General features: G+C 41.1%; 3 protein-coding genes across 14 annotated transcripts; all 3 read left to right on the top strand.

Moving 5' to 3' along the window:
- Window positions 1-5,681: 5,681 nt before the first annotated feature.
- vwa1 (von Willebrand factor A domain containing 1) lies at window positions 5,682-13,677 on the top strand. Its single transcript, XM_030733681.1, has 6 exons — window positions 5,682-6,086; window positions 8,996-9,553; window positions 10,610-10,936; window positions 11,372-11,647; window positions 11,940-12,215; window positions 12,724-13,677. The coding sequence occupies exons 1-6, from the start codon at window positions 5,999-6,001 to the stop codon at window positions 12,750-12,752; spliced, it is 1,554 nt and encodes a 517-aa protein (XP_030589541.1). The 5' UTR covers window positions 5,682-5,998; the 3' UTR covers window positions 12,753-13,677.
- Window positions 13,678-18,674: 4,997 nt separating this feature from the next.
- On the top strand, window positions 18,675-21,397 carry LOC115783760 (homeodomain-interacting protein kinase 3-like). The gene is made up of 7 exons (XM_030734742.1): window positions 18,675-18,833; window positions 18,928-19,109; window positions 19,270-19,393; window positions 19,499-19,618; window positions 19,731-19,817; window positions 19,937-20,124; window positions 20,535-21,397. Exons 1-7 carry the CDS (start codon window positions 18,714-18,716, stop codon window positions 21,190-21,192), a joined length of 1,479 nt encoding a protein of 492 aa, XP_030590602.1. The 5' UTR covers window positions 18,675-18,713; the 3' UTR covers window positions 21,193-21,397.
- Window positions 21,398-26,916: 5,519 nt separating this feature from the next.
- Window positions 26,917-50,353, top strand: ralgapb (Ral GTPase activating protein non-catalytic subunit beta). 12 transcript variants are annotated; one of them, XM_030733297.1, is made up of 33 exons: window positions 26,917-27,075; window positions 28,067-28,287; window positions 30,349-30,551; window positions 30,691-30,857; window positions 30,959-31,145; window positions 33,054-33,185; window positions 33,538-33,716; window positions 34,324-34,392; window positions 34,838-34,989; window positions 35,303-35,555; window positions 36,165-36,200; window positions 37,033-37,234; window positions 37,345-37,512; window positions 37,654-37,768; window positions 37,993-38,140; window positions 38,272-38,336; window positions 38,424-38,568; window positions 39,826-39,956; window positions 42,462-42,644; window positions 42,746-42,894; window positions 43,238-43,425; window positions 43,579-43,682; window positions 43,845-44,000; window positions 44,179-44,244; window positions 44,592-44,801; window positions 45,511-45,669; window positions 45,823-45,988; window positions 46,065-46,187; window positions 46,274-46,410; window positions 46,494-46,602; window positions 46,798-46,876; window positions 47,378-47,526; window positions 48,064-50,353. In XM_030733297.1, the coding sequence occupies exons 2-33, from the start codon at window positions 28,111-28,113 to the stop codon at window positions 48,255-48,257; spliced, it is 4,701 nt and encodes a 1,566-aa protein (XP_030589157.1). In that variant the 5' UTR covers window positions 26,917-27,075; window positions 28,067-28,110; the 3' UTR covers window positions 48,258-50,353. The 12 variants fall into 12 exon arrangements, with proteins under 12 accessions (XP_030589157.1, XP_030589158.1, XP_030589159.1 ...); XM_030733298.1 differs by having other exon boundaries at window positions 43,848-44,000; XM_030733299.1 differs by having other exon boundaries at window positions 39,835-39,956.
- The last annotated feature ends 287 nt before the right edge of the window (window positions 50,354-50,640 follow it).

The following is a 50,640-nucleotide window of genomic DNA, read 5'->3' on the forward strand; positions in this document are numbered from 1 at the left end:
CACTTGTAATTACAACACATCCATTCTTCTTTAAAAACTTCAGACATACCACATAAGTTACTTCAGCCATGGCTTGTGCCTGTGCGTGCATTTGTACCGAATGTGTGTGGACATCTCTGTCAGTGTACACGTGAAGGTCTGTGTGTGTGTGTGTGTGTGTGTGTGTGTGTGTGTGTGTGCGCGCGCGCGTGTGTGTTTGTATAGTATACAAAAGTGTTACTAAGGGTAGAAGAGATCTGGGTCTGGAGAGGAGATAGTGTGCAGGATGAGGAGCAATAAAAGGGTGAGGAATCAAAAAGGGAGGAGAGAATGGAGAATCCAGCTGCTGTGTGCCACGGCCAAAAGAACAAAATGAAAGAAAAGATTGTGAATGGGAGAAAGGACAAATGATAGGCGTGCAATATTAAAAGCAGTTGGGGAAAGGGATATTTGGAGGAAGAATGGAAAGAAAAGAAAGAATGATATGACAGAGGCAGCAAAGAGGCTGGGAGATTTATTTGAGTCCATGAATACAGGCACAAACACACTTTAGTACAGTACTGGGTTGTGTTTGTCTGTGCGTGTGAGAAATGCTGTTACATCCAGCCAAACTGTAGCCTACCATGTTCCTTCCCACGGGCTGCACGAGTGCAGCCAGCGCTCGGAGAACTCTGACATCGATGAGTCACCGCCGCTGACCTTTCTCATGTGGTTTCTGAATAAGTGGGACTTTAGTATTTCTCGGTTTTTAGTAAGCATTAATGGTTCTTTGAGCAGTCTGTTCTGTTGGATGGAAGGCCTTTATGCAGTATGAGGGAGCTGTGAATGGAATGTCCTTTTTTTGTGTTTTGCTGAACTATAACAACAAAGCAGAACTCTTGTAGTCTCAGCTCCTCTATTGAGACCTTTTGGAACCAACCACGCAGACCCCTTCCAAAGGACTTCAGGCTCATTAAGGGCTTCTTATGTGCCGCTGGAGTCAGTCCCTAATGTGCTGTCAAATTTACCCTTTGAAACTTCTTTCAGTCAGTTTCTTCATAATTCGTGGGGATTTTATACCTCAGGTGGTAGCAACTGAAAATTTCACCATACGCATTCAGCCAGGCATCTTAACAGAGTATATCCAACCCGCTCAGATGAGTTTGTATTAACACTGTGCCAAAAAGATGAGTGTGTTTATCCTCCATCTATAAATAAAGTTCTTCTGGCAATCCTCACTACAATAGGACTATTGTCTCTAAAGGAGCTGAGCCAACCATAGGGCAAACTTCCATTGACCCAACTTGGCAGAACCAAAGGCAGTATGTGACATTTTAGTTTGGAAACTTGCAGTGGGTGTTGGCCTCGCTAGTGTGGAGACTCACTGGCTGTTGATTGCTGCAAAACAGATGTTCTAACTAGTGAGATGGCCCTAACTGCACCCAATTTTGCTCCAAGATAGTAAGCAGGCACGGGTGCTTCTGTCCAAACTTAAATACACAGTCTGATTTATTCTGCTTAAATGACGCCCGGAATTGGACGGTTGCTGTTTAATGTAACTTGTCATATTTGTTTGGGGAAAAGCAGTGACTGAGCATTTCCCTGGATGTGGTTAAATCCTGGGATCTTGGAACACGTGGCAATAGCAAATATTTTCTTAGGAGGGGGATCCTGTAAAACCAGTATTGTCTCATTTTTACACTAGCTAGCACACTTGGAAAAAAAAAAAAGATGTAAAAGTTAGGACTTTAGGAAATACAATGCTCAAAATACAAGAGCCACCATGGACATATACAGGATACTGATTGGTAGAGGCAGGAAAGAAGTACTGACGCAGAACGGGAGGCAACTGTGTTGGTCAGGAAGGTAGTGGATACTCATGTGCACATCCCACTGATGGGAAGTCCCTCAGACTTTCCTGTCTATATTTTTAGTTTAATGGCTTTATTATTTACGAGTCTTATCAAAATCCACAGGACGCAAAGAGCCTTCTGGGCTGTTTGGCACATCTAATCAGCTTCCATTTGCCTGAAAGGTCCCAGTTCACCAAGATTTTCCTGTTCTCGGAATCCCTTTCATCTGTCCCACTTATCCGTCACTATGCCTACATTACCCATATTCCCGATCCTAATATATCTCCAAAATCAGTGTTTTATGTGGGCTTTTCGTGTCCATTTGGTGTGATGTTTTTTTTTTTTTCACTGGGAAGAGAGCAACATTCCTGCTTGTCTTCCTGAAATGATCACAAAAGCCAGAGATTGCTGTGAACTAAAACTTAAATACCATAGACTGGCAAAAAGGAGGGAAAAAACACTGGCAAATATAGCTCTGTGGAATCTATTTAACCACCAACAGTGGCATTCCTATATGCAGCCAAATCCTCTGCTGCCAAATTTTTAATGGGTAATTACAGCTATTGTAGGCCAAATTTACAAGAGACTGTAAAAGAGGCAGTAACTGAAGCTGCATAAAAAGTGTTTCAGGCTTCCTGTTATACCACTCTGAATGTTGTGATGAACAAAATGTTGTAAACTCTTCCGTTGCCTTGATGACATCTTACTGTTTTCGCCGCTCCGCCTGTCCCACCCAGTCCCTCTGCAACTATTTTGCCTCAGCTAAAAGTTCCAGCTTATTCTGCTGTTGCACTTTTCTCCCCTCTTAAAAGACGTTTAGTTGTCACCCCTGCAGGAATATGAAGGTTCGTACAAATGAGCAGAAACAGATCTCTGTCAAGGTTGCATAAACTGACAGAGTAATCAGGAAGGGGAGACAGTGTGTTGACATGAGGCTGAGCTGGGGGTGGGGGTGGGGGGGACAGCTGGCCATTTCTGTGGATTTCAGTGCAATATCAAATATATCAAATATTAGTACATGAGTCCATGTGCTTCACACAACTCAGTCACGCACTGCATGACTGATGCAATGCTTGACAGCATGAAATATGGAGAGAAATGTGTTAGTGTGTGTGTGTGTGTGTGTTCTGCTATTTACTGCTTGCATGTGCGCACACGCGCACACACACACACGCGCGCACACCAGCATTGCTGTGAATGGGAGTATACTGCATGAAATGTAACTGATTTACAGCTTGTGGACGAGACTGTAAAAAAATCATCCAGCACAGTGTCAATGACCATGGGGACCGCAACTGTGCTTGTGAGAACTTGTTCAGCCCTGGAGGGGAGGTGCAGTAAAACCACACAGAAATTAATGTTGCATGTCTGTTGAGCAGAAGCAGCAGAGTGTAAATGGATCGTGATGCAACAGGGAGTTCAATTTTAGCAAGAAGGCATAAATGGAAAAAACAAACAAACTCTGCAACTGATCACAAACATAATTTATCCTGGCTGTCCAACTTGTTCTAAAATAATGAACCAATGGTGACAAACTATGATTGTTTGTATTTGTCTTTTTTCTTGAGTTCATTACACTAAGTTTCTAAGTATAAAGAAATGTAGGCGAGACATATAGTTCATTTCATCATAATGCTTCTGAATCACTGACTGCACCGTACTGGTGTTATTTAGTTTCTAGGTGTGTGTATTGGGATGGGCGTGCCTATTGTCAATGTCTTGTTGGAATAATACAAGTATTTGGACACAATGTGTCACAGAAGAGTCCAGAGCTTTGTTTGGTCCCATTTGAATTCTGACATCCTCTTCCTTCCATTTATTCCCTCCTACAGTCTGGTTTCTTCTTTGTTTGTGTCTCCCACACATTCACACACTTATAAACACACACACACACACACACACACACACACACACACACACACACACACACACACACACACACACACACACACACACACACACACACACACACACACACACACACAGTATTAATAGTTTCCATGTTGAATCATAGAGTATGTGACTTCATGCTTAATTGTCTGCTTTATTTATGTTCTACATGTAAATCTTACTGCATTTTTAAAAAGGCACAGTGGTTGACCACAGAGAAGAGTCTGCATGCAGAGCTGTTTACCTTTTTCCACTCTAAAACTATGTGCTGTATAATTTCACCGATTCACTCCCAGTGGTTTGAATGCTGAAAGTATTTGTGGTCTCTCTTGGTAAACCCGAGGTTTCTGTAATCTTCTGGATAGCTGGAATTCTTGGTTGTCTTACCATTGTAGTAAATGAGATGAGTGCAAAAGTATAAATATTATTTGTACTCTCTGAAGACAAAGTGTACAGATATATAATCAAATAAAAGAGTTACATTTGGACAACTTCATTTATTTCTACTCTTATTTCTCAATTTTCCAGTTGCCATTGCCAATTTCCCCTTTGGCGAATCATTTTAATGACTTGTCAGCAAAAAATGTTAAATGACTTTTTGGTGAGTTCTCTATTTAAAGTGCCCGTTAATAGGGTAATTTGAAGACTTAACTTTTATTCTGGATCAGATTCAAGATGTTGACGCCTGGACAGTGGGGCCTATTTACTATTCTGAGTTACTGGGGAGACAGGAGAGAGGAGGAGGAGTGAGCCGCTCAGGAGTGAGTTGTCAAGCAAAAGTAACCACAAGGAAGTTAAAGGAACCGTACCTTCAGAATAAATGGATCTGTTGTTCACCTGTTTCAGTAGTTCTGGCTGATTTGCTTTTTGAGCCATGCTTTATGGAAAAAAGTTATAAGCAGCTTCAATCTTTTTGATAATATTTGACATCATGCAGCTACACCACACATGCAAACTTTGTTTCACAATCTTCAAAAAAGTTCCTAAATGACATTTGATTTTATTATCAGTAAAGCATCAGCATCAGGGCACTGACCTGAATCCAAATTTGAAATTTTTGGTTTAAATACTGTCTACCTATATGGATAAGATCAGGATAGAGGTGCAGTAGTGAGAATCTACAGGCACCTGTAAAACTCTGTATCATGGTTTGGGGCTGCATTTCAGTCAGTGCTGTCGGGGATCTTGTCAAAATTGATGGAATTACGAATGCAGGAGTGCTCAGTCACATTTTGATCCACCATGCAATACCATCCGGAAAGCCTGTGAATGGCAACAACTTCATTTTTCAGCATGACAATGATACCAAACACACTGTCAATGCAGTATAAGCATATCTGGATAGAAAAACACACAGTGGATCAGTATCAGTCATGGACTGGCCTCCACAGACCCCAGACTTCAACATTATTGAAGCAGTGTAGTATCATCTTGACAGAGAACAGAACAAAAGGCAGAAACATCCAAAGAAGAGCTTTGAATGTCCTTCAAGAAGCCTGGAGAACTGTTCCTGAAGACTACTTAAAAGAAAGCTTGCCTACCAAATACTGACTTTCAATATTTATTAAATATAGATTATAGTGTGAAAGGGAGCATTCTGAATTAATTATTTTTTAGGTTTTGCCAAAAGTATTTATTAAATGACAAAATTCAAGTGCTGAACATTATTTATTTTTAAAGTGTGATATTAGCCGACTACTTTACCTCATTAAATTCTGTAAAATGTTTTTCCAGCTATAAAAATGTTTATTTCCTTTAATAGTATTCTTTTATTGTTGCAGTATTTAGGTTACTTAACATCGTATCAAAATGTTATCTTCCAATAATCATTAAATACCATGCTCGCCATTTTTTTGTTTTAAACTTGGCCCCTCTCTGGTAAAAATCTCGGTCCATTCCGCTTTACTTTGCAGCAAGACGTCTTATTTTGAAAGTGTTCCCGGAATGTTTGTTTTGACTTATAGCTCGGTTGGCGATCCGAGCGCGGGCGAAGCGCGTTTGGGTTAAACAGGAGCGTCCAAACCTTACGCACACAGTCTGGAAGTTTTCGCTCCAGTTTAAGTTTAACTCCCAGTGTCTCCAGTTACAGAAGGGATGATCATGCCCAGCGAAGAAGAAAGATAAGAAGCTAAATAAAAAGCCGGGCTAGATGTGACTCATATAGGCTGAATTATGCGTCTGCCTGAGATTTACTGAGCGGGGTGCGCTCCTCAGGCTTGAGGTGGATATATGGTTGACTCAAGAACATTTGTGACTTTTTTGGTTGTTGTTGCTTCACTGGAACTAATTCATAATTCATGATGGAGGGCCACATGTTGTTGATATGGATGCTGATGTGTTTGCTCCTGCAGCCCTCGACCACACAGAACAGCTCACCTGAAGGAGGTAAGCGCCGCTGACTCAGTGGAAACCAGTCGTAATTATTAGCATTATATTACAGAGGAATCAAATCGATTTGGATAGCGACTAACAGAGTAACAATAACAAGAAAGTTATAAATAAAACAAGGCGATACACGAGGATCAATAAAAACACTTTCACGCTTGTTAATGCACCTACAGAAAGTGACTTAAAAGCATTGGTGGCACAAAAAACGACTACAGCTGGGTTCTGGGTGGATCAGGGTGGGGTTGACATTACACCAGTGTTCTCAGTGAAGTGGCATGACTCCAGGTACTGAATTGTCAGTTGATGAAATCTTACAGCCTGGGGCTGTGGCTTCCTAAACTATGGGTGGGGGCACTTTGAGCGACCACCCAGGCATGTTGTGGATGGCTTCAGGTGCTCCCAGGAATTCACAGGTTATTGTCAGTTGTTGACATCTCTTGGTTTTCCAACAGAGGTCTAATAAGGGGAGGACCGAGCAGCCTCCAGGTCTGTTAGAAAATGTTTCCTTTTTTAACAGTTTGGTTCATTTAAGTAGGAAACAGAGCAGGAATGACAGGTTGAATTTGCCTTCTAGTTTTTTTTTTTTTTTTTACATCTACACTAAAATATAAACAATGGACTAACGAGGGTCACTAGGTATCATAAGCTCTTCCATGCACACAGAGATGCTCCTTCTAACAGGCTGCTGTTGATCCTGATCAATAACTGCTGATTTGCAGTCTCCTAAACAAAAACGTTATAAGCTGTTATCAGAGCAGTGCCTTTATGCCCTCCTGGCAAAGCTCATGACCACAGAGAGACTGAGAGGTTTCACCGGCAGGTTTCGTAGCCAGCGTGGATCTTCATGAGTGTATTAGCGCTATATGTAAGGATATGCTGTTACTTTGCTGCTTCCATTAATAGAGACACGATGAGTCAACTTGGTTTACAGTAATGGGGCTTTATATAAATGTACTTGCTGTTTATACTCTGTTGAAACTGCAGTTTTATGGTGAATTATCAGTCATTCATATCTAATAAAAGTTTTAAAACTAAAGCTGTACCATGTTTTAAACCTTTTACTGGTTTGATGATTTTCACTTTGACTGAAGTACAGTATTGTATTATCCTGAGCCAGTACACTCTAAGGCACTGCTGAGGTGGCTTGTACCTTTTTTTGTTTTTTTTTTGCTACTTTCAGCTGCTGTCTTGTCACAGGGTCGTCACAGCAGATAGTTCTGGTAGAGTTTTATGCCGGATGCCCTTCCTGACACAACCCCAGAGGGATTTGTGTCTCCAGCTGGAATCAATCCAGCAGCTTTTTTGCTTGGCAAACGAATGTGTAAACCAATACCCTATGGATGTGTGTAATGGGACAAAAAAAGGATTTTTAAAAGCCTAAGTATTCTTGAAGAAACATCTAGAAGAAACCATCCATATGTACCTTTTACTGCTTGGCCCTCAAAAAGGTACAAACAGTTACCCTGCGGTTGTAGATTGTACCTGCAGGGACAGAAATCTGCTTTTACTACACACCTGTTTCTAAGGGAGCTGCTGTGTTCTAGATTCATACAAAGCGGACACAGTCCAACTTCTTCTAATCATAAACAGCACACATGTTAATATTTGTCTACTCGTGTTTATGGTTTTCATATGCGTGCTTCATTCCCCTGCTCAGGATTTGCTGTGCACGTGTCACTGTTAGGCTCATAACAAACCCATATGTTTTGGAAGGTGCACAACCTGATCTGCACGCTTTATTTTTTTCTCCATCACATCATAAGCCAAGATCTATAGTGCATGTGATAACTGAAGACAGCATTTTAAACACAAAAATAAAGTATCTCCAGTAGGTTTGGAGATAGAGACGTACCTGCATAAAGGCAGAGGTAAGGGGCTCTTGTATGCAGCAGCACTCTCTCTCCAAACAAAGAGTGATGTAAGGAATTCTTTAGTTAGATGGCGAGAAAGACGGCAACCGCGCATGCTGGCATGCACACACACACACACGGTTGATTTGTGTGTATACATGCTTCACTGCTCAGCTTTCAACACCTCAAAGTCTAATCAACACCTCATCTCCTCATGTGTTGAACTTTAAAAAAATGAGGCCTCTAAAGAAAATACACTTATATAGGTGTGAGAGTCAGAGTAATCTACGTGCAGTCCAGCATCTCCATCTTACAAGTTTCTACTCTCGAGGGGCGATTTTAATGGCGGGCAGTTTTTCTTTTGGATGAGTGCACAATCTGCAGATCTGCAACTAAGTTTTGCTTTTTGTGGCTGGGGTGCTGCTGCTTCCTGCTCTATATATGGCCATCCAGCATTCCTTTTCATCTCTCACATGAAATTGGCAGTACCCCCCAGCCTCATTCCTCTCCTTTTAACGCCTTTCGTTTTCCTCGTCCCACCTTCTTTCTCCGCTCCCTCTCCCACCAACAACCAGCAGCTACTGTTTTCCCTCCTCCTCCTGTCTCTCTGCTTTGGGCATTTGCGTGTAATTGTTGCTTCTGTTACAAAATTAGGGAGGGGAAAAATAATCCACCCGTAGCTTTGTGGTTGGATGGCTTTAATCCATTGTCCACTTTTGAAGTTAGAGTATCATGATGCCAGCATCAGTTTTGTACTTCCTGTGTTTGTTTTGCATTCTTTTTGTATACACAGCCACAGCCTTTTTCGTTTAGCTTTAACTTTCTTCTGCTTTCATTCAAGACAAACAATTTTCCCCATAAGTTTTGTTCACTGTGAGACTGTTTTTCCATTAAGGTGGATGAAGGAAAACAGAGATTCCAAATTGTGTAAGGGGAGCAGGAAAAGAGACCTGTGGAAAAACAGAATCATAGAGTTGTTGACGCAAGTCAGCAACCGATTCTGCCCACTTGATTTCCATATTAATGACTGTATTGATGTTTGCTTCTGCTCCACAGTGCTGAACTGCTGCGAGGGTGACGTTCTCTTCTTAGTGGATTCCTCTGGCAGTGTGTCATCCTACGAGCACACCCACATGCTATCCTTCCTGTCTCAGCTCCTCTCCCCGTTTTCACTGGGAGAGGACCAGGTGAGGGTAGGACTTCTGCAGGTGGGCACCAAACCACGCCTCGAGTTTGGCTTTGATAAATACAGCACCCAAAGTGGCCTCCAGACAGCTTTGAGAAACATCAGACCTCTCAGGGGGGACACCAACACAGTTGAGGCACTGAAAATAGCAAAGGAGTGGGTGCTGCGACCTGGCAAGGCAGGCGGCGCCCGGGAAGGGCTCCCGAGGGTGCTGGTGTGGCTGACTGATGGGGTAAAACCGGGGGATGTGACTGGACCAATGGCTCAGCTGCAGGAGGAAGGTGTGGCTGTGCTGGTGGTCTCCACCGGCCATAGCAACTACCAGGTGTTGAGGCAGGTGGTGAGCCCACCTGTGGAGAACCACCTGTACTTTGTGGACATTGATGATATGAGCATCATCACAAAGGAATTACGGGATGCGATTATTGGTGAGTATGGTATGGCTTTTGTTTTTTAGGTGTGGCAGGTGAAGTGTGCCAACAAAATAATTATTTTTCTATTCCTAAAAATGAATGCGCATCATAAATGCTTAAAGTTCTACAATTTTTTACTTGTGTTTACTTGTTTAAAATGTTTAAAGAATTAAAGTGAGGACACAGATGAATTGAGTAAAAGGAATTTCTTCTTGGATTCAGCACAACACACAGTATATACAATAAAAATGAAAATATCTGCAGATGCCTGCACTACAAAGACTGGGAGGAAATATTATTCCGGATTGAGCCTGGCTAATTTAAGCTGGATTGCTTGTACGGTTCAGTAGCTTTGAGAAACCCCTCCATTCAAACAGCTACAATCACACTCATATCCTGCCTCACTGATGTATTACATGTCTCTCTGTGCTTCTCCCTAATTCCACACATGCTCCTGAAGACAGAGAGACCAAAGAGGAAGCCCAGACACTCAGAGCGTCTGTGTGCATGTGTAAGAGTCACTGTAATGAGATAGGCCAATCTATTAATGGATTAATGATTCACCATCTCTTTCTGCTTCATCCAACACTATGCCCAACATGACACACATATATATTTAAATATAGAGACCTGGAAGATGAGCCATTTCTCTGGATGGATTAGGTAACTGCCATAATACTCACAAGGGACACTACAGCATTTAAACAGCAGCTGTACGACGTGATGCATAATACAAATAGGGCTTGTGTAGAACAAGGTGGAATGCACCGGTCCTTCGTGGGTACCTAAGGATCTAATCACAGATATCAGTGCCTCTGTGGCGTTTGTTATTTTCTGCAGGGCCTCACTGGGTTGGCTATTTCAGGTTGTCTTATTGCTGCAGCTACGAATGCTTTTAGACACCCAAGTCTGTCGATCTATATGGGTAGCTGGCTGAAGCCCAGGCATTTTTAGTGCTCCCTCATGCCATCTTTCCTGTCACCATCACTTCTCTTCCTTTCTGATAACACGATAACGTACCCCCTATAACTTGCGCGCACGCTAACATCAGATTCCTTCTGTCTCCAACAGAGATTATCCGAGCTGAACGAATGAATGTCCGAGACGTCTCCACCAACTCTGCCACACTCCAGTGGCGACCCGTTCTGTCTGGTTTGACGGGCCACTATGAGATCCGCTTTGGTGCAGTTCGGACAGGGGGAAGTGGTGGTGGGGGTGGGACAGGGACCAGTGGAGCCACTGAAGGAATTCAGTACCAGAGACTTACCCAGTCTGCAGACTCAAGCACTGCAAGGTTAACTGGCCTGAAGCCTGACACCACCTATATCGCCATACTGAGACCAGAGTCCAACGAACAAGCCTTTAATGACCTCTCTGTCACCTTCACAACTAAACCAGGTTGGGTTACATCCTAATGCCACATATGTACGCTTGCTTTGCAACTTACACTAAACCTTTTCTCAGGCTGATTATAGTGTAAAAAGGAAAAGTTATAATTTGCTGTTGCAGTCTCTCAAATTTAAGAATGAGATGTTTTTAATCTGTTCTACATGAATCATTGTAAAGTGAATGTGGTAGGATTCTGAATAGCTGCCCAAACAATTCGAAGATATCACCTTGTAGTCTCGGAACGCTTTTTGTTATGGGCCAACCATTTCCCATCCCCAAATCCCAGTAAATCAAAGCTAAATCCACAACAATAAAAAAGCTCAAGTAAAAGATTTTGATCCTTTTTTCTTCATGAAACCATAAAATAAAGAGTGAAAATTGTCATGTTCTCCTCATAATATTTACACTGCCTTAGCCATTGTTCTTGTCTCTCTTGTACACCAGAGGTGCTGAGCCCAGCTGTGGTAACAGTTTCTGAGTCTGGACAAACCAGTGTTCGGGTCACTTGGGGTCCTCTCCAGCCAGAGACGGTCACGAGTTACTCCGTTGAGTATTCTGCCCTGCCTGGCGGCCAGTTCCGCTCTGTCACCCTGGCCCAAACTCAGAACTCTACTCTGCTCAGAGGCCTCCAACCTGATACCACTTACTTGGTCACTGTTAGCGCCAGGCACGCCTCAGGAAAGGAGAAAGCTATGTCTGTCAAAGTGTGCACTCAAGAAGGTGAGGTCAAATTGGGGAATACTGTCCTCTGAACAATAATCCTACTCCTACACTGCCTTATCCTTTCTGTGTCTTAAATTTCAGATAATTGCAGTTCTGCTCAGGTTTGACTATTCCAAGGAATGGTCTGAGCTGTTAGTTGAACTGGATCCAATAAAAATCATAGTACAGTCTATTGTCTGAGTTTCAGTAGCTTCTACTTTTTTTTAATTGATTTTGGTCTACCTATTCTTATTTTTCTTTCAATTTTGAAATAGAACTTTGCTAACTTTTCTGTGGTCCCTATCTCCAGTGACTCCAGCCCTGGCAGACCTCCAGCTGACTACAGTGGGTAGTGACTCAGTACAGGTAGAATGGAAGGGAGGCACGTCTGGTTTGAGGGGCTACTGGCTCACCTGGGAGGGACAGCAAAGCTCTGCCCCTGGTCAGCGCTCCTCTCTCTATTTGCCACCCGACTCTCTCTCAACACGGCTCACGCACCTGCCGCCTTCAGCTCGAGTGTGCGTGTCGCCCATTTACCGGACGGCACGGGGAGAGGGACTGTGTTGCACAGCTCAGTTTCACACAGGTGAGTGCAGGCTGGGTAGACTGTAAACTCACTAATAAAGTGACTGTTTTTTTTTTTTTGGAATAGTTTGCGTCACAGGTAGCAGTCTTTATTATAGTTCTTTAATAGTAGTAGTCTTTAAAATTACTTATTTAAATATAATTTTGAATTGCTGTAAGCCCTGAAAGTGAAAGTTAAATCCCTTGCTTTGTAATGGGAGTGGAGATAAAGTGGAAATAAAACCTGTCTGCACGTGTGGATACCAGAAGAAGGAAATGAGAAAATATCTGTCTGCACACACTGAAACATGTTGGTGTTGAACATAGTGAATAGCCTCATTGATAGTTCATAGATACAAAATGGGTTTCTTTTAAGCAGGATTTGTCTCTGGTTATTTTAATGCCTTAATAAATGCCCCATTTATACACATTGTATGGCCACATTGATCCTACAATAAACTTCTTTTACAGAAGCTTAAAAATGCATAAATACTAATATCTCAACTGCTGCTTTTCCCTTTTTCCTTTAGATGCATTAGTATACGGCTACCAATCATAGCACCCCTTCAGACTGCAACTGTACCTTACCAAACATGGAGGGACGAAGGCGAGAAGAATGCTGACTTTCATCCATAATTCTTTTCCGTGCTTCTCCCCTCTGTGGATATCCTCCAGGAGAGATGTGTGGGTTGGCTTACTGAGCACTCATGTGGAAGTCATGGACACTTAATAGTATTTTTTTTTTTTTTGTGTGTGTGGGGGGGCGTAGCCACATGCTGACTGCGACGATCTGCAACACAGGAATGTCTGCTTTCCTGTTTTTATTTTCTCGTCTGGTTTACACCTGTAGTAACCATATGATGCTTCACATTAAAGATGCAAGCTTATGAAAGCTCATTTGTAGGTCTGTTTCACAGCTACAGAGAAGGGAGTGCTGGGAATCTTGAGGTTTTAAGTGGCTTGTTATGAAGAACGAGTTTGCACCATATGTGGACCATGTGTTCAAATCTGCATTTTTTTCCCCCATAAATCCTCCAAACGCATAGAGAACATCTGATTTACATTTGTAATAAATACTCACAACTTGTCCTTAGAGGAATTCTATTTCAGTTGACAGTATTGGAAACGTTAAAACAGATTTGGTTAGGACTGCGTTGACCTTTCGAGAAATTATGAACAGACAAGCCACGTGCCCTGAAAATAGAGGGATGCTATAAGTGATACAGATGTGTGTAGCTGAGAATAGCCTTGTACTGCTGTCTTGTACATCCAGTAATATTTATTAACCTAAAAATCATGCAAATATGAGAACAGACATGCTCTTTACATTTTAAGACTTGCCTTTTACAGTGAGTTTCTGCTGCCCCCTACTGAAAGGATCCTAACAGGGTTCTCTTTTACTGTATACTGAGAATATGTGTTATGTTGACTACCTTTGAAATGTAATACAAGCTTTCAATAAAGTCTTTTAATAATTTTGTTTATATAATTTGTTATTTATTTGAAATTATAGCATATAATAGTGCAACTGACTATAGAAATAGCCAAATCTGAGACAATCAGAATCAGAATCAGAATACTTTATTGATCCCAAAGGGAAATTACTATTGTTACAGCTGCAACCGTTTCATTTAAAGGAGTAAACCAAAATACAATACAAATACAATACAAAGCACCTTGAGATGACTGCATTTTACATTGAAGCCAGGATGTATAAATGAAGGTGAATTAATTTAGCCTTGCTTTTCTCTCATGTGGACTGTTTAATATATTTATTAATGCATTAATTAGGGGAGCTCAATAAATGAAAACAAAATGGCATTAAGTCATCAAAGTCTTATGACTTTAAACTTAGCGGTGCATTTTCTTTGTGGGCGTAACTGTTGCTTAATTCACAGCTAGAGCCTGAAGGTTCTTTAGGCTTTGGTTGTTTCAGATTTTATACACATTATTTTTTGCCAACAGATTACAAGACACTTTTAATGTAATAATGCTTCCCCCTACAGGTCAATGAGAGCGTAAATTATTCAGACTCAGACTCGGCTTTATTGTCATTCAGACTATGAGACGTGTGAACGAAATGTAGATTCTCAGGTCTCGGTGAAAGTCCAACATAGGATTAGAGTAATAAAAATAAATTGAATTTAAATAAGTACAGAAAAATAAATAAGTAACTAAACTAGGATAAGTAAAAACAATAAAAATACACTACACTAAAACTAAAACTACTATAGCAGCAACAACTTGAGGTGTTTTAAGGTGCAGTGGTGATGCTGCTTGATATGTGTGGGGTGCATAGTCAGTCTGTGGGGATGGAATGGTTCAGGAGTCTGACTGCATCCGGGTAGAAGCTGATGCAGCGCAGCCTCCTTCCAGATGGGAGAGGGGTGAAAAGTACATGTGCGAGGTGGGTGTGGTCACGGAGATTGCAGGTAGCTCTTTCCCTGCACCTGTTGGTGTACAGTGTATCACAAAAGTGAGTACACCCCTCACATGTCTGCATAGCTTTTCATGGGACAACACTGACAAAATGACAGTTTGACACAATGAAAAGTAGTCTGTGTGCAGCTTATATAACAGTCTTCATGTAGCGCAACAATTCGTCTTTTAAGATCCTCAGAGAGTTCTTTGCCATGAGGTGCCATGTTGGAACTTTCAGTGACCAGTATGAGAGAGTGTGAGAGCTGTACTACCAAAGTGAACACACCTGCTCCCCGTGCACACCTGAGACCTAGTAACACTAACGAGTCACATGACATTTTAGAGGGGAAATGACAAGCAGTGCTCAATTTGGACATTTACGGGTGTAGTCTCTTAGGGGTGTACTCACTTTTGTTGCCGCTGGTTTAGACATTAATGGCTGTATATTGAGTTATTTTGAGGGAAGAATAAATTTACACTGTTATATAAGCTGCACACAGACTACTTTTCATTGTGTCAAAGTGCCATTTTGTCAGTGTTGTCCCATGAAAAGATATACTTAAATATCTGCAGAAATGTGAGGGGTGTACTCACTTTTGTGATACACTGTAGGTGTCTTTGATCAGTAGTAAGCGGCACACGATGGCTCCCTGTGCAGACTTGGTGGTGGTGATGACACTCTCCACCGTACAGCTGTAGAAGGACCTGAGGATGTCTGCCCACCCTCTTTATCTTCCTTAGGAAGTACAAGCATTGGTGGGCTCTCTTTATTACAGCTGTGGTGTCGGTGCACCAGGAGAGTGTGTTGGTGAGGTGTACGCCGAGGTACTTGATGGAAGGGACCATTTCCACTACTATTCCCTCAGTGTAGGGAGGAGGAGGTGCCGTGCCAATCCTACCAAAATCCACCACCATCTCTTTGGTCTTCTGGACATTTACGATGAGGTTGAAGATGAAGTTAAAGGTTCAGCTTTAACTGATGAGTAAAGTTTCTCTATAGAGCTGCAAAATGCTCGATCATCTTCCTGATGTATCCGTGGATATTGTGGCTCTGACACTCACTGATCCTCGCCCTCTTTCCATTGCTCATAGAGCCTCAGACTGTGCTGGACTTCAGATGGAAGCCTTCATGCATTGTGGTAAGTTTTTGCAGCATTTATGTCCTCCTGGGCCAGTTTATTATACTAATGATCAGTAACGTCTATTGATTTTTATTCCCATCTTTCTCAGTACCAGTCTTAGATTCTAGAAGTATTTGGTTCTGGCTGACCTTACATGTTCATTATGGTTCTCATTGGCCTGTGGGGTACTCAGAAACTTTTTGTCTGCTTTTCTGCCTCTGGCAGTTCCCGCTCTTCAGTAGGGATCATCTTCTCGCTCTTTGTGACCATCTGGCCACACTTATCCAGTCTGAATGACATCTCGATATCCTTATTGTATATCCTGTTTTGGTGGATCAGTGAGCCAATGTCCTGCTCACATCTGGCGTGCAGCTTGATGTCATCTATGTAAAGGAGGTGGCTGATGGTCACTCGTGTCCTGAATCTATACCTGTATCTGCTCTTAGTGATCAGCTTCCATAGAGAGTTGAGGGACTATGCAGAACAGCAGCGAGGACAGTGGATCACCTTGGTGTATTCTATACTTGATTGTGATTGTGTGGTTGCCTTGGAGTTGGCCTCCAGTGTGGTCTTACACAATCCCACTGAGTTTCTGATGAAGGTTATCACTGCATTATTACCCTTGTACAGTGCCAAGCACTCCAGTATTCATGTGTGGGGCACTGAGTTGTAGGCCATCATGTTTTTCTGAAAAAATGCAGTCAGTTGAAATTAATAAATACCCGACCACAGCAGATTTGTAAGGAAACAGTCTACTTTGATTGCCACCTTTTTTTTTTTTTTTACCCATTTTGCAGCAGTAAACATTTAGAGTCTAAGAGTTAATATGTGAAATGACTTTGCTCTGTAATGTTTTTACAGCATCATGGAAAGGTTTGGGAATCGGAAATCAGTGCCACTTGAGAACTGGTGAGAACTGAATGCAGAGTGGTGAATAAACAGAGAGAGCGTGTCCTTTAGACAAATACAAGTTAAGCACAATATCTTACAGAAGGACTTCTTTGGTTTTCTCCAAGTAAGACATTTTGTACAATCATCACTTATTTTTCCAGATGACCAGCCAATCTTAAACCCCATAGAAAGTTTTCTGCTTAAATTTAATGAGTGTCCTGACCATAAAAAGAAATGTATTTCCTTTTTTTTTTATAGGCAAGTAATGATGCAAAATCCTCTCACAACTGAAATGTCCAGAATTCACTGGGAAACGGATTTGGGGGTTGAGCTTAGCAGTGAAACATGGTCGAGGGCTTTTTCACTAATAAAAAAACATTTATCTGCAATAGACTCAGGGAGAACCAATTTAGAATTCTTCACAGGCTACAGTGTACTCCGCAGTTTACACATAAGCTTCACTCTCAATATTCACCTCTCTGTATAAAATGTAACACAGTTTTGGGCGACTACTATCATTGTATCTGGCAATGTGTATCGATAAACAGGTTTTGGAAGAACATTGTCACAGAACTCCGTTCTGTTTTTCATCAAACTATTTCTATGGATCCTAGGTTGTTTCTTTTTGGTTTGTCTGTGTATGGCCTGATCCTGATGCCTGAGGAGAAGATGTTACCACGCAAACTTCTAAATCTGGCAAGACGTTGCATTCTGTTACAGTGGATCCAAGGAAAGCCCCCTGCTGTTACACAATGGTACAGAGAGACATTTAGGGTCTTCCCAATGGAGCACCTCATAATAAAGGGTAATTTGAGTGCCTTTTATAAAATACGGCAACCCCTTTTGGAGTTTTTACCTCAGGATTTAACCTCCTGAGACCCGAGCTCCTGTTTGCAATCTATTTTCAGTTTCTCCTAGATATTTGTGATTAGATGGACCTGAAATGTATATATACTAAGCTTCCTCTTTGAACAAGAAGTTGTTTTGTTACATGGTTGTTACATACTTTTGTGAGAAAAAAAGATGTGGACACTGGGATTATTTTATAGCATAACACAACAAAAACAACATGACTTATCAAAGTATAAAACACTCTTGAGCACAATGAAGTATAAGGTGCAGCAAAGCCAAAATGTAATGTCTCCACTGGTGGATGCAGAGTCTCAGGAGGTTAAATGATATACTTTGCAAAGGAGGGTCACATTTTATTTTCAGACATAACCAGTGTTAAGTCTACTTTATTTTATGTATGTTCTGTGCTGGCCTGTTCTGGGTTTTTTGTTTTGTTTTGTTTTTCCTTTCTCTCTCTTGTTATTTTTGCATAATAATAAATGTTCTATAAAATATATTTTTTTTAAAAATACAGAGTGAGTTAAAAGGGGTGAATGAAGAAGAAACATTCACAGTGCATCATGGGAAATCCCCAGCAACCTAGGCCTACAGTATAGCAGTATAACCATATGTCTATGAGTATACCTATGGAAAGGTTCAGGCTCACCTGATCCAGCACGGAATGTAGAATGTTGTTAAGAATGTAACTATAGTGAAGACAGAACAGTTTCACCAAACCTTTCGGATTGCAACACGAAAAATCAGCAAGCTCATTTTTCTTGAAACATACGAGATTTTATATACAAGATAAACCAAACCTTAAGTGTTTATCTCTGTAATGGCTTCAGTCATGTGCTCCAACGTACACGCCAGAGACAAGTTAGTCCCTGGAAGCTGGCTCACCTCCGAATTCTCCACCTACCAAGTATCAACTACCCTTGGACAGGGGACTTTCGGCAAGGTAGTAAAATGTGTCCGGATGGCTGACAAGAAGACTGTAGCCATCAAAGTAACAAAAAATGAAGGCTGCGAATGGGTGGCAAACAAAGAGGTATAAACTGCTCCTTAGAATTTCTGTTTCAAAGATGTGTGTAGTGGATGTGAAAACTGTATTTGCAGAAATGCTTAATGTGCAGTACAAATGTCAAACTAATGTTAAACCCATCTGTGACCTATGTTTCTAGCTGGCTATCCTACGCAAACTCAGCAGGTATAACTCCCATGAACACAACTTGGTTGAATGGCACCGGGCTTTTATGGATAGTGGCCGTACATGTCTGGAGTTTGAGTGTCTTGACAGAAGTCTTTTTGACTTCATGCAAGAAAGACATTTCAAGCCGCTGAGTTTAAGGGCAATTCGACCAATCGTGGTGCAGGTATGTTTAACTCTGTGATTCTCCACATTAATAAGTGCTTTCAAAATGGAAACTGATCAAATTTAATCATGACATTTTCTTTGGTACCTTTCAGATGGCAGTAGCTCTGAAACATCTCAAGTCTGTTGGAATTATACACGCAGACCTCAAATTACAGAATGTGATGTTAGTCAATCACCAACAAGAGCCGTACCGAATTAAAGTCATTGACTTCGGCCTGGCTTGTGAGACCTCAGCTGCGACAGTGGGCTCTTACATTCAGACCCGTCCATTTCGGTGAGTAGCTGGACTCAAATCTGATCTCATACTCACACAATCACACAAACCTCCTGAGTCTGTGGTTTCTGTTAGCTGTAGTATAAATCATACTTATCCAAATGATTGAGATTGACAACAAATGTAACAATTATAATCATTGCTCTTTGTCCTAAATTAGGGCCCCAGAGATTATTCTAGGCCTTCCATTTACAGAGGCCATAGACGTTTGGTCTCTGGGAAACATTGCTGCCTATCTGTACCTCGGTTCCCTGCTGTACCCTGGCTACAGTGAATATGATATGGTGAGTAAACAGTAGCCCTAGAGTCTGCTTTTTGCTTGACGGAAATATATGACAAAAGTCTTTGTTGGACTCCCAGTTTGACTAAATTTTTTGCTGTATTTACAGATGAACTACATAGTAGAAACCCAAGGGAACCCACCAGACAAAATGCTAAACTCTGGGCAAAAGACCTCCCAATTTTTCTACAAAGGGTTCAGTTCCACCACCAGCAACTGGAAACTCAAGGTACCGACCACTTCACCATTGCGCTGCTTACTCCTATATGTCAGTCTCTAAACTCACTTGCAATCTACTTCTTTACTACCCCGCAGTTTTTAACATATCCTTATCTTTTCAGGCGCCTGAACAAGTTTTCAGAGAGTCAGGGATTTGGCTCACAGAGAGAAGAGGAAGAAAGTTTACCTCTCTGAATGACCTCTTACACGTATGTACACTTTGGCCATACAGTGGGCACAAAAAAAAAAAAGGAAAAAACTTATGTCAATCAAACACTCAAGTAAGTTTTTTTTTTGGTTGACATTTGTTGCTTTCTTCATCTTTCAGTTCCAGCAACTCGGGGCTCAGATGTTTGCAGATAAAGCTGCAGAAATGTATGATCTCCTGATGTTTGTTGAAATGGTGAAAGAAATGCTTCAGTTTGATCCTGAAAGACGGATTACACCCCAACAGGTGCTGGACCATCCTTTCACCAAAACGAACCACTTAGGGTACTTGTGCAACCTGAGCTCCTAGTAAGTCAATGCTTTTTATTTAGAACGATTGTTCTCCCTTAACCCCTCATGTACAACACATTTCCCCACAGACCATACGTTAGTAAAAAGAAAGCAAGCACACCCTCTTTCAATTCTAAGCTTTAACTTCGTTCTTAACAGGTTTAAATGTAGGTAAAAACAACCTTGGCTGGACAGTAACACAACATTACCCTCTTAACTGCTATGTAAACAATAAGGGCGTACTTAGTTTTTCACACGCTTGTCATGGTATAATGTCATGCTTTGTAGCTCATCTGGGGTTGTATTTACCCCCATTTTAATCCCTGATAAGGACCAGATTCAACTTTTTAATTGAAAGAAAATATGTGAAAATATTTCATCCATGTGAGTGAATAATTTACAATACTGAATGGTTCACTGTCTTGCAGTGTAAAGTCCTGCTATCAGCACATGGACATCTGTAATAAAAAAAGCCCAGTGTCTTCACATAGCAGGACAGGAGTGAGCAGGTCTCTGCAGCAGCCCGTCTCTGAGACCAGACAACCTGCCCAACAGAGGCTTCCTCCCCCTGCAGCTGAGAGCAAATTCCTAGTGGGATCCCCTTCCTCCGGGACCACCAGGCCATCACAACAAAACTGTCCTCCCCCTTCAAATCAGAAGAGCAGACCCAAGTGCTTCGGGCCCAGTCACTCTGAAACTGCCCAGACAGTTTCAGTAAAATCAAACTTTAAAAGAAAGCACTCTGATGAGGATATAAAGGACACCATTCAGCCAGTGAAATGGAGGAGGATTGACCGGAAAGATGTGGGTGAACAAAAACCCACCTCTTCCAAATTCAAGAGGTCAGACCACGACCAAAAGGAACTCCCGTATTCTCCGGGGCCATCCTGCTCAACCAACAGGGCACAGACTTCCAACTCAGGGATTAAGAGGAACCTCGATCATTGGAAAACTGCTTTCAACAGTCCACATAAGAGGGTCAGAAAACACTATGAAGGCAGTTGGAGCGGCTTTTCCCGTCAGACCTGTCAGACAGATCCAAAATGCAGTCTGGCTGAGGACCAACGCTGCAGCGAAGCAAAATGAGGAGCAGCAGTGTTTCCCCACAAATCAAGAGCTTCATGACAATTAAATAGAAGTGGATGATATGCTCCAAAAGTCATCTTGCTCTTAAAATGTTCAGTCAGCATTTCAATCATCCCTTAGTCTTCCTGCTGTAGTCTCAGGCTGCTGGGGTGCCTCCCATGATGCACTAATCCCAAGATGCTGCTGCACTACTGCATGTCATTAACTTCTGTCCTCTCTTTCCAACAGTTTGTGTTCTCTGCTTGTCTCTGTACTCTTTCTCTCGTCTCTTTCCCCTCATCTGCCGGAGGTTTCTTTCTTTAAAAGGAATAAAGTTATACCAATTTAAAATTAAATGATGTCCTCATCATTGTAATAGTCAGGAAATTAAATAATTTAACATCTGTCAAAGTGTTTCACGGTGTTAGTGAGATTTCTTCCCCTTTGAAGTACTGCTCCATGAAGTACTCAGTACTCCATACTCAAGTGTATAACATAACAGTGCAACACTGAAGCATCATTTTTTTAAATGAAGAATCAGCCTCCACTGTTAAAATACAGTATATTTATCATGCTGATGTCATTAGTGATGTATTCAAAAGGTGTATTTGAGTCTATTTTCTATGGAACATACTCACTGATGCTCCATCTGTCATTTTGCATGAAAATGGTAAATCCATAAAGAAAAAAATGTTTTTGTTTATAATAGTTTATAACTATTCAAGACTTAAATGAATATGAATAATATGAATAATCGGGGTTGTATTCAACTAAAGGAAATGCTGGTCAACTAAAATTGTCCTCTTCATCCAAATGATTCAACCCGGTGGTCGTGATGGCATGAACTGCACATACAGTAACACAACACAATTGTTGTGTCTCTTTTCCTCGCCTGCGGTGTGCAGGCTGCGTGATAGTGAAAGCTTTTCAAGTAAAGTTGCAACTGTGAGAGGTGCAGATGCAAAATGGGAATTTGTGCCGCTTTCCATGTTACCAAAAAAACAAAAAAACAAAAATCAGACCAGGTCTCCACTGCTGTGTTTGCAGCTGCACTTCTTGCTGAGAAACTGGACACACTGGGCACTTTACGCAGCATTTTCTGACTTTGACGCGCAGAAATTCACATCACCATTTTTATCTGAAAAAAAATGCAAAGCTTCATCAGCTTGAAATATTCTTATTTTCCCTGATGTTATTTTTGAAGAAAATTATAATTTTATATTTTATTTACTGTGTCGAGGAAAACCTTGCTGTTTTCTGGCCATTCAAATTCATATTGCTAATTAAAATAGCTTTAATTTTAGACTGTTCAATAAATGTTAGTCCTGTTCGGCCCGCGACTTAGACCTTTTTTTTCAATTTTGGCCCATCCGCTGATTGAGTTTATCGTACCGGGGGTGAGGCCTCGGAGCATCACGGGAGAGTCTGGCTCTCCAACTGGAACGTGTGCAAGTAGATGGGGGTGAAAGGTGTGGAGGAAGTGATGTAGCCCATCACTTCCATGGCTTCCAGGATGTCCTGGTGCTGCTCTTTCACGTAACTCCCAACAAGAGCATGAGAGATTATAAGATAAGATCAAAGTGAAGTAAACATACATTACATGCAGCTCTGTAGCCCACAACATTTATACTGTGTATCACAATTATCTCATGAGAAACTGAAAATTAATATTTTAGATCCATAAAAAAACATTACAGACATGCAGTGCAATACTGGAGTGATCACCTCTAACTCACGTGCCAAGTTTGAAGCAAATCAGATTGTTGATACACACAAAAAACAAAAAACAAACAGTTTGTTGACTTATTAAAACAATCAGCCATAAGGTCTCTCAATGACTTTCGGCCAGTGGCACTGACACCGGTCATGATAAAATGCGACTCATTTCCTTATCCTCGACATGACCGTGATGTTTGACTCTGTCTGAGGCTTTGAACCTGCAGCCTTTGTCCTGCTGTTTATGGGACATTTACACCAGAAACCTCAGTGGGAATAAGAAATAAAAAATAATAATTAAAAAAACCCCTCATTTGTCATGAGAATTAAGAAACAGATCACCTAGACGCGGTTTTTCTTGATTAAAAAAAATTTGTTTTCAGTAGGAATCCTCCTGCTGTGCAGTTTGCGGGTCACAGGTTGCAGCGTCAGCTTATGGACTGGTTTCGCCGTTCAGGCCCGTCCAGTCAAGTCACTGTGCCCCCTGAGGCTGAATTCTACTGATACGCTTCAACTAAGTTACACAAATTCATATAATTTATTAATGAAAAACTTAAACAGCCACGTCACTGGTAAACAATTGCAGTGTGAGCTCAGTTTAATGAATCAGTTTAGGCTTCTGCAGCGATCATGGTGAGCAGCATGACTGAGGAGGACGCTGACCGGAGGGTGGACGCAGGTCAGACTTGGGGACGTTCCCCTGATGTCTCTGAAAACAGGTCATTTCGGCGCGTGCAGAAACAAGTGGAGGATTGAGGGTTTCAGCCCCACAGTCAGCTGTCCCAGTGTGTGCTGAGTTCGTTGATTCGTTTTTGCACCGAAAGAAAATCTTTCTCCTGTTTGTGAATGGCTCGCCTGCTTCGTTCCTCACCGTCCACAGTTTACTGTTATTGTTAAACAATTATCAGTTATACATAAAAAAGCGTCAGCAATTACAAGGCCCAGCCCAAAATGACAGGTTCATTTAAAAAAGAAGAAGAAGAAACAAATGAATCCTGGCGCCTCGGCCGCCTGGAAACAGCAGGAGTGAACCGTGCAAAAGCCTAACTTAGCCACGGTCACGTGATGTAGGTGTTTTGAACCAGGTTTCGGAGCAGTGGGCCAGTGGCTCCACCGTGGGCCCGGAGAGGAATAGGGTAAGAGTAGGCCCCCTGTTGTGCCAAAGTAGTTATTTTATCAGGCTGTTCACTCCGTTCCTGGGACTGCATCAGGAGCAACCACTTGACCCAAGATATGCTGGTGTCCTTTTACCATTGCTCTGTAGAGAGCATCTTGACCTACTGTCTGTGCGTGTGGTTCAACAGCTTCACAGCAGCAGACAGAAAAACACCCCAGAGTCATTATTACGGCTCAAAAGATCACTGGCTGTCCCCTGCCCTCCCTCCAGGAATTGTTCAATGCCCGCCGCCAGGGGAGAGCAGAGAACATCCTCCGGGATCCCTCACAGCCTGGACATTCCTTGTTTCAGTTGCTGCCATCAGGCAGACACTTTCAGGACAATGAAGGCCAGAACAAATAGACTGAGAAACAGTTTTTATGGCAGAGCCATAATTGAACTGAACTCTGCTGTCAAATGGAAAGTGATGTGGATGTAGTGCTGTTGTGTGTGTGTGTGTGTGTGTGTGTGTGTGTGTGTGTGTGTGTGTGTGTGTGTGTGTGTGTGTGTGTGTGTGTGTGTATCTGTGTGCATCAGGGCTAGTCTCTCCTAATTTGAATTTTTATTATGTATTGTATTTTTCTAATTATTTTACTACACACATTTTTATTATGGGCAGCACGCTGGCATGGTGGTTAGCACTACTGCCTCACAGCTAGAAAGACATAAGGTCTGGGTTTGATTCCACCTTGGCCTGGACCTCTCTCTGTGTGAAGTTTGCATGTTCTCCCCGTGTCTGTGTGGGTTTTCTCCAGCTACTCCGGTTTCCTCCCACAGTCCAAAGACATGCAGTACTGGGGTTAGGTTAATCTAATTGGTTATTCTAAATTGTCCATAGGTGTGAATGTGATTATGAATGGTTGCCTGTCTCTTTGCATTAGCCCTGCGACAGGCTTGTGACCAGGGTGTATCCTGCCCTGTCAGCTGGAAGAGGATGGATGGATATTTTTATTATTTGTTATCTGAGGTACCTGGAAGGACTGCATTTTAAATTTTGTTTTGCAACTTGTGTGTACAGTGACAATAAAGATTCTAATTTTAATCACCCAGGAAGTACATAGCCCTCTCACAGGCATCCAAAACACTTCTGATTTGTACTTCTTTTGTCTACGATATCTAAAGATATCGTAGACACAAGAAGTACAAATCTGCCGACAATAAAACAGAACACATACACTGAAGCCAGCCACTACAGCCATTCTTAAGGAAGGGCAAGAGGGAGAAAAGGCTGAGGTATGCCAAATTACACAATAACTGGACTGAAACAGGGTGGAGGCTCTGTCATTGTTTTGGGCTGCATTTCAGCCAGTGGTGTTGGGGATCTGGTCAAAATTAATGGAATTATGAACACAGAAAATTATCATCATATTTCGATCCACCACACAACTTCATTTTTTATCATTACGATGATCCCAAACTCACTGTCAATGCAGTAAAAGCATTCCTGGATAGAAAAACACACAGTGGAACACTATCAGTCATGGACTGACCTCTCTCATCTTGACAGAACAGAACAAAATCCAGCCAACATCCAAAGAAGAGCCTTGAATGTCCTCCAAGAAGCCTGGAGAACCATTTCTGAAGAATACTTAAAGATTTTAAGAGATTTTTTAAGATTTAAGATTTAAGATAGTGTTTATTTGTCACATGCACAGTTATACACAGTACAATGCACAGTGAAATGTATTTTGTACCTGCAACCATATGTACACACACATATAAATAAGAAGAAGAATAAAAATAAAAAAAGTAATTCACACTATACACTATACTCTATATACTATACACTATGCACACTTTTACGTGGAATTATAGATTATAAATTATAATATTTACATTGTGCAATAATGGTCCAGTTAGGGCTCAGAGTTGAGCAGACGGATGGCTTGTGGGTAAAAACTCTTCTTCAACCTTTCAGTCTTAGCCCTCAGGCAGCGGTAACGCCGGCCTGATGGGAGCAGGGAGAAGAGAGAGTGTCCGGGGTGGCTGGGCTGTTTTAGGATCTTCATGGCCCTCAGCCTGCACTGCTTGGTGTAAATGTCCTGCAGGTTGGGGAGGGTGGTTCTGATGGTCCATTCAGCTGAACAAACCACCCTTTTTAGGGCCATGAAGTCCTGCTTGGTGCAGTTTCCCATCCAGGTGGTGATGCTCCCACGCATGATGCTCTCGATGGTGCAGGTGTAAAAGTTCCTGAGCACCTTGAGTGGGAGCTTGAAGTCTCTCAGCCGCCTGAGGAGGTAGAGACGCTGTCTGGCCTTCTTCACAGTGATGTTAATGTGATGAGTCCAGGACAGGTCCTGTGAGATGGTCACTCCCAGGTGTCCACTCTTTCCACCTCAGCACCACTGATGACAAGTGGATGGTAGTCCCTCTGCTGCTTCCTGCTGAAGTCCACGATCAGTTCCTTCGTTTTGCTGACGTTGAGCAGGAGGTGGTTCTCCTGGCACCAGTTCTCCAGGCGGGAGACCTCTCTCCTGTAGGCTGTCTCCTCATTGTGGGAGATTGTAAAGAAGTGACAAGAAAGCTGCCTGAGAGAGTTCAGGCTGTGTTGAAGAACACAGGCTATCATAGCAGATATATCGTTTCAAGCTCGTTAGAACTGCACAAACTCTCTTTGTACCTTATGTATTTCCATGTATGTTTGCACATGCAAATTGCTGCACTATTTTCCTAGTAAAACCAAAGCATACCTCGCGTTAATCTTTATTTCCTTAAAAAAAAAGTTACTTGCGCATCACAGATAAAATTCATAGTTACCTAAAGCATACCGAACAAAAAGAAAACATTCTGTTTTTCACTGAGTGAGCTTCCTAGGATCCTCTGAAGGCTGCATGTGCTCCGTTACCCTGACTGTCCCAAACAGTAGAGGGCGTTAACCCCCTGGATCCTGCTTCCCGTTAGCCCGTAAAGCTGCAATAACCAAGCCTTGACATTGCAAAGATGGAGGCTGTTATAGTTTAGACCTGGATACACAGAAAGCACCAATTGCGAGTTTCAGAGCTCTGTTATGACAACATTTCCAGCTGGTCCAGGTAAATGAAAAGAAAACTGCCGACTTAGGCGCACAGCAAACGTTAGCGTCTTTGCAAAGTTAGATAGCTAGCTAGCACAAATGACAGCCAGCTCAACTAGCTAATGTCAACGAACAGGCTAGCGCCGTGGACATTTGCTAAGCTAACTAGCATCATCGGCTCTGCTGCAGTGTAATTTGGGATAACCGATAAGTTATCGCCACCGGTTTTTATTAACCATAGTTTCTAGACTTGTTCAGAGAGACGGCCTTTTAACATAATTATCACCCAGTCGGGTGGTATCAGATAGTGCCATCTGCAAGAGGAGGAAGATGTTTTGGTATCAGTGCTAGCCATCGTTAGCAAGCTGCTCATTTTCAGAACCGTTTCCTGGTTTTTCCTCGACTTGTTATTATTGATCCCAAGTGTAGGATACACATATTTCGTCCCTGGTGTTCTTTTAATCCTTCAGGGCAAAAGTAAGCTTGCATTAAATGTATGCAGTGCTCGTCTTAATACTTATTGTTTTCTCTGGACGGAGAGAAGGTAACGTTAGCAAAACACGAAATATGTGGAATGTCACGGCACATATCGAGGAGTACGGCAACAGACTCCTTATATGGTTTTGTTACATTCTTTTTATTATTATTATTATTATTATTATTAAGCCAAACCGCAGTCTACAGTCACTTTCCTTTAGGTAATAAGTGTTTTGTTGTCGCTGACAAAAAATGTAATTACCTCTACCAAAAGGGAAAAAAAAATGCGTGAACTACGCGAGAGGACAAACCAGTCAAACAAGTTAAAGCTGAAAAACTACTATGGTGGTCAAGATCTGAACAATTATCAGAGTATCAGACTGGAAGAGGTGTGTCTGTTTCACTGTTTGCAGCAGTTAGCTCACAAATAGCACGGCGGTATCTACACAAGTATTATTAGTTAGACAAGTAGCCGCTTGGTACCTTTTACAAATTGCCGTATTAAGATGACTTCTGGATTTGTGTGTCTGCAGGTGGAGGCAGGAGGTGTGAGTAGAGTGCAGTAGACATCAGCAGCATGTACTCCGATTGGCGCTCGTTGCAGTTGGTGGTACAGAGTGACCAGGGCCACCTCAGTGTTTTGCACACCTATCCCCCCAGTGTGGGCACAGAGGTGGCAAATGCCGTGGTCAAACCTCTGGGCACAGCTGTAAGCCCTGTTGCCACAGAGAACATCCTCAAAACAGACAAAGAGGTAAGAAAATTGTGGTGGTGGGGGCATTTGCTATGCAGTGTGTAGCATGTCATTTTAATGCTTTGGTAGTCTGCCAGGCTGTCATCGCCATCATCATGGCACTTTCCTCATTGAGTCGTCTCAAATTGAATTTTAACACCAGTAACTGTTTGTTGATGCTATCAGTGTTCTAGTTTTTTTTATGTTGATTATTTACCTAGAAAAATTATAATAGGAAACTACTGATCTCAACATATTTTTGTATGTGTTGATGTTCTTTAGTAAAATGTGGGATAACCTGGTCCATATTAGCCACTAAAATATGTAGCAACTACACAGTAATACCATATCAGAAGCTAGAATCAGTAAGTGGGGAAGCTATGGGGCCTGGTTGATGTCCCCTGCTTTCAGACCTTATGATGACTGTACATCATAATAAAATGTGGTGCAGACTTTCAGTGTTTCTGTTTTGTTGTGCATTTAAATTTCTTTAAAGCCTTTTGATGACAAAAATGATAAAGTTATCCAAAGGACCTTACTTTGGTTTCTTTATCATCTGCTATCATTCTGTTATTGATGTTACTGCGTAATACTCAGCCACAGTGTTTACAGTAGGAATGGTTGTATGTGCCTGTGTGTAGATTTGACTTTGAGTCTAAAAAGGCTGAGTTTTAGGTCATGAAAACTAATTTAAATGCCTTTAGATAAAACCCAGTTAGGCCGTCACGTCTTTTAGCCAGGACTGTCTGTTTTTCAGCGACTCAAACATATGAAGGCATGACTGATAGAAGATGGTTTCCTCCATCTGCAGTGAACCATATCAGACATTTAGTGCTGTTGGTGCAGTTCACTTTCAGCTTTTCCTTCCATATTATTTAAAGTGCCTGCTATTAGGTTTTGTTTTGAACATGTTAAGTGTGCATTATGCAAACACTATCAAAAACTCCTGAAGCACACACAGCTCATCCTGTGATGTACAGTGTTATGCATTAGTGATGCCCTTAGCCTTTCTGTGAGATCTAGACAGAACTTGATACATGTCAATTTAAACAAATGCCTATTAATTTAAGTTAGTCATCTCTGATCTCTTTCTTTGCATAATTGTCTTAAAAACTTGAACATGTGCTGACGCAACGCACTATGAGCAAGTTAACGGCAGCGCTCACAGTAAGCCAGCAGCTTCAATTAATGATGTGACAGTGTGTGTCAGGAAGTGATGCGAGTGGAGCTGTGTTGGGTTAAAAATACATCAGCAATACTCAGGTGCACCATGCATCTGAAGTGCTGCTGTTGCTTTGAATGCCACTTCGTGCTAAGGATAGGGCATGGCTTGGAATGCTTAGCCACACTGACATCTGCATGATTCTTCCGCAAAACATTGTGGGAAATAATGCAGAATATCACTGGAAACTGAGAGCAGTTAAGCTGTCTTGTAATGCAGGCTGACTTGACTTGCTAAGTATGCAGGTTTATGTTGGGGAAGAAATCACATTTTGGATAGTATTTATAGGGCACAAGGCCTTGGATCAGAATCATGAACAAGAAAACATCCTCAGTCTTCCATTGTTAAGTTTAATTAAACATAATGTTCACTAGTTTTCACTTACTTGGCTTTTTTTTTTTTTTTTTTGCATTTTTGGCCACAGCGGCTTTTTGTGACAGTGGAGAGAGACAGGAAATGGGGGAAAGACACAGGGGAGGACACGCGGGCAAATTGGCGATGGGCCGGGACTCAAACTCGCGCTGCCCGCACCGCAACGCGGCGTGTGTATGTGGTCGCCGGCTTCACCACTAAGCCACCCAGGCGCCCCACTTACTTGCCTTTTGAATCTTTACTCTGTCCACACAGATGGTTGCAATGTCAGTGTACGGTTATCCTTGTTATGCGTAAAGCAGGTTTTCTAAACTCCTTTTGGTTAGTCTTGCTAAACTACTTGATATGGTGCAGACTAACTAAAAGGTGCATTACTTTATTAAAATGATGCAATTCTTCCTGATTCATATGGAATGAGTAATGTAGTGTCTCTGCAAAAAGAAGACAGTAACTTATAACAAAATACCTGACAATGGCTTGGTTCCCAGGTAAAGTGGACCATGGAGGTGCTCTGTTATGGCCTGACCCTTCCCTTAGAGGGGGACACTGTCAAGCTGTGTGTGGATGTGTACACGGACTGGATGATGGCCCTGGTGTCGCCTAGGGACTCGATGCCTCAGCCTGTGGTCAAGGAGCCCAATATGTATGTCCAGACTATTCTAAAGCATCTCTACAACGTTTTTGTACCAAGGTATGTCTGAAAACTTTAAAGGTATGCCTTTATTTTCCGTTAACTTGAATTTAAAGATGAATGCCTTTTCACTGAGGTCTCAGGCTGCTTATGTCACTTTCTTGTTCCCCCGTTTCAAACACGCCGTTTCTCCCTCCAGGCCTGAGCAGCACAGTCTGAACCATATCAGGCTTTGCCAGCAGGTTCTGACTGCAGTCCAGAAGCTGGCACGAGAGTCTGTTTCCATGGTGAGAGAAACATGGGAGGTGCTGCTGCTCTTCCTTCTTCGCATCAATGACACTTTGCTTGCACCGCCCACAGTTGGAGGTAAACCCCACCCTGCTCTCCTAAACTCCTCCTTCTTTATTTGCTCGGTTATTAGTTGTGATGACTAGTTGTAGTAACCCTCTACTTTTCCCTTCTTTCAGTGGGGGTAGCTGAGAAACTGGCAGAGAAACTGATGGCAGTGTTGTTTGAGGTGTGGTTGCTGGCATGTGCCCGCTGCTTTCCCACACCGCCGTATTGGAAGACGGCGAGGGAGATGCTGGCCAATTGGAGACATCATCCTCCTGTTGTAGAGCAGTGGAGCAGAGTAGCCTGCGCTTTGACTTCCAGGTTAGAATGGTTTCAGTTCAACTTTGTGTTTTCAGTGCGAAAAAAAATTTGATGCAATATTGATATACTGGAGGTTTTAGAATGTTACTTTTGTGTTCAGTGAGGGGAAGAAGCCAAATTTGATTTAGTTAAGTTGGTAGGTTTTTGGACAATGTACAACACCTCTGCACACCACCACAGTAGATTTGAAATCAGTCAATCAATCAAGATGAGGTTGTATGCAGACTTTCAGCTTTAATTCAAGGGGTTTGACAAAATCATTAACTTTGTTTGTTGGCATTACCATTAAACTTTTTGGGACAGCCATTTTTATTAGCTTGACTGTTTTGAAGAAAAAGTCAAGCTATTGTCATAGCCTTGGCTATGACAATAGCCAAGGCTATGACAGTTTACAACATGTAGTTGTAAACTGCAGTTTACAACATGTAAACTGAGTGAGCTGCAGGCTGGCTTAAAATTTTAACTTTAATTGAATGTATCATTCAAAAGACATACTTTTCTTGAAGTCATTTCTAAAGTATAGCCACTTAAACTGACTTAAAAAAAAAAGTAGGAAAGATTTGAGAAATTGAAATTGAAATTGCCTAAGTCGAATTCACACAAACCGTATTTTCACTTTAGTCGGATGGCTTCTGCAGATCCTGATTTTTACTAATGTTAATTCTAATAATAATCATCACCTAAACTGGATCATCCAAGTTGTATTATAAATTATTACAAAATTTGCAGAAGAAAATCCAGGGCTAAAGCAGAAAGCCATTGCTGCGAAATTTGATATTAGACCACAAACTCTGAAATTTTGAAGAATAGCCACATCTCTGTGCAATATTATATCATTCATTCTGAACAATATCTATCACTCCTATATTGTGTAATATCCAATATTCATTTACCAAGTGCAATACTCAATCTTCATTATTAGAGTATATACTTATTTTATTTTTTACAACATATATATTTTTATACATTCTCTTATTTTCTGTATTTTTAGACAGAAAATAATATATTTAATATATTTCTATACATTTTACTTTCTGTATATTTTTAGGTTATATTAGATTATTATATTTTTATTTTAGAAAGTTTGACTTTCTGTTGCATGGCACTGAACAGGAGTGGCCCTCCAATCTCATTGTACATCCTGTATAATAACAATAAAGGTATTCTGTTCTGTTCTATTCTAATTTTGAAGAATTGGATTTTATCTGACTTACACATAAGATGGATAATATTAGATTTGAATCCGACTTAGGCGATTTCTACTGTACTTTTAAGAAAGTTAGATTTCAGGTGCCAGTTTGGCTCAGTGGGTGAGCAGGCGACCATGTGCCACATGGCCGAAACACAGCTGGCCCAGGCTCAAGTCTGACCCGTGGCCCTTTGCTGCGTGTCTTCCACATCTCTCTCCCTGCTTTCCTGTCAATCTTCACTGTACTGCTATCCATTAAAGGCAAAAATGCTAGAAAGATATCTTTAAAAAACAAATCTTTATCTTTCAAAAACAAGCTAGTTGGAACCCTGACTCAGAGAAAACTGCAAAAGCGGTCAAAGAGATTGTCAATGCATTAAAGGCCTAGGAGAGCATCTCAAGTGAGGAAATGCAGCATTTGGTGATGTCCATGGGTTCATTGCCTGCAAAGGATTTTCATCACAATATTAAAAACAATCTTTAAAATTATGTTAGTCTGGCCAATTACTTTTGAGCCTCTGGAAATGGGGGACTGTACAAAAAAAATAGTTAAACCCCTTAAATTAAAGCTGAAAGAAAAAAAACCCTCAAGTCCTAACTGTGTCTGTGGTTGTAGTAATGACAATAGGAGAACAAATGATGAGAAATGTATTTATTAATTTTGATTTGTTTCAGGTTTTTCAAGGTCTCTGCTAATGCAGATCATTTCTTCATTTCAGACTTCTGCGATTTACTCATGGACCATCCTTCCCACTTTTTAAAGTTCCAGATGAGGATGCCAATTTGATTCCTTTAGAGATGGACAATGACTGCGTGGCGCAGACATGGTACCGCTTTCTACACATGCTCAGGTGCATAATGCTTCAACTGTATATAAGTACATTTGCTTGAAAAAGAGATGCTTTCCTCTTCCTAACTGAAATGCACTGTCTTTTTTTTTGTTGTTTATATTATTTAATGGGAAGTTGAAGTTACCTGTCTGCTTTAGTTCAGCTCTATTTAGGGAACTGCATCCAAACTCTGGCTATTTTAATGTAACTTCATCTGTTGTTCCCTCCTCTTTTTTTTTTCTTTTACATCCTTCTTGTGTTCATTAATTATTTTACTGATTTCCCTCTGACCCTCATATCACATTTATTCAAGAAGGTTTTAGCAGTAAGCTCGTTGCTTAATCCACAATTGTGCTTGGTTTCCTGTTTCCAGCAACCCAGTGGATCTGAGCAACCCCGCAATAGTAAGCACCACTCCAAAGTTTCAGGAACAGTTTCTCAACTCGAGCGGTATCCCCCATGAAGTTGTATTGCATCCATGTCTGAAACAACTACCCCAGATCTTCTTCAGGGCCATGAGGGGTGTCAGCTGCTTAGTGGATGCCTTCTTGGGTAAGAGGATGCTGAGTTAAGATGAAAAGCTCAGTTGTGTGACATTTTAAGACATTCAAAAGGAAGCAGAGCATATAATTAAGTGATAGATGATAAAACAGCTTGAATTTGGTGAGCATTCTGCAATTGGTGAGTTAATGGATTATGTTTAAGAAATATGTTGACCCTGCCTTAATGGCAGCGACCTGCTTTAGAAATTTATCCCCACATTTTAACTCTACATAAGTGTTGCCAGGAATAATTTCCAGAGCCTGTGCTGCAAAATAAATGTTACTTCGACAGAAATGCAAGCAGCCAGTGTTTATTGTGATCGGTCCTAGGCAAAATTTAAGTTGCTCCGAATTCAGTTTCATACTCTGATCTGTAAAATATTGTCTTTAGCAAAAAGTAAAAGCAAACACTGCTGATGGCTTTTATAGCCTTGATGTAACATGGGACAGGGAAATGCAAGTTGTTAGTGAAAAAATTAGAAAAAAACCCCTTTTTCTCAGTTGTTATTCTGTTACTACCCATGAGTAAACTCAAGATGGAGGATGTGAGTCAGAAACACCTGTTTAAACATTTCAATAGAAACATATCCGTGTGTATTTTTCTCTTTACACTGTAGGTGTCTCTGTTGAAAAGAGAGACGTACGGGAGAGGTTGTTACCTTTTTGTCCAGTGCTGCTCTCTCATGGTACAGACATCAGCTGATACATGATATAACGATATACTCTGGGCATGTGATGGATTGGTTCATTCATTGGTGGTGATGATATTCAGACTTACAATGTGATACATGTCAGATATTCAAACTAAACTCCAAGATCATCAGAGGACTCCTGCAGGCATGAAAATGAAAATCAAGCTGGAAATCAGTTCTTGGTGATTCATATCTAACCATTGCATGTCTATGAATGAATGTTGTCTGTGATCAACTCACAAACTCTGTCTTAACATTATAAATGGGGAAATGACTTCAAAATGATTATATTTACCCAAAGGAGGTTCTGTCCTCTGGGGAAAAAAAAGGAGGGATGATTTTTTTCTCCCACTGTCAGCTGAGGCTAATCAGATGACCCCCATATTTTGAGGAAAATCAGGCTATTATTACCCAGCTCATTTTACTTATCTGTCACCAGGCATATCGCGTCCCAGGGCTGACAGTGCCCCACCTACTCCAGTCAACAGAATGAGCATGTCCCCGCCTCCCTCAATCACAAACACCACGCCGCCTCACAGCCGCAAGCAGCGCCATGTGGTGGTCGCCAAAACTACAAGCAAGAGTTCAACTGTAAGTTCAGCTGCTGTAGACATGCAGAATAATACTGTTAGACATTCAGGTCTTAGTTTTCTGTTGTTCTGCAGACAGAACAGAGCTAATACTTGTACTTGACACATTATTGTTTGCCGCATGAAGTTGCGCTATTGAGGATTTTTCTGCACGAGTTCAGTGCACTTGTCCAAATCAGTGTGTGTATCCCATCTTCTGTCATTTGTTTTATTTGAAGAAGACTTAAATCTTTCTGCCAACACCTCCTAGTTGAGCTAGTCAAGTTGTTTTCAACCTATTAAGATGTCTTCCTCTATCCCACTCCACCCGGTAGGGCAGTGGTAGTCAGCCAAACAAAGCTTCGCAGCAGCAGCAGCAGCAGCAGCAGCAGCAGCAGCAGCAAACTTCGTCCTCCCCGACCCTCCTTTCCAGCCCCAACCAGAGCAGTTGGGAGTCTCGGCCCTTGCCAGCGCCAGCACGGCCAAAGGTCAACAGCATCCTCAATCTGTTTGGGCAGTGGCTGTTTGATGCTGCCCTCGTCCACTGTAAGCTCCACAGCGGCCTCAGCCGGGACCCCAGCATGACGGGTAAGATGCGAAGCATTGTCTAATAGCGTTTTCATTTTTGCATGGGCAAGTGGGTGTTTTGTTGGTGTTCATGAGTATGCGTTCATATGGAGTTGTGTTTATCTTTTCTTCTTCTTATTTTTTGTACTCTTTGTTGTTGGGATATCCTTTTTCTTTTTTTCACCATTTTCTCTGAAACTCTGTGGTGCCTTTCTGTGTGTGGAGGGCTTGGTTAGAAGTGGCCTCGTATGAGAGCTCCATCTGATTTTAATCCATTTGCATCTACCAACAATTTAAACCTGGCTCAAACTGCATATAGGCTTTAACCATATGCTAGGGAATTCACACAGTCATTTTATTGGTAAAATCATCACTAGCAGAGTTAATGACAGCGCACAACTTTTAGTGTTTGCAATTGGCTCTCTTTGGCTTTTCTTACTGTTCTCTTTTTTGGTGTAGTGTCCTGCACGTGTCTATCATGTCTGGTTAATGTAAGAAATTTGTAATGGGTCAAAAGTCATGTACTGAGGAGAACTAAAAAAATACAATTCATGCCTGATATGAATTGATCCCAAAATTTTGGATCTGCTTTGATTTTTGTCTCTCTCCACTATTTCTGTTATCTTGCAGCCTCTTTTATCCAAATTCTCCTTTCTTATAAATCTTGTAAGTAGGAATGGCAGCTTTTTTTTTTTCCCCCCCTCACTTGATTTGCGTTTCTTGACAAATCTTCCTGCTTTTAAGTTGAGTTCCTCATGATCATCGCCATTATCACCATCGTTTTCTGTTCCAACTCCTTGCCATATATAAAAGTTCACCAGCGTTCTTTCAGCGTTTCTCCAGAGGTTGATGGAATGGATTTCACCAACTGACCACTTGTCTCGACCATAACGTTGCCAGTTTGTGACAATACCACCCCATTTAAGTTGCCATTTTCTTTTTCCTTTGAGTCACGCTAATCCTTACTATTGTGTTTCAGACCCCCTCGAGTTTAGCATTGTTTCTTGTATTTTCTTTTGATGTTGTCAGTTCACTTCAGTTTTGATTTTTATTGGTTTAGTGCCTCAATGCATGAAGTGAATGTGACAGTCATATGATTGCAACATTGAGGGATGCTGACACAGGGATTTTGCTTTTTGTTCCTGCAGCTGGCACATTTTAGTGCCAGCACAAACACTTGTTCATGCTTTGTGCCGGTGGTAGGCGGAACCTCTATGGCAAACTCTTTGTGTCAGAGACCCTTTACTGAATGCTTTTAAAGGATGTGAGTGTGTGTTTGCAGTTAATAAAGTCCTTCATTTCTCTTGTTGTGATAGTAATTAAATATCTGCATTTTGTTGCTTTTATGTTTTGAATTTTTTTTACTGTAAACTTTTTGTTCGAGTGTGCATATAGTATATTTTTGTCTATGTTTGCCTGTTTCTCATACGTGCATGAAAACTAGTGACCACAATGCAATTCAGGGTCCTTTCATTCTTTCTCTTCAAACTCTCTACAGCGATAGCCACTCAAGTGGGTCTGGAGCTGAGAAGGAAGGGTTCCCAAATGTCCACCGATTCCATGGTGAACAACCCAATGTTTGACGCCAATGAGTTCCCAGAGAGCTATGAGGCAGGACGAGCTGAGGCCTGTGGGACTCTGTGCCGCATCTTCTGTAGCAAGAAAACTGGAGAGGAGATTCTCCCTGTTTACCTGTCCAGGTATGTAGTTTGTGATCCTAAATTGATTTTATTGTGATCTTCACTTAATACCTTTACAGTCTACAAGTAGGACAGATAATGATGCACTTTTCTTATTTCTCTTTCTGCAGGTTCTACATGGTCCTGATTCAGGGTCTCCAGATTTCTGATTTCATCTGTAGACCAGTTCTGGCTTCGATCATTCTCAACTCTTCCTCTCTCTTCTGTACTGACCTAAAGGGCATCAATGTGGTGGTGCCCTACTTCATAGCTGCACTGGAAACCATTGTGCCAGACAGGTTAGACTGGCAGTTTCTTACATTGATTTGAGATCAGTTGGTAATGGATTTGCATATTATTATTTTCACTCAGTCACATAAATGCGTTATGTACTAAGTTTATTTGAGGGTATTAAAGTTGGTCTCTATTACATTTGTTAGGGAGCTGTCCAAATTTAAGATGTATGTAAATCCTACCGACCTGAGGAGAGCCTCCATCAACATCCTGCTTGCTATGCTGCCACTGCCACATCACTTTGGCAACATCAAATCAGAGGTGATGACTTTGGGAATCTGTATCTTTAAGCTGATAATAATAGTCTTGTTTACTGCTATCATTTTATTGAGTTCTTGTTTATAATACAGGCATGATGGCATTGGTCATTCTTTTCTTAATACATTTTAAACTCCTTAAAGCACGTTGATGTTCACATAACCATAAAGCAAGCCCCGAAACTTTTACTTGTTGCTGAGTTTTCAGACTGACTTTGTGTCCTTTAGGTTCTGTTGGAGGGGAAATTCAACGAAGAAGATGGCTGGCCTCATGACCAGCCTGTGTCTTTCCTGTCACTGAGGCTACGTCTCGTCAATGTCCTCATAGGAGCACTACAGACTGAGACTGATCCCACCAACACACAGCTCATACTGGGTATTTGTTGACACCTTCATATATTTAGTTATTTTAATGCTCAGTATTGCTTGTACTTTGTTTGTGACTATGTAAAATTTTTGAGTTTTTAGAAAAATATTGTTTAACTATTATTTTTTTCCCCGTTTCAGGTGCAATGCTAAATATTGTTCAAGACTCAGCTTTATTAGAGTCCATAGGCGCCCAGACTGAAACAGTGAGCCTGTTTTCTGATCATCACTTAATATTTATAGTGCTGCAACCTGGACTGGACATTAAGATTGCTTTGTTCTTGTGGTGGTAGGGGAGCATTGATGGTAGCCATTCGACACTGAGGAGTCAGAGTCACAGCCGTACCAACAGTGGCATTAGCTTCACCAGTGGAGGCAGCATGGAGGCCACCAGCCCAGACTCTGAGCGCCCTGCACAGGCACTGCTCCGTGACTATGGTAGGACATACTGCTCTTGAACAAACACTAATATTCTTGTGCTTGGTAGATTAACACAATAATACTTCATTTGGTCAGGTAACAGGTTTGCAGAAGGATTATTTATAATGATCGCTGGCTGATTGTTGATCAGCTCCAAAAACTTACTGACTCGTTTGTTCTTTATAGCTAACGTGGTTAAAGTGGTATGCAGAGTTAAGAAGCGTTGGGTAAAATGTCTTTGTAGGTGATACAAAGTTGTTTGCTGTGATGTTGTTTGGCAGTGGGTTGAATGGAGTTTCTGGGTTGATTGCATTTTTTTTTTTCTCTAAATGACTGGTTGCAACAGTGCTGCCTAATTTTGTATTTACTCTGCGGGACTGAGTGATGTTTTTATTTTTTTCCACAAAATTTTGTCTTGTTTTCACTGAACAATGCTGCTTATAGGCAACCTTTTTCCAGCAGGAAACTGGGGGAAGGGATTGCAGGGTTCCTGTGAGACACAACTGCAGGACTATATAACATTGTGTTGCGAGGCTTAGTACTGCACAGCAAAAACAATACTTTAGAGTGGGTTATCACTTGTTTTAAACACTGCAGCCATTTCAGCATAGTTTGGGGTTCAGTTCAGTTCATTTCAACCAACTTTCAGTCTCAACATTACCTTGAGACAGTGCAGAATTCTTAGGAACAGAGGTCAGAGTAAAAAGGGGAAATAAAGAAGATTGCTGTTGTGTCACATCCTTCCTTACCTTTACTCGTAATATTTTTTTTCTGGGACAAAGCTGTCCAGATAGCAAACTTTACATTCTTTTTCAAAATCAGTCTTAACTCGCATTGTTTTCCAAGTTTTAGGCCTAGTAAAGGTCAGACTGGGAAAGTGAGTGATTTTTGGTCAGATGAACTTATACATGTAGTTAATGTAATTGCCTGACGAGCGTTAAGTAATTCTTAAAATATTCAGTTCACTTCAGTTCTTTTTTTTTTTTTTTTGATGTTACAATTTTGATGTGAAAATACTAACATCACTCACTTCTGTCCCTCAGCACCTTATTTATTACTGTCTCTTCTCTTGTCTACCTATATCTTGCTCACAATTGTGTGCTTTGCTGAATTCATTCACTTCTAATGCATGTTGTATGTTAATATGAACCAATATTAATAACTTCTGAGCATCCAGAAATGTCCTTCTGTGTAACTTTTTTTGCTTTGTTGCCTTAATCCTGCATTGCTCTGTTCTTTGCGGTGTTTGGTATTTCGGGGTGTTATATGGTCTAGCTCTTCCAGATACTGCGGCAGGCCTGCTGGTGCGCAGCATCCACCTGGTCACTCAGAGGCTCAACTCCCAGTGGAGACAAGACATGAGCATTTCACTCGCTGCCCTAGAACTGCTGGCTGGGCTGGCCAAGGTAAAGTGAATGTAGAAGCTCAGTGTAACCATGTGCAATCATTACTAGCTGGACTAGCCAAGGTAAGACTGTTGTCTTCCAGTACACTCATGTTACTCAGGCCTCAGCCAGCTTTAGTTATTTTATAGAGAGTTTTTCAATAAATTTTGAGCTCTATTCCAGGAGCCAGCTTAACAGAAAGTCTGGACCTATTACAGGGCAAGTGAAACCAGCTGGTTATAGAGCATGCTGACTTCACATGAATTAGAGCCCAACCTGTTTATTGGTCTCAGTCAACATTAGCCTGTCACAAATAAAATATTTACAGCTAATACATCCTTTTCCCAAATGACGTGGTGTAGCTTCAGAGTCGTATTGTGATACATTCGGGTGTTTTTTGCCACCTTCAGTTAATTTCCTAGTTTCGAATAAGGGAGTTGCCCTCACATTGTATCACAACTTACTGTAATGAGAGAGTTTCTCCAAAGATTGTAGTTTCTCTGACTTGTAATGACTGTGCAGTCTATTTTTACAATCACCCTGCCACAGTGCAAGAGCAAATAAACAGCAATTTGCTTAATATGTAAATATGCTACTTGATACACAGGGTTGCCGCGGGGTAGTAAAAGGTAGTAAATTAAATGAGGTCAAATTAAGGCTAGTAAAAGGTAGTAAACAGAATTTGACTTGGTAGTTTTTAAATTAAGTAAATAGGCCAAGTAAAACCAGAGTTATGCCCAATAATTTACGCCATGCTTTTTCCTGTATATTGTCCTCACCTTCGATGCACGTTTTGTGCAGAAATAAACGGCGAAAATGTGAGTTTCGCTAACAGGAAGCGCTTGCTAATAAAAACAAAACAAAACAAAACAAAATAATTCCCGACAACCCCTTTCCTATTGGTGGAAAAATCAACCAATCAGAAAATTATGCGGTAACACGATGCATTTGGGTGCATTTGACTGTTGTGGAGCAGATGAAAAAGTGGTAAAAGAGACATTACTGGCAAGTTTTGCCTGTGATGGACCCTTCAGTCTTGTGGAGGACAGAAAATGTTTTTTGAGGTGGCATAAATAATTTGTGTAGCATCTTAATGTGTCCTGATTGCTCTGTAAATAGTTGTACACAAAAACACCTGAGGCCTTTCCTGCATTTTAATGTAAATAGTTGTATTTAACTTTATTATTTACTATATTTTTACACAAGTTTTGTAAATTTACAACTTATATTTGCATTGTAATTGTAAAAATAATTCGTTAAGCATGTTTCTGATTTTTACAGTAAAAAAAAAAAAATCTTTTTTCTACTCTGATTTTATGTTTTTATGTGATTGTAAGTCCAGTGTCTTAATACAGTATGTCAAAATGAAAGAATAACTATACAGTCACACACGAGGCCATGCTGAAAAAAATTATACCAAACAAGGCAAGGTAAACAGTTTCTAAGGTCAACTATGAAGCTAAAAACAAAAGTAGTCAAAAATGGCCAAATATACTCAGGACCCCAGAGGGTTAAGCTGGTCATGGGGAATGATCGAGAGGCGTTTTGTAAAGTGTGCAGAAAAAATATAAATTTGACCTGAAACGGTGTGATGGCGATCAAATCACACCGAACATCCACCATTCACCAGTAGCGGATTTGCGCGTGCAGGGAGCAGATTCCATTTTTGTTTTTTGGTGCTACACAAAGCACTGCAACTGCAACCTCAAGGTCAGCTATGAGCACAGGTATTGCCGTCACACCTCAGCAGCAAACCAGTATTCCAAGATTTTATTGGAAAATAAATAATCGGCTTGTGAAACTTGAATTTCATTGCATTTTGTTTATATTCTTAAAAAAACAAATTTAGATAGATTCAACTCATTGTCATTGTGCGCACAACGAAATGATTGTTCCAGATCACTCATCCAGTGACGAGCATTTGCGGTCATGCAGCCAGAGACCGGCACTACTGTTAGGCAATGTGGTTTAAGTGTCTTGCCCAAGGACACAACGCAGCGTAGGGACAGGGACTCAAACCGGCAACCCACTGGCTGCAAGATGGGCACCTACCTACTGCGCCACTTTTTGAAATGTGTTTGGAATATTAATGTTTATGAGGTCTTAGTCAAGACAAAGTCACAGTAACACCTTCAAGTAAGTGGGATACAGTTTTGTCTTTGGTGAGAGATGGGTGATCATTGTACACGGCTTAGTGCTGTGAATCCACTGCTACCCCAAAAAAGGCTGCTGTGCGATTTCGTCCTGGTAGTAAAAATATTTTAGAGGTCGTAAAAATAGGTAGTAAAAGGTAGTAAATTTAACTCTAGGATTCCTGTATAAACCCTGGATGCACAACTCTGAGGTTGCATAAGATTATATCACTTCATATACTTCTCTACGCATACTGAAATTTTGAGGGGGGAAAAAGCTAAATTTGCAAACATGTAAATGGTTCACAGTTGTATAAAACAGACTACTTTTGTTTAAAGAAGTTTAAACCTAATATACAAGATTTGACTTTATTTTTGTTTATGTCTTAATCAGGTAAAGGTGGGCGTCGACTCCGCAGACCGTAAACGCGCTGTCAGCTCTATATGCTGCTACATTGTGTTCCAGTGTAGCCGTCCAGCTCCTCTTCAGTCCAGAGACCTCCACTCCATGATTGTAGCTGCCTTCCAGTTTCTCTGTGTGTGGCTCACAGAGCACCCTGACATGTTAGATGAGAAAGTAAGTCTAAGTTGTTTTTTTTAGCACATATGTTGGTAGATAAGAGGGAATTGATGTTTTGTATTGTATTGTATTGTATTCATTTATTTTTTTGGTGCCAGGATTGTTTGGTTGAGGTGTTGGAGATTGTAGAGCTGGGAATCTCAGGCAGTAAGTCCCGTCAGGAACAAGAAGTTCGTCATAAAGGGGAGAAGGAACACAACCCGGCTTCCATGAGAGTGAAGGACGCTGCTGAGGCAACTTTGTCCTGGTGAGACCTAAACTTCATTGCACCTTTCCATTGGGCATTCAAACACTTTGCGTTGTACAACAGTTATCATCACCATTTCATCACTTGTGTAATGGTGATTGAACAACATCCAGACAAAAGTCTGTGACATTGATGCAGAAGTCTTGTGACCAGTCTGCAGCAAACACTTCGATGTTGTTGTTTCTGTTTGTTAAATTTTTTCTGCTTCTTCAGTATTCTAGCTGTCCCACTTTTTCTGCTGAACCTTCACATAGATGACTCTTGGATAGTGAAATATGTTGTATTCATTGACCCGGTTTCCTTATGTTTATGTTTTTGCTTGTGTTACTCTGGTGCTCCCCAGTATCATGCAGGTGTTGGGGGCCTTCCCTTCTCCCAGCGGGCCTGCGTCGACTTGCAGCCTGCTGAATGAAGATACCCTGATTCGCTATGCCAGACTAAGTGCTACAGGAGCCAGTAACTTCCGTTACTTTGTCCTGGACAACTCTGTCATCCTTGCAATGCTGGAACAACCTCTTGGCAATGAGCAAAGTCAGTAGCCTATTGTCTGTCCTTTCATAGAATTAGTAAATTTGAATATTAGGGGAAAATGAAATGCCTGTTTTTTTAATATACCCTCCAAGTAAACCTTAATCAGCAGGCCATCTTGTTTCTCTATAAATGAGAGTATCTTTGTCCTCACAGACCCCAGTCCTTCAGTGACAGTTTTGATCCGGGGGACAGCTGGTCGACATGCCTGGACCATGCAGCTCTTCCATCAGCCAAGAGGAGCCAGGGCTAATCAGAGGGTGAGATCACACTCTACTACATAAGGAAAGCTAACAAATTTTAAACCAACTCAACTAAGAGATATTTTAAAGCTGCATCCTTTTGTCAGACTTGTAGCACCACATCTGTTCCTCTGATAACACAAGTCTGTTGTGTACGTGTCTTCTTCTTTCCTCTCGCAGCAGATGTTTGTTCCTGAAGGCCGTCCAACACCCAACAATGATGTGGGGATTAAGTACAACGTGAAGCAGAGGCCCTTCCCTGAGGAGGTGGATAAGATCCCTCTTGTCAAAGCTGATGTCAGTATTCCGGACCTGGATGACATTGTCAGTAAGGAGGTGAGAAATGAGCTTCCTGTCAAACCTTCCTGATTACACTTGTAACCACATTATGGCTGATAACACAAAAATTAAGTTATTCTCTTACAGATATCAGGCAAACCGTGATTTGTTATACCTTAAATGGAACCTCGCAGCAATTTAATCACTGGTATTATTTGTTATTGCACAAACTCAGGTGTGTTGTATGGGCTGGCAGGATGATTCACGAGCTTCAGATTCACTGATGAGTAATTGCCCTCATGTGAGTTGTTAAAAAGAGGAAGTCATTGGGAGTTTCTTCTTAAAATGGGTTCAATCTTCTGGTTTGGTGGTGATCATTTTGTGTGGTTTCTCAATCCAGTCCAATTTCTCTATAAAATTACACTGTGTCAACAAAGTTTATAAAGACTGGGTTTATTAAAGAGTTGTTGTACTGGATTGTATTGGTGATCCATGATTAAATGTTTCCCAAGTATAGATGATGCTGTCATAACATTTGGGAGCCAGTATCCATTTGGACTGTGAGACTTGTCCTCCAGTTAATGTTGAATTTATGCAGGTGACGGTTGGCTGCTCTGTTTTAAAGATGTCCCATGCCCGTCTTTTCAGCTGGAAGTTCAGCACGACAAGCTTCGTAATCTGATGAGCAAGCAGATAGAGTATGAGAACGCCTTGGAGCGACACAGTGAGGAAATCTGGAAGTCCAAGCCCTTTCCTGACCCGCAGACAGACTGCAAACCCCCTCCACCCTCGCAGGAGTTCCAGACAGCACGCCTGTTCCTCTCACAGTTTGGCTTTTTGTCTCTGGAGGCACTTAAGGTCAGTTACTTTTTTATGTCTGATTACAAACTCTTTGATTGATCAGTATTAAATGTATGCACCTCTTGTTTACTTATACATGTTTTGGTAGGTTTGCGTTGTGTTTCTATTTAACACAGATGTCTGACAGCTTTGTTCTTCCTACTGTTCTGAAAAAGTTGTGACGGGAATCTTGTTATGTCTGATCTTGCAACATTTATGTATCACAAGTCTAAATGTGTGTCATTGCATTAATGGATGATCACAAGATTATAACTGAATGCTGTATAAGCTGCTGAGTTAACTAGAAGACATGTTTGCAAGAATGTGCTAAACAGCTGTAACATAAGAGAAAAAGAAACAACTTCTAGCGTCAGACTCCTGCTTTCAGTCTGTCTCATTCCATCCAAATTAATCTCATGGAAGCCCTGAAGGCTCTTTAAATACAAGACAACTGGCTTTTTTCACATTTTAGCAAGAAAACCATTTCATAAAGTTGTGATTTTCATAAAATCACAATCCCAATTACAAATGGGACTATTGATCATAGTGAGATAAATCTGACTTCATGCATTATATATGCATTGTATTATGTCTAAATGGCAGAATACTGTCAAGACTTAAATCTGTGCGATAAAATTTCAATAAGAAGACTGAAGTTTAGAAAGTTTTATTCTGACTCCTGTTTGTTATAACTTTCAATTTACAATGTATAAATAATCTTTGGTAGGAACCCAACAACAGTCGTCTACCTCCTCACCTGATTGGCCTGGAGTCATCCTTGCCGGGATTTTTTGATGACATCAGCTACCTGGACCTGCTTCCCTGCCGACCTTTTGACACCGTCTTTATTTTCTATGTGAGAGCTGGACAGAAAAGCAGCCATGAGGTGAGGAAATACAGACTTACTGATTATGGCTTAACTTTAAAATCTACTGATGTTGGCTTAGTCCCTTCTTCTATGCTACTTTGTTTTTTCTTCTTCTGCGTGTAAAGTTATCTTTGATTATCAGTGTATCGTGTTCTTGTTTTTGGTGATCAGATCCTTAGGAATGTAGAGTCTTCAGCCAGCGTCCAGTCACACTTTTTAGAATTCCTGTTGTCCTTGGGCTGGCCTGTGGATGTGGGACGCCACCCAGGCTGGACGGGACACTTGGATACCAGTTGGTCTGTAAATTACTGCTCTGACAGCAATGATGTGCAAGCAGGTAAGATACTAAACCAGACAGTTTATTTAAATGTTGCTAGCGGTAACTCAGTTAATGTTTTTTTTTTTTTTTTAAGAGGAAGCAGGAACTCCGGAGGACACCGGAGGTTCGGTGTTCAACGGAGAGAAGAAAGTTTTGTACTACGCTGATGCTCTGACAGAGATCGCCTTTGTTGTTCCATCGCTAACAGAAAATTCTGGTCAGTATTCATTATCTTCAGTATTAATTCAAAGTCCTGTGGTGGATTGGAAGTGGACAAAGTTGCCATTTGCTCTTGTTTTGCAGAGGAGTCATCAGTGCACAGTGACTCCACAGTGGAGGCAGACACCAACTCAGAACTCATGCCTGGTATGCTTAAACAAGCCAATCTCACACTGGAACTGTTCCCGAACCATTCTGAAAACCTGGAGTCTGCCAAAAAGGTGAAATTCAGCTTCTGAGTATATGTGGCCTGTACTGTTTGACAAAATGCTTACTCAAATTGTGAACTTCCCTGTTTGTCTAGCTGAGTCCTTTAGTGAAGACAAAGAGGTCATCGACTGGAAAATCTTTCCCTCAGCTGGGGCCTGAAACGAAAGTGTTTGTGGTCTGGGTGGAGCGCTTTGATGATATTGGTAAGTGCATAGAATTATGCACTCCCCCTCATCCCATGGTGCAATTTAAGACTTGGCCCTGCATAGATTATAGTCAGCAAATAAGTTTATCCACACAAAATATTTTAAAATAAAATACTTAACCTGTGTACACTTAAAAGATGGTGTTTGCCGAAGTATCAAAGTGCATGAAAGTCTTTATTTGTTTGTTTTTAGAGAACTTCCCTTTGACCGATCTCTTAGCGGAAACCAGCACAGGCTTGGAAGCTAGCACGAGTAACAGCACTTCCTGCAGGTATTCACAAGTTTATGCTCAAAGCGCTTGGCTGCCAGTATGAAAAACGTGTGGTTTCTGAATTGGTTTTGGTGAGGTGCAAAAAGGAAGAACGAAAAAACAATGCTGCAAAGCCGAATTTGCAAAGCAGGAAGTGCTACATACTGTGTGTGTGTGTGTGCGCGTGCGTGTGCATGCAGCAGGCAGAAAAGAGGAACCGTGGTACATTGGTGACAATAGTTGTCAAGTCAGGGAAAATTAAGTTTTTATGAAAAATCAAGTTTAAAAAATGTTTTTTTAATCGACTTTAAGTATCAGTGTAGCTATTTGTCAGCAGCATTACAAGTTATTTGAACAGATGGAGAATATGTATATAAAATGTAGGAAGCTTATAGTTTCATATTTTGCAACTTTTTCAAGAACAGTGTGTTCTACAGTATACTCCCACAATCAAAGCTATGCCTAGCCTTCCTTTTTGCCATTATCTTCTCGTCCCTTTTCACTTTGTTCTGGTTGCTGCAGGTCGGGGTTACTAGAAAAGGACGTTCCTTTGATCTTCATCCACCCTCTGAAGACGGGACTCTTTAGGATCCGCCTGCACGGAGCTGTGGGTAAATTTGGTATGGTGATTCCCCTGGTGGATGGCATGGTGGTCAGCCGCAGAGCTCTAGGTAATTGCTGTCTTCCTCTGACTTAATGTGTTCATTCTTACCCTACCACACTTCAGGTCTTAATGCATGCCAAAGAGTAATTTGCTCGCTATTAATGTGTGCAGATTAATATTTTATGATGGGTATTTTAGTTGGAAATGCACAGGAAATACACTCCATTTAGATAGTTTATGGTAGAAGTTCTGGTTTCTGGTGGTAAAAGTATTGCTCATCTTTGTATCATCAAGTTGCATTACCAAGAAACCATTTAAAGCATTAATCTTTCCTGTGCTGATGAATAAATTCAACTTTGAAAAAGGAAAAAAAAAAAAGTCTTACGATGGAATTGAATGCGATGGAACTGTTGGCCAGCAGATGGCACAGTTAAGTGTTTTTACTTCGTCTAATAGAACATCAGCTTTGCCCCTCATTGGATACTCCAGCACACAGTTGTATCTGTGGTTCGACATTTTCATGCGTAATAATCTCCAGCAGTCATCCTTTTGCGTGAAATTGCTCGAGCACTGATGAGCTTACGTTTTTGTGTCTTCCTCCCAGGCTTTCTTGTGCGTCAAACGGTCATCAACGTATGCCGACGGAAGCGCCTGGAAAGTGACTTGTACAACCCACCTCATGTGAGGCGGAAGCAGAAAATAACTGAAATTGTGCAGCGTTATCGCAACAAACAGCTGGAGCCCGAGTTTTACACCTCGCTCTTCCATGAGGTGGGAGAGGGAAAGCCTCACCTCTAACCCTCCCCAACAATGCCCTGTCCTAACACTGGCACACAAGCGCACACAACAACACACACATGCACGTACACTCTTTTATTCTGTAGTCATAAAGCATTTACAACTGTGCTTACACACACGCATACACACACACACACACACAGAATCTTTATATTTATACTGTATAATTTTGTTATTTATATGAATACATATATCAACACTGTTTGCCTTTGACTCTTAGATCAAAGTGTCAAAAACCATGCCAAGGTGGGGAAAAAAACAAACAAACTACATTTCTTTGTTGCGGCTACTCACTGAAGCTCTGAATGGCTGAAGTTCAACAGTGAACGTTTTCTCTTTGTTTTAGGTCCATGCTTTGTGGCAAAACAATTTCTGCTTGTCTTTAACTGCAATACAGTAGTTACACTGTTGGCCTTTCTGAAATTGTAAAAAGTTTGTCCATCAAACCTTGTAATATGAGTGAACTTCATGAGGTTTGGTAATACAGAATTGTGTCCAAAATCCACATCTGCTCATCTCGTTTTGTTTTGCCAAGGAGATAAAAATGTAACCATATATATCTCTCTCTCGCTTCAATGCAGGTGACTTAAAGTTGACCCATAATTTAATCTAACAGATTTGTCACACTGCTTTAGTCTTCCTAGTGTGAACGCACACTTGGCCGTCAGCAGCTGACTGAGCACATGAGTTGTTTATAGTTTTCTATCAGTTTTTCTTCTGGTATGTCAATGTCATTTTTGACACTTGTGCTTAGGCCATCCCATTGCACAACTGCCACTACACTGTGTGTGTGTGTGTGTGTGTGTGTGTGTGTGTGTGTGTGTGTGTGTGTGTGTGTGTGTGTGTGTGTGCGTGTGTGTGCGCGTGTGTGTGTGTGCGTGTGTGTGCGCGTGCGTGTGTGTGTACACGGCCGCATGTTTGCTTGTTCAGCCAGTCACTTAACACTACAAGGAGTCGGAGACCCCTAAAAGCCCAACACGTTGCATTTAAGGATGAATTCTGTCACTTTAATCTCAAGATAATACAGTTTAGAAAATGTCGTAATACGTCGATCATGACATTAGAATTAGTTTACGCTGTAATGCTTGGAAACACAAGAGTTTACTGATAGTGAGAATGGCCGCAGACCTCCTGGAGTTCTTGATGTTTTCAGGTCTGATTTGAAATGAGGATGAGAGTATCTATCATTACCAACCAGAGCCATAGCACAGTTTTCAGTGTCTCGCTCCTCCAAACAAAATCTGTATGATAGATTCAGAGGCCAAAATACTTGATGTAGCTAACAAGATGATCTGATTTTACTTTTTATTTTGGCTGATCAAAGCTGTTTTTATGTAAACCCAGGAAGAGAATATTTAACATTTTATCTTCAGTTTGGATTGCAGAAATGTGCACTTTTGCCTTCACACATTTTGCTAACTTTTTTTTTTTTAAACAATTTGTTTCACTAGTATTTTCTCACTGTACTTTGGTTTTAATTCAAGCCCTCCCACTGTCTGCCTGTAACAATGTGAATTTATTTATCACAGAGCTGGAGCAGGGCAAACACCTCTAGTTTCTTTTGTTATATTGGAAAGTCTTAATGCACTGAGCACATTTTATGTTTATTTTCTATTCTCTTTGGTTACCTTACATGTCTTTTTGTACTTTTGTGCATTTTTGGAAGAAAAACCCTGCTGAAGGAAGAGTTTTATCTCGAGAAATCTGAATGAAGATGAGGCGCTGTGGAGTTTTTAACCTGTCATGTCTAATTGTGACTCACTTTTTATGACAGTGCTGTATGCACATGCCTTTTTTTGGAAGGAAAGTACATTAAATATGCTTCAAAGAAACTACATACAATCAGTCACACATTGTATCCCGTTACTCCTCTGATGTTTGATCATATTTAAGGATTTGCCATGTACAGAAACGGAGGATAATATGTAAATATGTGATAGATCAAGGCATTTACAAGCTGTCTGTTGCATTCCTCATCTGAGATGGCAAAAAAGATATGTATGTATGTATGTTTGCATTTTTTTTTTGTGTGTGGGAGGAACGCAATGGGTATTGAATGTAACATGCATCAATTAAAACTATTATTGACATTTTAATTTCTTTTCATTCCTAATATTTGGCTTCACAGGTTGGAATCAAATTCTTCTTATAAATTTTGGTATTTATCAAGTCTTTCCAAAAGCAGCTCATCTGATGAATTGGAATAAAAATGCTGACTCGTTTTTGTTCTGTGAATATTTGCACCACTGACAAGAGTGAACATGGACTGGGTGAGTCAGACTACAGTGAAACGTGGGGAATATTATTATTATAGCCTCAGGGTGGCATGGTGACAGCAAGTAGGCCTGCATCCCCTGAAGGTATATTAAAATATTAATGTTCT

Source organism: Archocentrus centrarchus, chromosome 7 (genome assembly GCF_007364275.1).
Source record: "Archocentrus centrarchus isolate MPI-CPG fArcCen1 chromosome 7, fArcCen1, whole genome shotgun sequence".
Lineage (NCBI taxonomy): Eukaryota > Metazoa > Chordata > Actinopteri > Cichliformes > Cichlidae > Archocentrus > Archocentrus centrarchus.

Bases quoted from the DNA above. Each gene is read 5' to 3' on its own strand.
- ralgapb (XM_030733297.1), top strand. From the start codon at position 28,111: ATGTACTCCGATTGGCGCTCGTTGCAGTTGGTGGTACAGAGTGACCAG. The intron at 33,717-34,323 runs GTAAGAGGATGC...TTTACACTGTAG, and splicing joins CTTAGTGGATGCCTTCTTGG to GTGTCTCTGTTGAAAAGAGA. The intron at 37,235-37,344 runs GTATGTAGTTTG...CTCTTTCTGCAG, and splicing joins CTCCCTGTTTACCTGTCCAG to GTTCTACATGGTCCTGATTC.
- vwa1 (XM_030733681.1), top strand. From the start codon at position 5,999: ATGATGGAGGGCCACATGTTGTTGATATGGATGCTGATGTGTTTGCTC. The intron at 9,554-10,609 runs GTGAGTATGGTA...TGTCTCCAACAG, and splicing joins ATTACGGGATGCGATTATTG to AGATTATCCGAGCTGAACGA. The intron at 12,216-12,723 runs GTGAGTGCAGGC...TTTTTCCTTTAG, and splicing joins CACAGCTCAGTTTCACACAG to ATGCATTAGTATACGGCTAC.
- LOC115783760 (XM_030734742.1), top strand. From the start codon at position 18,714: ATGGATAGTGGCCGTACATGTCTGGAGTTTGAGTGTCTTGACAGAAGT. The intron at 19,619-19,730 runs GTACCGACCACT...TTATCTTTTCAG, and splicing joins CCAGCAACTGGAAACTCAAG to GCGCCTGAACAAGTTTTCAG. The intron at 20,125-20,534 runs GTAAGTCAATGC...ACTGTCTTGCAG, and splicing joins TTGTGCAACCTGAGCTCCTA to TGTAAAGTCCTGCTATCAGC.